The 72,089-nt window shown below is 39.8% G+C and overlaps 3 protein-coding genes and 1 pseudogene across 4 annotated transcripts; 1 reads left to right on the top strand and 3 right to left on the bottom strand.

Annotated features, from left to right (window-relative positions):
* Positions 1 to 19,258: 19,258 nt before the first annotated feature.
* Positions 19,259 to 40,304, bottom strand: LOC136057413 (E3 SUMO-protein ligase RanBP2-like; annotated as a pseudogene).
* Positions 40,305 to 40,698: 394 nt separating this feature from the next.
* Positions 40,699 to 44,430, bottom strand: MBLAC2 (metallo-beta-lactamase domain containing 2). Its single transcript, XM_065750133.1, is given in 4 exon segments — positions 40,699 to 41,099; positions 41,101 to 41,132; positions 43,775 to 44,000; positions 44,002 to 44,430. Coding segments are annotated over 4 exon segments (1,038 nt in total). The 3' UTR covers positions 40,699 to 40,748.
* Positions 44,003 to 64,363, top strand: POLR3G (RNA polymerase III subunit G). 2 transcript variants are annotated; one of them, XM_065750132.1, is made up of 8 exons: positions 44,003 to 44,052; positions 49,193 to 49,321; positions 51,864 to 51,993; positions 57,367 to 57,429; positions 58,177 to 58,227; positions 61,409 to 61,476; positions 62,342 to 62,467; positions 63,010 to 64,363. In XM_065750132.1, the coding sequence occupies exons 2-8, from the start codon at positions 49,202 to 49,204 to the stop codon at positions 63,094 to 63,096; spliced, it is 645 nt and encodes a 214-aa protein (XP_065606204.1). In that variant the 5' UTR covers positions 44,003 to 44,052; positions 49,193 to 49,201; the 3' UTR covers positions 63,097 to 64,363. The 2 variants fall into 2 exon arrangements, with proteins under 2 accessions (XP_065606204.1, XP_065606202.1); XM_065750130.1 differs by having other exon boundaries at positions 44,006 to 44,052; positions 61,406 to 61,476.
* A 3,444-nt stretch (positions 64,364 to 67,807) lies between these two features.
* LYSMD3 (LysM domain containing 3) lies at positions 67,808 to 70,994 on the bottom strand. Its single transcript, XM_065750129.1, has 2 exons — positions 70,743 to 70,994; positions 67,808 to 69,310 (listed from the first exon to the last, which is right to left on the bottom strand). Exons 1-2 carry the CDS (start codon positions 70,992 to 70,994, stop codon positions 68,657 to 68,659), a joined length of 906 nt encoding a protein of 301 aa, XP_065606201.1. The 3' UTR covers positions 67,808 to 68,656.
* Between the last annotated feature and the right edge of the window lie 1,095 nt (positions 70,995 to 72,089).

The raw sequence follows: 72,089 nt of genomic DNA, 5'->3' as shown, positions 1-72,089 counted from the left end.
GTTGCACAGGTTATCCATGACTGTGACACATGTGCCATAATTAAACAGGCCAAGAGGATGAAACCCCTCTGGCAGGAAGGGCGATGGGAAAAGTATAAATATGGGGAGGCGTGGCAGGTTGATTATATCACCTTGCCACGAACTCGCGATGGTAAGCGTTACGTGCTCACCATGGTGGAGGCGACCACTGGGTGGCTTGAGACATACGCAGTACCCCATGCTACCGCCCGAAACACCATCTTAGGGCTCGAGAGACAGGTCCTATGGAGACATGGCACTCCAGAGAGAATTGAGTCCGATAATGGGACTCATTTCAAAAATTCTCTTGTGGATATCTGGGCCAAAGAATTGAATGGATCTACCATATCCCCTACCATGCACCAGCTGCTGGTAAGATCGAGCGCTACAACGGGTTGTTAAAAACCACGTTGAGAGCAATGGGTGGTGGGACATTCAAGCACTGGGAGAAGCATCTGGCAGAAGCCACCTGGCTGGTCAACACTAGGGGATCAGTCAACCGAGAGGGTCCTACACAGTCCAGCTCCCTACAGACCATAGAGGGAGATAAGGTCCCTGTGGTACATGTGAGGAGCATGTTGGGAAAAGCGGTGTGGGTCCTTCCAGCCTCTGGAAAGGGCAAACCCCTCCGTGGAACCGTTTTTGCGCAGGGACCTGGGTGCACCTGGTGGGTAATGGATAAAAATGGGGACGTCCAGTGTGTCCCACAAGGGAATTTGATGCTGGGGGAATGCAGTCTGTAATTATGTGTGTATGTATGTATATATATATATATGTTTCTATGTAACTCATGTTATTACTGTTTGGTTATGTATAGATGTGTGTTAAGCATGATGTGATGATGTGGAATAAGGGGTGGAATGTTGTGGTTTTGTGGTTTTGATGCCGGTATTCCACATCAGAGCATCATGCAGCAGTGAAGGAGTTAATGCTGTGGGAGCAGCAGAGGGGCGGAGCTCCGCACCGGATGCAGGCGGCGCTCGGTCTGGGCGCGTTGCTCTGGTCTGCCGTGGAGGTTCAGCACGTGTGCTTCCCCTGCAGGTCCTCCTTAGCGTAAGCTCATAGCTTTTGGTTTGGAAATTTTTCTCTCTCTTTCAATTGTTCAATTTTATTAGATTTAGTAAAGTTACCGTTCCTTCTCAGATCGTGCCGTTGTTTTCTTGTAGACCCATCTCTTCCCGCCGTTTCCCCCTCCCCCTCCCGGAGCGCGGCTCTGCTCGGGCGGCCGCGCGGCCACTGACGCAGTTTCTTTTTTTTTCTCTCCCCTCTCCCTTCTCGGTTTCCTTTGGGTCACTGTCACGGACAACACCGTGACAAATGCTTTTTGAAAGCACTGATACACTGTATTTTTGAAGCAGTTCGTGGTACTAATCCATTGCCAAATATTCCTGTATCAACATGATGATAAATGGCAGGGAATATGCAAACTATAGCTTCTCTTATTGAATAATAGTCATTTTGTTTTTGTATGCTCGGTAAGTAATAATAGTTAATAAAATGAATAATGAAATAAAATGAAAAAGTCAGAACAATCTTATGTGATGTTGATAGGTCTAAGTGATTTTCTGAAGTATCTACTGCTTCTGGCACTGTGAAGTGAGGCTATTATTCTACCATACAGTGCAATGAGGATAAAATATATGGTCTGTAATGTAAACTTGCAATTAAGTTCTAGGTGGATGCTATTAGGCTGCCATATTATCCTTTTCCCTTGCCCCCATGCATAACAGCAATAAAAACTGCATTCGTATCTTCCAGGTGGCTTTGCGTTGACTGAGGCTTTGCTTCCTTTTATGGATATATGTGTATATATATATATATATATATTTTTTTTTTTAAGTTTTCCTTGCCTAAGAAAGACCAATCCCATCTCAATCACATGTAATCTAGTGAGTATTTGACATTTGTAATTTTTATTTTTAATGGTGATGGCATTTGCTTGCTTTTGAATCTGTTCATCTTAAGAAGTTGAGGAGAGGCTCTGGAAGATAGATGTTAGGAATGCAATGTATGCCGTACTTAGCATGTGTTCCTATATCCGATTATAAGAAGGAGTGAACCCTGTGAAAAAAATAACATTTGATTTGTTTTAGATTATGGACAAGGGTGACATTCAAGAACTTGGTGACTGAATGTTTTTTAGCCTCTAGCAGTTTCTTTTCTCTATTGAAGTGTGTGAGTAAGGAAAGCATTATCATGGAGTCTCAGAGAAAGGAGATGTGAGATATCAGAAGAATGCACCTCCATCAGAGGACAGCCAGTCTGTACACAGAATGCAGCTTATGAGGGATTTTCCATTGAGATGTGTATTAAAAAATTGTGTAACCAAGCAGTAGATGGAAGTAAGCACTTCAGTCTCTTCTAGCTACAAAACTAAGTGATGACTGCTGCAGTGGCATAGTCCAAGGATGGATTTATAGAACTTTAGCCTTTCCCCAAATAGTGTGCCACTCATGAAGAAATGGAGAAAAAAATCTATCTTCAAAAATTTTGTAGGCACCTTGGTTTTGCTCATAATTTGCTGCAGCAGTTATATTTGATAGTTCCTTTGAATACTGAGAGGGAGAATTACTCTTAAGGAATTAAAATAATAAAGGAATAAGTTATCGCTAATTAATATATAAACTGCATGACTCTAGCAATATGAATTCTTATCCTCGACAAGAATAAGGCGAATGGATAAAGGCAAAAAAAAACCAAAACAAAACAAAACAAAAAAACCCACCGTAGTTATATTTAAAAGGAATTTGCAGAAAGACTAAGACAAGCTCTTACAAATGTAACAAGAATCCTGAAGAACTGGAGATGGAGAATATTCTCACAGTATATTTGCAAGAAGGGAGATAATGGCAGGATCAGACAGCATCACTGGAGCATGGCTGCACTAGAAGAAATCTCTTTTTCTAAAGGTAGATTGTGTGTCTAACCAAACCTCTGGAAAGTCAAACAGATTGAAGCAGAAAAATATTTCTGTTCTGGATTGTTTTTCTTCATCCACTGTTTAATAAGCAGTGATAACATTTTAGAGGATGGATCAAAACTGACATGTGACTCATTTTTACATGTCCATCACGTCTCTCCAGTCTCCTGGGAGTGGGTGCATTTAAGCCAAAATATAGCATGAAGGATCAGATCAAGGCTCAGGAGACGATGGGATTATTGGGGATATTCTGAATAATGGGATTATATGTCTCAGTACTCAGAAAAGCATAGCAGGATATCCAAAGTATGTATCTTGGGCTAAGGACAGAGCCTGGATTTCAGCCAAATGAGATATTTAAGAGACTAGGGGTTGGCGCTCCACCTGAAAACCTGCCCTGAGAAAGGACACACAGCCATGTCTGTGAAAGCAACATTGTTCATCTTAAAACATTTCTAACATTTTTCTTTCTACTTCACTGGGAAGAGATGGGTGTAATATCCCTTTCTCTCCCTCTGGTCTAACAGGTTCTCTCCCTCTGGTCTAACAGGAAAAGCTAAATATAAACAAGGTTGAGAAATAGCTCAATTGTCTGTAACAAAAAAAATGCATTCAGTGGACACTTTCATTTTACAGCTACTACCCTTAGGACCTTCCTTATTCTCCCAACTAGCTTTTCTTGACGATTAAAGTCTTGACTGATCATTATTCTCTGATGTACTTTGGCAGGATTTATGGCTTTGAAGTGGTCTTCACATATGCTGCTCTGATAAACTACTTTGCTCTTTTTTTTTTCCTTTTCTTTTTTTCCCACTCTAACCCCTGACACTTCACACAACTAGAAAGGGTCATTTGGACTTGAGTTTTAATGAAACTGGAATCATAGTAGTTTGCCTAGAGGAAAAAAAAAAAAATAGTGCAATGTAATGCAAAGATAATGAGTAAAACAAAAAAATCACAGTGTTTTACATGATGATTCCTGGGTGTAGTTTAATATTTCTATTTGTGAAAAGTCTTTTATGTTTTTGGGTTTTTTTAATTATTAAATCTTGATTAAATCTGTGATGTATTGTTGGTTATGAGAGTTGTGAGACCACAAATGTATATAGGAAATAATGCTGCATTTTTCTTTTAAATATGAAATAATGCTATCACAAATTCTAAAGTTGAAGCTAAAAAGTATTTTAAGGTTCCCATGTTCAAAAGCTGAAACATCATGGCTGGAATTGCCTGTGATTTTTAGAGAGGTGCAAAAACAGACAGGATAAATTTCCCTCCCCGGTATCTGTTTCTCACAAACCAAGAGAACACTCTGTACCAGTCATAGTTCTTTAAGTTAGTCTCCAAGGTCATCTACTCATTTGATTCCCTACTGAGACTACAACTGTGTGAACTGGAAAAAGAAAGACTTTTTGTGTCCTGTTCTGATACTAGGAAACCTTTTAAAAATCTTGTTTTTCTCACTGCTTGGGAACGACAGCTTCAGATTTGGTAGTTTCAAGAAAAGGATAGGAGAGAATTACCTGTTTCCTTGTCAAGTGTCCTCATAGTTGAAATGTACTTTGTGCAACCATTGTAGCTTTTAAGCTGCAATGTCAGTATATCTTTTGTTCTCAGGGCTTCCAACTCAAATGCAGAGGTGAGCTGTTAAGTACTGTTGCTGATCTGGGTTACAGGCTTTACCTTTCCTTCTGTCCTCATTTTTGTTCTTCTTAACTTATTCCATACATCTGTTTGTGAACTAGGCAAGGTCCAGGATATTGTAGTGCAACCAGCCTGTGGGCTGGGACATTTATACTACATGGGACTAAGAAGTAGCCAGCCTCTTGGGTTAAGTGGGTGCCAGCTGGCTTACTTTTTGTCACCACTTTTTGCTGGCTAAGATACATGAGCTATCTGACTGCTTAGCTGTTTACCCAAAATGTACATACTGCTTTCTTTCTTTTTTTTTTCTTTCCCCACTCCTCTCTTCCCAGACTCTCATAATGAGTTAATTGCAGCCTTTGTACAATCTTTTGTCTGTAGTATGCAGCCTGTTGTTTTCATCATGTTTATTTGAATTACATTTAGGGGGAGTTATTTGTAAGAATGACCTGTCATATTTTTTATTTCCTGAATAATTTTCAACACTTCAGTTTTATTATTGCTGCAAGTCAGTCTTTGATTCAAAAGCAGATAGTGTCTTATTAACACACTTAATAATTAGTTTGATAATAATGTGTTTGTGGGGAGAATGTATAGAACCAACATCACAGCATCTCCTGATAGTCCAAAACAATTAGCTGCTTGATGAAAGCTGTGGCTCAGCTCCTATCCTGTCACAAAAGGCCTGTAAACAATTTGGATGGCTGACGTAATATGTCTTCCTCTTGGCAGAGTGTCTGTAGTTAACACTTCTTCTATCAAGTAGCAAAATTCAAGGACTTAGAAGCTGCAGTGAATGTGGTGTGTTAATTTCCACCTGCTCATTCACCTTGTACCCTTGGAGAGATTAATTTTCTGCTACTTGATACATGCTGAGCCCTGAGACATTCCTAAACATCCTTGTTCTATGTTAAGATTGTTAACAGAAGGAACTTATTTTATTCTTTAAAAATAATTATCAACAACAACAATAAAAGTGGAACTTTGATTTATTTTTCAGATGCCTAGGCATATGTTCTTACATGTATTGGCTGAAATTTGTTGTCCTGAAATGATGAATGCATGTACGTGCATGGAATTGGAAAAGCAGTGTGTCTGTGAGGACAGGCTGATGGCATCATGTCTCACAGGGTCTGTGCTCTTTCCCTGTTCAAGATTTGGTGAAAGAGAAGTGTTATTAGTATCATGGTATAAACATCTTTTCATACAAAAAAAAATGTAGACTGTTTATTAACTCCTGTATATGCATGTATGTTATGACAGAATATTCTTCAGCAGTAAGTCTCATAAACATGGTGATAACCAGGAATTAATTACTGAATTGTTAGCTAATACCCCAGACAGGACAAAGCAGAATAATTTGTCCTGCCTATCTCATCCTTAATTATGGTGAGGACTGTTTAGGAAAAAGGCTATTCTGTTTTCATCTTACCCACCATTCTTAAAATAGAATTTCAGTCCGCTTTTGTCTGTTTGTGTTTGTGAAGTCTCTCTAATATGTGCATGTGTTTTGGAAATGTCTTCCTTTGTCAAGAGATAATGATGGTCTTTGTACTTCAAAGAAAAATGTAAGAAAAGAAAATAAAGACTTTCAGGAGGATATTAGAGATTACAGATCATCCTGTGCAACTTGGGGGAAATTATATATATACTGGGGACCTGTCTGTCTGAGTGGCATCCTTCTCTCTCTGTCCCCATAGAAATTTAATTCAAATGAGGTGAATTTTTTGGTTCTCTTTTGCAAAATAAAATTTGCAGGAATGTAAAGGGAAGCAAATAACGAACTACTCATGTTTTGACATAATTCACAGCATTTTAAGGCCAGTACTGAATTATAGGAATTTTGGTGGACAGGTGTGGTGCACAGCACACCTGAGGATTTAGGGATAATGGGATCTGAGGTGGGAATCAATTAATCTGTGTTTGTACTGGAACTTGGATGTCTGTTGAATGACAACTGTAAATTGCTTTGATCCATGATCTTTTTTTATATTATAACTTGTATATTATGGCTGTGATAAAAGTTTTTATAGTTAGCAGTAGGGTAATGTTTTGTCTCTCCTGCCAGCATTCATCATCCAAAAAAGCAGGAAGATGGTCCAAGTGCAAAACTATTTCAGCAGTAATGCTTTCAATGTTTTACATTTTTCACAGTGAACAGTAGTGTTCATGGAGCACCTCATGGAACATGCTTTGGGTTCAAAACTCTGATTTTAAAAGGGTAAATTTAAAAGACTTCATGAATGACACTTCTGATCCATACCCTACCTGCTGTCAGTGATGTATACAATGGAGATTGTTGCATAAACCCACTTCTGTCATTTTAGTGACCTTTCTTTTAATCATCTTCAGGTTTGGCTGCAGCCATTCCAAATAGCATTTGTAATACCTTTTCAAAATGAACACTTAACTAGACACACTGGTTACATTTATCATATTTCCTTCTGTAAATTCACAATATGTCATTTGGAGATCTATCACTCCTTTTATTTGGTTCACAAATGTCTCTGAAATCTTCTTGTGATTCTGTGTATGGAGTCGCAGGGGGAAAATTATAAGTAAATGGAATTTTTCATATAAATATGAAGAAGAGAATGTGTGAAGTAAATGTGGATTGCAGTGTAATAGTTCAACGACTATGATTCTGCAGGGAGGTTTAAACTGTTATTAGTAAAAATCCCGTAATCTATATGAGTGGAAATTGATTAGTGATGGAAGTCCTAGAAACTGCAAGATTGGCAACTCCTTCTGCATGGACTGTTAAATCCTGTGGGCAGTAAGTTATCCAGCAAAGATTTTGAGTTAGTTTGTCTACCAACATTCCTAATCTGCTTGCTTTATGATGGATTTTGTAGCACCATATTTTTCCCCTCAGTATTGCAAGCTGCATGGTTTGAGTTCTTTCTTTTGTTATGAGAAAAGAATGCTGTCTCAGCTGTCCCATTGTAGTCCTTTTGCCTCTACAGAAAAAAGAGAGGTTAGAGGTTTACTGAGAAGCTTTCACAATAACCTAGTGTCAAGGGTTATGTTACTCACACAACCAGCAGAATAAGTAAAAAAAGAGAAAGAAAGAATGAACTTTCCCCTATCCTTTTGGAATAACCTTAGCAATACCAAATCTGGCTACTATTTCAGTAAAGTTTGTGGAACTAAAAAATTGAGTGCTTTGCCCTGTGACCAAATCGTTAACCCATCCTGACAGTGAAAGACCGAGGTAGAGGTGTGATGCAAGACACATTTAGAGTTTAAGTGCAAAAAACTTATAGTAAAGAAAAGAGAAGCTGCTAGCTTCTGCCACGGAGAAGACTCTTAAATAAAAGTAGTTATTCTTTCAAGTTTATATCCTCTATAGGAATAAATTTATGCAAATTAGAAGTGTGCTTGACTTATTGAGCTGTGATCGGAGATGACTGTAACTGAGAGCTGGTTGAAGATGAGAATAGTTTATTTCAGTTCTAAATTGTGTAGTTTATGACATAAAAGAAACTGAGACTTTTTATTATCTTTTGTCAGACCACTGATTAGTTTTGCAAAGTTCAAAAGTGCTGACCTGAATAAGTCTGAAATGTATGAAATAAACCTAAATGGCTATTTTTGGTTAATCTGCATTTATTCTAAATTTCTTATGAGTTATTTGATCTTGAATGGATGTACAGTAACTTAGAAATATTAGTGCCATTCTTGCCAACTTAGGCACAAATCACATTTGATACAATTCTATAAATTCCCTGCCCAAATTTCCTGCTTCTGGATTTCTATGCATTCATGGCTTTTATGCTGTGCCCTTGAAGATGGCATTGGACATATGTTCTCAAATATTTTCATCTGTTGCTTTCTTGCAGTTTTTACACTATTCTCTGCTCTCTCCAGGAATGTATCCATTCATTAAAACTCTGTCTTTAGTGAAGTCATAGAGTGAAAAAACATACTGACTGATGACTACATGAATTTGTTGAATTGTTTCATACATCTATTTGTGAATTTCAAAGATGAGAATGTGTTGGAGGTGTACTCTTTTAGCAAGGATCTGAGTTGGTGACAGTTGCACAGCAGGTTTACATGTCAGCTTGCACTTTTAACTGGTGACTGAACATCTTAGATCAGAAAATGAGCTGAAGTGGCTACTTACGTATAGTATACAAGAAGAGATTAGTGCTATACATATAGAATGGAATCTGGTAGCATCTTTCCTCCTCCAAAATCATGCAGAACATATAAAACAACCTTCTGTATACAAGCCTGGTTATACATCATAAATAAATTTTGCCCCTAGTGGACATAAATAACTCTTAGCTTTTAATATGTGATTAACATTGAACAGTAACTAGTAACCCAGCTGAATAATTATACTTCATTTTAAGACTATTTTCGTCATCTTCAGTCAAACAGTTAAAATATGGTCAGATATTTGGAGTTTGGCACAGTAATTTTTAGCTAAGAGCTGTAAGCTCTTTAAAAATCTAATCAGTAAAAACCATTAATACTGACTTTAGACACCAACTGTGTGTTTGCTTTAGACACCAAATAAGCAGTGTGCATTTTTATGTGAACTCCTATGGTGTATTCTGAATACCAGCTATAATGATTTGTCTTCTTCCTCCTGAAGCAGAGCACCTTAAATTGCCTCAAAGTGGATGTGCATAAATCCAGTTATGAGTAATTCTCAGTCATGTAATGGGTTCCTTTCATGTCCCAGTTCCATGTATGTGGCCAGAACACAATCATTCTATATGAACTGAACGTCCTCACATATGCAGTGGAGAACTCATTGAGCCATGCCTGTGCTGATCGGTCTGCCTAGCATGAATAAAGAGAAGAGAATGATCAGCAGAGTCTCTTTGTAAGAAATCTAATGGATGTTAGATGAGAAAACTGATCTAGGAGGTTAGATGTTGTAGTTTTACTCACCAGTTTGTCCTCTCCTTCACTGGAACTTCACACTATGAAGGTGTATGTATGACAGGTCACAACATGTGGTCTGTCTCAATTCAGAGGAGCAGGCTACTAGCTGTGATATGACATGGCATTATATAAATGCACAGTTACAGAACAGATATTTAATAAAATACACTGCTGCACTTCTTTGGGACTTAGCCTATAAGATATTTAAGTGTTCAATATGAGTCTAAATTGCTAAGTCTAAATTCAAAAGCCTTTCTATGCCTTTATTTCTTCATGTGCAGCATAACCTCACATGTTGAATCCAGTGAAGTTGATCTGATTTAGTGTTACATAGTTCTTAGAGTTATTTTTCCAGGGAAGGTTTCAGTAAAAGCAGAGTTGAACTGCTGCAAGATGCATATCTTCACAATTATTTGTTTCAAGTACTTTGCAACAAATACATATACTATTCTCCGTTACATGCACTGCAGAATGGTACTTGCACACTGAAATCTCTACAAAGCTAATTTTATGCTCAGTACTTGCATTTTGTCAACACATTATAGATAGCTGTAATTTGCATTTTACATATATTTATTAGTAGTATATTTCACACTGAGTTTGAAAATTCTGCACATATTATGCAGAAAAAGGTTGCAGTAGGTCTAGAAAACAGGCAGTATTTCCAATGCTATTTTTTTTATTTTTAAAGTATTTTTTTTCTGTTGCAAAGAGGACATTCAGAGAACTTTCAGTTCTAACTTCTAAAAGAAATGTAACACTTCTTCTGTTTAGAACTTCTTCCTGCCTCTTTTTTTCTAGCTATAAAGAGTTGCTATAAAGAGTTACTATAAGAGTTACTAGAAACATGTCCGTTCTGACTTCAATGATTTTATTATTTTATGACTCCAAGTCTCCTTGAGGTTTTACATTTATCATAAACAGTAATTATCTGTTTTGGTGCTCTCTGTTTCTTAATTGAAAACATACGTGTACAAATTAATTAGCTCTTATCTGTTTTTACTAAGTGTAGGATTTTGTGGCTATTGTCATCCTTCCTTTAATTGTATAACACTTCAAGATTTTATCCACTCAGACAGCTACATCATATGTATGTTTTGTGCTTCAGAAGTTGTTAGTGTCTGTATTCATCTTATGTGTAACTTGTTTTAAAGGGTCCTTGATAATGAAAGTCACATTTCTTATAATGTAACACTACTGTGGGTTTTATTTGATATATAAACCCCTTCTTTGCAGTTGAACTTTATTTACATGTAAGCATCAGTGTAATAACTATTGGACATACTGTGACATTACAGGGAAGAGCAACTCAATGTTTCCTTAATTTCTCTGATTTTCTTTGTAAAATATTTTCTAGATGTCTGTAAAGCCATATTTTTAAATTAGCACGTATTATTCTCGCTTTTCTTACAGTGGTTCCTTGGCTACAGGGTATTCCTCATGCTCCTTGTTGAAGAGTTCTGAATTGTCTTCCTTACAGATTTTGAAGTTAGAGAGCTCAATGTGGCAACTTGTGTTTCTCACCTCATCCTAGAGAAGGAAAATGTGTTTGCCTGAGTTATTGTTTTGCCCCTGTTTTTTTTAATTCCATCAATCACTTAATCTCTTCATAATACAATTTGTCCTTCCCTTTGCTTTGATTATCCAGATAGGAGATAGGAATCACCCCAGCAGGGATGTTGCAGGCATAATGTGTCCCTCACAGAAAAGTGAAGCAGTAGTCTTTAGGGACATCAACTTCGTTTCTATCCCTTGATATGGGTCCAAGCAATTTTTCCTGTTCTGGAACTCTTTTTGCTAATGCAGTGCAATAACTGATACTTCTGGCCGGAATTCACCCTTGCTGGAAATAATCACTTTGCTTTCAGTAGAGCTATTTTAGGCATTGATTTAGTCATCTAACTTGTTAATCATGCTCCTTTCTGTATCTCAATTTCCTTCTTTCCTGCAACGTGAAATCTGTACTCTGTTCTTTTAGATCAGAATTTTGTTTTCAATACAAAACACAAGTTCTGGCTTCAGGGCACTGATAAACAAAAAAAAAACCCAAAAAGTTCCTGCTATATTTAGGATGATTATTAAGTACTTTATTCTGATACTGAGTAGAAGAAATTGAATCTTAGAAGATCTACTATTCTTGGCAAAATGTGTTTATACAAGAAGGTTCTGGTTTAATGATGCATAAGAATTCCATACTTTGGAAGTCATGATGATTTCAGTAAGTGAAGACAGTTAGGACAGAAGAAATGAAGATGGAACTGGATTGTGCAGCTGACATCCAATTCACTTCAGAGAATCTGAATTGTAATTGGGTACTGACTTACTGCGAATTATTTTGTTCCCACAAGTACTTGACTTGCAATATTTTCTTGAGGTCTTACCATTACTTGTTTGATCTACTCAACTGCTACTATGGAAATGTTTTACAGAGGATCAGGTATAATTATGAAGCTGTACTTTTATCAGTCCTTTGAAGAATAGCAAGCTATTCAATGCATGTTGGAATACCAGCTCAGCATCTAACACAAAAGAATTTAAATCAGAGATTAGTATTTATATTACACACCTAATGTTGCTATAGGTTAGAACAAAGATACAACAGCTATCCGGGCTACTGTGATACTCCATGTGTCTGAGATCTCTTTTGCAATTACCTTTTTTCAGTTCTGTACAATAGGTAGATGATATATTCAGTTTTAATAATTTAAATTCATACACTTTTAGTTTACATTAAATCATATTTATATTAAATATGAAAGTAAATAACTCAAAGTATTACCAGAATTACACAGACCAAATTTTTTTAAATGATCCCATCCGTGACAATTAACTGAACAGAATGATCCATGCAATATGTTTCTGGTTTTGTTAGCACCAAAGTCTTTACAAAATATAACTGAATGAAGCTGAAGAGAGAAACAGGAAATAGTGACATACCATCCTTAAGGCTAAAGATGTTTCAGGGAAGGAGCTGACGAGTTTAAAATGCTTGGAATAAAGTAGTCTAAAAGTGGGATTACTGAGGGAAGCATATTCAGTGTCTTCCAGTGTTAGTGACAGTTTATGACAGATAAGGTGAATTCTCTGGAATATCACTTAGGAGTTTAAACATTGCCAACACAGAGGCTATGCAACTAACAGATGAAATGAATGCACCAGCACCTGACAAAAACTCATAAGGATGAAATAGCTGCACTACACCTCATTTAAGCAGGCTTGTGTTCTCTTGCTACTTAGCACTGAGGTACAAGTAGAAGGCTGTGAGGTGCAAAATTTGGAGTACTACATGAGGGAAATCATTAAAAACTGTATCAAAAAGAAGAGGGCTTGTGGGTAAATAATCGTGGAAATCAACCTCTCTCCTATAATCATGCTGCACAAGTGTAATAGATTTGTTTGATGGAAGAGTATCCTAGTCATTTTATTTTTATTTTTAAATTTATTTGTATCATAGAAGTTGTTGAGAAACTATTTAAGGAAACAAGGAGCAGGGCAAGAGAGGTTAGGATGAAAAATCCTTGAATGGATAAATCAGTGGTTAATATATGAGAGACACAGGTCAGGAACTAGTATCAGTTCCCAAAAGTCATCAGTGGAGTTGCTGAAGGCTGTAAATGAAGGTAGTAAAGTCACTGAAGATTTGGGGAAGAATCTTATGCAATTGAATAGTGGCATAATAAAATGGCAGATGAACTCTGGTATAGGTAAAAATAAAAAGGAAAAATAAGGTTAAATTTACATAAGAAATGATAGACTCTGAGATGATTGTTACTACTCATGAGCATGATTGTGAGGTTATACTTTCTAGTCCCATGATTTATCAGATTACTACATCATAGTAAATGAAATGTAACAGAGAAACAAAACATTAGGAATTATTAGAAAACAAAAAGTTATTAAGTCACTGTATAAACATGGAGATTGTCCATGTCTTGGAAATTTCATATTTAATTTTGTTTCCTTTAATAAAATATATAATGTCTACAAGTGTCTTTAAGCTGTGTGTGAATGGCTAGAGGTTGGACAGACAGAAAGGAAAGTATGAGATTGGACTGCTCGCTACTTGTATTCATCCTTATAAAGACTAGCTTTAGGCTTCTGTCTTAATTGAACTACAATCATTTTGATCATCTTTTATTCTCTTTTTATGGTACAATATAAATTATAAATAAGATGCATTTTATGTTCAAAATGAGGAATTACACTTTGGTGTAATTGCTAATTCCATTCTTTAGCACTTCATTTTCACAGAATTGCCCTTAGTGTCTTGAATGTGGAAGCTGCTTAAAAGAGTTGTCATGTCTAATGAATTATTTTGTTTTACTCATCATTTTACACATTAGACCTAAAGTATTAGTCAAAATAACTGCAATTGTGCATGCAGATTATTTAAAAAATATTCTTCTTCATTATTTTCATATTTTTATTCATCTTCTGTTTAGCATCATGCCTTTAGTAATCTACATCATGCTATGGAGTAACTTCCTTTGAAGCATTCAGTATTTTGAAATCAGAAAAGGAGAGAACTAGGTCAGAAATACCATCAGATATCTGCTGAGACTTATCTGTTTTGAAACTGACCAGTACTGACAAAAGAAATTTAAAGCTTTTTCCAGAAGGAGTTTTTTGCTCCAGTATGCATTTGTTTTTCTTTAGAGCTCAGTAAAACAACATGTAGAACTAACAGTAGATTGAGATCAACAACTCTTTTCTTTAGCTATATTTTATGTGTGGTCTATGGAATGGAAAAGTCATTTTGCTCAAAATAGCATAGTATGAACCACAACAGAATTGAAACCTATCCATCACTTTTGAATTCCTTGAAACAATCACAATAGATGGCTGTAAACCTCAGAACTTCTGACATACTGTGTAAATGCTTTTGTTTCCTGTTCTCTTTTCCTTTTTACTGTTAGGCATGAAATCATTGTTTCAGATGATTTCAGACTCAGCAAGTCTGGCCAACTGGAATAAAGTCCATAACAGGTCAGACAAGTTAAACAATTAATTATCTGTGTCATTAATTAGAAACACAGTTTCTCCTTTTCACTTAATATATTCCCATTTCTTTGGTTTCCACAGCCATTCATAATTATCTACTATTTTTAGAAAACAATTTTCAACTAATGACATTAAATGAACCATTGAAAATGAGCAATTTATTTGCTTCACTTATTTGTTATTCACTGCTTGGAGTATGGCTGATCTGTGCATCACCTGCTATTTTAGAGCAGATAACTGAGAACTGTTACCTGGTGAGTGATGAATGTGGTAACGTAGAGTTAACTCTTGTTCTGACTTCCAGCTCCTACATTTTTCATTTTCTCATTTAAATTTTCCTAGATACATTTCTCTGAGTGTTCTAATTAAATATAGATGTAAAAAAAAGACTTTGGAAGTGCCCAGTTCTTTTACTAGCTATGTAGGTTGAAGTATTAGAGAAATAGGCAAAAGTAAGAGAAGATCACTCTTGAAAAGGAGGAACCGATTCAGTTGCAATTGGTAGAAGTGTTTACAAGACAGTCCCTCCATCACAGGGGACCTATCAGTGATAAGACAAGAGAATACATATTCTGGGCTACAGAGACTTATTTGGAAAGCTGAGTTTGTATTTCACATGGAGTGGATCTATGAAAGTACTTGTACTTTGTCATACTGAGAACAAGCTTTGTCAAAATGCTCTTATTTGATCCTTTTCTTCTACATTCCTAATCTTTTTCTTCCCCCTGCTAAATATATATAAACATATATTTGTTATACATCTATTCAAAGTATTAGAGTTAGATTGATTTATTGGTTCATTGTTTAATTAATCTGTTAAATCCACTTTATCTGACATGGTAAATGTGTGATTTGGTAGACTGTCTTAGTTGAGATTAATTGAATAGAGGAAGGATTCTTTTTCCCTTCTTTCGATACTCATGTGTATAACACTTCCGTAGACCTCTTGGAAAACTAATCTAAGGCATAACAGCTTGTCAGTGATACTGCAGTTTACAGAGACTGAAAGCAAAATGATAAATTATTCCTACTCTGCTGTAGAGGCAAGATAAGAAATATAGATCAATAAGGCAGATGCCTTTTGAGAAAAATCAGTAGTAGTACAGAAAATGGTAACAAAAGCACATGACATTCAACAGTAAACCAGGGAGAGGAGATCTAAATAAAATCACAACTATGCAACTGAATATTCCATAACGGTCCATGAAAAGTGTAAAAACGGTGCAGACACATAAATTCAGACTTCAGAAAGGTTGTTCTGATTCCTGTTTTGATTAAGAAAAATATTAATTGTGTAACTCTTAGATTTCATTTGTATCTAGGGCCATTTTTCTCCTGTCCTTGAACAGCATTCCAGTAGTGTAAAATTAAGGAAAAATTTTCCTTTAGAAAATCTCAAATTTACCTATTCAAAAAGTAAGGGGACATTAGATAGTTCTTAAGGTGAAAAAAGTGAATAGAGATGGTTTTCAGATGCCAGCTGAACAGCTGACAATATTATTATCTAGCAAAGACTATTCCTAAGATTTAAGTATGCTTAAGACTTCTGACAGCATGAATTTTGTGTAGAGAGGACCTATACGAGCAGTTATAAAGACTTTAAGCTTGTTGAGGAGACACTATGCAGCGGTGTGTTATAGTTATTTAGAGTCTTTTGAGATTTTTCCATGTTGAAACTATGAATCTGGGTTAGTAAGGAGCTGAGCTTTCACCTTTCTACAGAAATGCAGCGGGAGGAGTTCCTTTGCCTTCTGTGAGATCTTAGGACCTGTGCTAACACAACGAAGTGACCCTGAACCCTCAATTATATCTTTAGCTGGATGTTTCAGTGCTTCCCATTCTTAAAAGATGAGACAACTGGGTCATAAAGAAGGTTTGGTGTTAATCTTGTTCTCCATTCCCTTGGTCTGCTTTGTTTTCTTCCATTTTCCCTGGTTGCTGCTGTACTGTTTTTTCCAATGTACTCTGTAGGGAGGAGGGTTAAACAATTGGCAAAAAAACATTGCAAAACAAAGGTTCAAAACCTGCTGTGTGTGGTTTTTAAGTAATTGTGTCATGACTCACAAACCATTACCATCCATGCCAATTAGAATAAGATAGATCTTTTTAAAAATTCTTTTTTTTTTTTTTTTTTTTTTTTAGCTTGGGAAATTGTAGAAGAGCCAGCAGAAAAGTTTACTGTGTAAATGAGTTGCCTGCTTCTTTCTCTTCCCCATAGTTAAATCACACTGAAGAAACAATAAAGGTGCAGATTCACATTAAATTATGAAATATGGGTCAGCATATAATTTCTGGTGCAATTGTACTCTCCATTAGCCAACTAGAGGGTTCATTTATACACTGAAAAAAAAATAATGAAAAAAAATGTGGATGACTACACAGAAATATTAGAGTGAAAAGATGGATGGGTGCATCTGGGAGGTGCGATGAGGAAATAAACATCATAAAATAATGTCTTCATTTTAATATTTCCACCTACTCTCCATATGGTGATACCATGTGTCTTTTTCTCATGTTTTGTTGGTCTTTATGGTTCCAAATTTTTGAGAAAAATGAACAATGAGGGGAATGAAAAAATGAAGAGAAGCAACTTGCTACAATCTCCTCTAAAGCTCTGCAGCCATGGTTGCTTGTACTGATAGTGTGTGTGGAAAATCTTTCAAACCTTGATTTTTGCATATTTTTATTTTTTGTCCTCAAAGATAAAAGCATACATGCTAGTGTTCTGTGTTCCTTGTCTGCTTGATGAGAAGCTGTGATAAGGCAGTAAAACGCATGAGTGGCCTACAAGCTGTAAAAAAAAAAAACAACTTTTAACAACAACAACAACACACACACACACACAAATACCTTTTCCTGTGGAAAAGGAACTGAGTAGATTCTTAGATTATTCATAATCATTGTGATGTAGCCAGGTCTCAAATTAACCATGTCTGTTGATGGAAAAGATTAAGGAGGGGATGTGGTACACTGTTGTATTCCAAAAATGCCAAAAAGCATCATTAGTGACTCATCAGTTCTAAAAAGTGAAAAAATAGTATGTTAATAAGCTTGTACTATTTAGCAAGTCTTCTGTTTCTACAAGTATTACTGTTTACTTGTATTTTTTGGAAAATACAATTTAAAAAACACATACTTAAGAATAAATCAATGAAGTTTGTTTGGATAATACATTATGATTTCTCCATTGATTAAATCATGTATTCTATCTTCTGCTTAAGTTCCCCAAAATTAAGGTGCCATTTAATCCTTCTTTCTGGTATACCAAACAAAAACAACTCAGAACACCAGGTGAAATGGATGTGAAACTAAGTCTACTTCTTCTGCATAACAAACACTAGACACCTGAGGCCAGATTAAGGCTGAATGGGCCACTAACCTGGCTGCTGCTCTGAAAATAATCCATGAGAATAAATTTCCTGATAAACTAGACAATTCAAAGGAGTTTAGCTCTCTGTTATATGAAACTATTGACAAGTAATTTTTTAGTACACGTTCTCACCAAAGTTACAATTTCTACAACATATACCCTTTTCTCTGTTCTGTTTGAAAATGATTATTCAAGTGATAGCAGATCACTGCCTCCATATACAAAATAAATGCACTGGGTACCTCTAGTCTTTTGGTCTTGATTGTATTGAAGATTTCTCTATTATACTGAATGCTGTAAACATAAGATCTGTACTTTTTAAAGGTGTTCAAAGCTGTGGACTTCTTTTTTTCCCAACTCACACTAAGGTAGTACTTTAAGGATCAGACTTTTCCTCAGGCCACAGACTCTTCAAACTGAGCATCACTTTCTAGCAAAACAAGTTTATTTTCTCTTACACCAAACTGTCCTTATTCCGCATAGACATTAGATACTGTAAAATAAGTAGTTCTTTTTAAAAACTGAAATTCACCATGGCATATTCTGAAAAATTTGTTCAATTCTATTTTATAAGAGTCTGGAGCAGCATTACCACTACATTCCATCTTCCCTATGGATATTATCTTACTATCTAAAAGCATTAAAAGAGTTTTCAACAGGATGTAAATCTGATTTTCTTCAGTCTTATCTCTTAGTACTGCTATAACTTAATAATTATATTTTTATAATTCTAATGATCATAATATGGTTAACATCTAAAAGGATACCTCCCAAAATAAGTGCTAAATAGTTTCAGACTGTCGGATTTTCCTTAGCATTCTCACTGTTTTCTACAGCTTTATTTTCCTCATCCTTTTTAATAGTTATTTACAGTTAGTCAAACAGATTTATCGACTATTCAAAAGCGCTTTGTTTTAACATATCTTCAGCTTCAAAAGAAGCAGCATATATACAAAAGTCACATGATTCTTCAGTCAAGAACACTGCAGAACATAGTTTTTGCTCTTGACGATGTTTGTGGAGCTAACTCTCCAATGACATCAACAGATATCACTGTAAATGTATTCTAAGCACATACAGACTACTAGTAGTAATATAATCTTAACAGTCATCATGGGAATTCTTCTTTTAAAAATGCAGTACTAACATATTTTTATTGACACTGCAGAAAACTGCTTCTTCTCTAACTGCTTTGTGGGAATCATATTTGTTTTCCTATGGAGTTTTAATATGAATTCACCGTTTTTGACCCATCTCCTTTTAGACTTAATTCTCAACAGTATCATAAAGCATGCTTTTACAAACATCATATCAGTTGCAAATGGCTAATGCAAATCAGAAATTTGAAGTTTTCTAAGGCTAACTAAAGATCTGGAGCTGTATTGGGCAGTATGCAAATTAACTCAGCTACTACAAGTAGCACCTGGAAAAAAAAAAAGAAAAAAAAAAGACATGCAGGAGAGCTGGATGGACTCGAGGCAGATTGTAAGCTGCCTGCTGCAGACTCTCCAATTTGAGACAGACTTTTTCTCATGGGGCTACTTGCAAGAGGTAACGCATGTACACAGCTACTTAAACTTGCTTCTTCACGCAACCCACACTTACTCCATTCCAGAGCAGGTGCAGTACCTTCAGTATTTGGCTTTATCACTGAATCAGAAGGACCACTGGCACAAACAGAGTTTGTAGTTTCTTCTTCTGCTAGTTTTGTCCTGGCATCTGTCACAGACGATCCGTGGTCTCTTAAGCCATGCTTCATTTCTTCTGCTTTCTCTGTAAGCTGAGCTGTCCTGCCTGTATCAACAAGTTTAGGGAGTGCCTGCACTGGTACATCTAGCAGTAGCTGCTGACACTCTTCAAACTTTGGCTTGAACTCCTCAGCCTGTTCTGGTGTTCTGAATGTCACCGGTTTGCAGGACAGTTTGACCCGGTACTGTGACAATTGAGGCAGGGGACCCACGGGCCCACACCCCAGGGAAGGGGAAGGGGAAAAGGGAAAAAGGAGAAGGGCGATGGGCCTAAGAACAAAACAGCGGCAACGATCTGAGGAGGAAAGCTAATTTACTAAATAAGATATCAGAAAGGAAAATAACACAATATAACACAATATAATTGGAATTGAGGCAAATGAATCAAATAAAATGAGCAAGAGAGAGAGTGTCCGATAAACCGAAGGCCTTATGCTAATGCTGAAGGCGGACGGCTGCAACAAACACCCACTGCCGAGCTCGGTCCCGAAGGGAAGAGAGAGTCCCATGACTGCAGACAGTTTTTATCTTTCCCTCTGGTTGGAAATATGTAAAAATGCAAAGCATCGCAAAGTCCTCTGGGGAATGCAGTTCTTCTTCTCTTCTGAGACAGGTACACGCAGAACTACCAACGATCCACAGAGCTGGAGCATTAACTCTCTAACTCCCAATACACCTCGTGATGTTATGATGTGGAATATCAATAATACAGCAAAAATCATAAAACCATGACATTCCACCCCTTATTCAACATCATTACATCATGCTTAATATATATATATACATTATATAGATACATATAAGCATGATGTAATGTGTATATATATATATATAATGTATATATATATATATCTTCCTTATATATATATATGTGTATATATATATATATGTATGTATATATATATAAAGAAACGATTAACAAGCATTAAATACAAACACATACAACATACATATATACATATATACATATATACATACTAATAGAATTACTGAGGGCGCTCTCCCCACATCAAATTCCCTTGTGGTACACATTGAACATCCCCATTCTTCTGCATTACCCACCAGGTAGACCCAGGTCCCTGAGCAAAAACAGTTCCATGGAGTGGTTTGCCCTCTCCAGAAGCTGGAAGGACCCAAGCTGCTTTTCCCAACATGTTCTTCACATGTACTACAGGGACCTTATCTCCCTCTACAGTAGGTATAGATCTGGATTGGGCAGGACCATCGCGATTGATGGATCCTCTGGTGTTGACCAACCAGGTGGCTTCTGACAAATTCTTCTCCCAGTGCTTAAATGTTCTGCCACCCATTGCTTTCAACGTTGTTTTTAACAACCCATTGTACCTTTCAATTTTACCAGAAGCTGGTGCATGATAGGGGATATGATAAATCCACTCGATGCCATGATCTTTGGCCCAAGTATTTGCAAGAGAATTTTTGAAATGAGTTCCATTATCAGACTCAATTCTTTCTGGAGTGCCATGTCACTGTAGGACTTGTTTTTCAAGCCCTAAGATGGTGTTTCGGGCGGTAGCATGGGGTACTGCATATGTTTCAAGCCACCCAGTAGTTGCCGCTACCATGGTGAGCACATAACGCTTACCACTGTGAGATCGTGGCAAGGTGATATAATCAACCTGCCACGCCTCCCCATATTTATACTTTTGCCATCGCCCTTCCTCCCAAAGAGGTTTCATTCTCTTGGCTTGTTTAATTGTGGTGCATGTATCACAGTCATGGATAACCTGTGCAATAGCATCCATAGTTAAGTTCATCCCTCAGTCTCTAGCCCACTTATTTTGTTCCCACTGCTGTAACCACCCCCATAAAGCATTTGCCACCATCCATGAGTCAGTATAAAGATAAAGCACTGGCCACCTCTCTCGTTCAGCAATATCTAAGGCCAGCTGGACAGCCTTTACCTCTGCAAACTGACTTGATTCTCCTTCTCCTTCAGTGGCCTCAGGAACTCGTCGTGTGGGGCTCCACACAGCAGATTTCCATCTGCGGTGCTTACCCACAGTGCGACATGATCCATCTGTGAACAGGGCATATCTCTTTTCGTTGTCTGGTAGTTCATTATATGGTGGGGCTTCTTTAGCACGTGACACCTCCTCTGCTGGCATTGTTCCAAACTTTTTACCTTCAGGCCAGTCCATGATCACCTCCAGGATTCCTGGACGGTTGAGGTTCCCCATCCGAGCTCGCTGTGTAATCAGTGCAGTCCATTTACTCCAAGTGGCATCAGTAGCATGATGGGTAGAGGGAGCTGTCCCATTGAACATCCAGTTCAGCACTGGCAGTTGAGGTGCCAGAAGGAGCTGTGTTTCAGTACCGATTACTTCGGAAGCAGCTCGAACCCCCTCGTATGTGGCTAAGATCTTCTTCTCAGTTGGAGTGCAGCGCTCCTCAGACCCCCTGTACACCCGAATCCAGAATCCGAGGGGTCGGCCTCTGGTCTCTCCAGGAGCTCTTTGCCTCAAACTCCAAGTGGGCCCTTCCTTTCCAGCAGCAGTGTAGAGGATGTTCTTTACATCCTGTCCCGTCCGCACTGGCCCCAGGGCCACGGCACGGGCTATCTCCTGCTTAATTTGCTCAAAAGCCTGCTGCTGCTCAGGGCCCCACGTAGGGTGCCAAATATGTCACCGGTTTGCGGGACAGTTTGACCCGGTACCGTGACAATTGAGGCAGGGGACCCACGGGCCCACACCCCAGGGAAGGGGAAGGGGAAAAGGGAAAAAGGAGAAGGGAGATGGGCCTAAGAACAAAACAGCGGCAACGATCTGAGGAGGAAAGCTAATTTACTAAATAAGATATCAGAAAGCAAAATAACACAATATAATACAATATAATTGGAATTGAGGCAAATGAATCAAATAAAATGAGCAAGAGAGAGAGTGTCCGATAAACCGAAGGCCTTATGCTAACGCTGAAGGCGGACGACTGCAAAAATCATAAAACCATAACACTGAACTTTGCTGCCAGCTGCCCCAGCTTTGCATTGCCATCAGAGAAGTCACTGGCCATCCACATCCATGCTTTGCCTGAGCCCGACAGCTCTTTCAAGTTCATTGTCGTTGTTCTCCAGTGATTTGCACACACCTTTAGTACCTGCTCGCGTTGCATCAGTACTACTTTGACATTAGCTCCATTTTTAAGGATCTTCAGGCTGCCCATGCCACATTCTTTCCACTGGCTTCTGTCTGGATCAAACCTAAATAACTTTACTCTTTGGGAGTACAGCACTTTCTCAGCTTCCTCAACATTCCACCCCACGCTTTCTGTAAAAGAGATTCCTGAAGTTTGTTATGTTCTCAGAAATAGATTCAGGTCCTAATCCTGAGTTTACTATTGATTTCTTTTGTTCATTCAGGTCCAATGCTAAAGATTTGGCTAAAGCATTTGTGTTGTGGGTCTTCAGGTGCTACAGAGAAATACAATTTTAATTTTCAGACAGAATCCCCCTTTAGTATCCAGAACAAGCCATGGTTTTCTTTCTTTCTTTTTTTTTTTTCCTGATTTAGTTTTGAGTTACAAAGCTTGCAGTTGAAAGCTTTGAAATAATAATTCCAGATTCCCTAAAAAGCATCAGTGTCCAGGCCAGGAGAAACCTACAGAAGCTTTGCTGGCATTGTGCACAGGATGGCTTGATCCCAGATTCTCTACTTCCCACAGCTCAGCTTCTAAATCAGACTGAAAGCAGTTATTCAGTCACCTCCACATGAATGCATGGCAGTGAAGTCCTGGATCGATTCTGTCTCTATGTTGTGCAACTGGCTCTTAGTTAATGCACTTTTGCTATAATTGCTTTTTAATAGAGTAGATCAGAAGATTAATTTAAATGGTATTATAATACTGAAAGAACCCCATGAATTTTGTGTTAATGCACAGATTGTGAGAGTTAAATGATTTTCTCATATCACTTACTACAATTAATTGATGTCTTCAGGAGTTCAGATTTCATTGATGATTCACCCATGAATTGTTACTGTGCAAAAACAAACTCAGCATAAAGCTTTCCAGGTGAAGGAGGGGCTGAGAGCTAGGCAAGTCTATTCATGGGCCATGTCATGGAAGAAGTGTGGCTTGGAGGTGGAGCTGGAGGCTCTTGTTCTGTTTGTGGGCTATGAACAGCAAGGGTGTGTGACAAAGGCTCGCTCCTGAGCTTGAAGCAGAGCCTGCTTGGATAGAGTGAGTTTTCTCAAGGAATATTTCATCTGAGCTGTGCTTTAAATGCCTCCCTTGATTTTGCAAGCAGAGATGAGAATAAAGAAACAAACTCTTTAACATGGAGCATATTAGGCTAGATTTCACTGCCAGCAGAATTGGCCTCCACTAATGCATTTACATCTGAAGTTAAAATCTTGTCCCTTGGCCTATGAGCAGCAGTTTATGGCCATTCTGGATACAGTTCAGAGCTATGCTAAATGGTTCCATTTGAAAGACATTTTTCAATTACAGAAAAACCATTTTGGGAAAAGATTCTGTTTAAAAGTGCTTGTTGCATTTCCATTTATGCACGCTGGTGTAACTACTTTGGTTAGCTTGCTAAAGCTTGTGTGAAAAAGAAACTACCTTTCTAAGAAGCCTATTTGTACTGCACAAGGAAAAGCAGAGGGGAATCTGAAAAACCCTTTGGACATCTATATCTGGGACCCAGAGTTTGTGTATGAAAGTGACGGCTGTTTTTCTCTGTGTGATGGCTGCAACTAAAGCCTAAATCCTGAACATCTCAACTGTGCAGAAAATGTGGAACCATGCTTAAAAGCTATTGAAATGCTTGCACCCAGACCCAAACGGACAAAACAACACAGAAGGTCTTTTATTGAAACATTTTATTTCTAGAAGAATTAAATGAATAAAGAGAGAAATACATAACCAGGGGGATGTGAGAACTAGGAAGGGTACTAACTGTAACATGCTGTTTCGGGAACTAGGCACTTACAAGCTATGAGATAGGAGATGTAAGTGTGGCTGTCTGTATTGGGTCCAGCACAATGGGGACGTCCCATGGGCTGCACCTGCCCCGTGCTGGCTGCAGCTGCATGATGAGCAGTGTGGAGCTGTGCAGAACTGCCATTGTGGTGGCAGGGTCATAGCCGCTGCCCTCATGGCTGTCACCATGTAGGAGATAAAGAAAGGCAGGGCCTCCCAGAGTGCCTGCAGCTGTGGTGGCTGTGGGGCCTGCGGGAGCTCCTGCTGAGTGGGGCCAGGTGTGAAAGCAGGGGGCACAAAGGGCAGAGCACTGTGCGGTGAAGCTGGTGCTGTGGCAGTGCCTGCTGCGGCCCTGGAGGTGTCTGTCTTGAGGAGCTTGGCTGGCGGGGGCCCCACGGGTGCTGCTGCCTGCGTGTCTTGTTGCTCTGCTCCCTGCAGGCTCCCGTCTGGCCCAGCAGCTGCTTCATGCATGGGCTGGGCACCTTGGCTGCTCCTCTGTGGGATCTCATTTGGAGCCTCCTGCAGGTCAGGGCCAGAGGGCCAGGGGCAGCCACAGCTCTTCTCTTGGATGGTCTTCACTTGAAGCTCTCCAGCATCCATGGATTGTCTCTCCTGAAGAACAGGCAGGAATAGCAGAGTAACTGCAAAAGGCAAAGGACAGAGTTTGTAGTTTCATCTTCTGCTAGTTTTGTCCTGGCATCTGTCACAGACGTTCCGAGGTCTCTATAGCCACACTTTGTTTCTTCTGCTTTCTATGTAAGCTCAGCAGCCTTTGCTTCAGCTTCAGCATCTGCAGCGTTCTGAAACATCAATGCTGGTGCAGAACACTTCCACTGACCTTTCAGAGAAGCAGACCCCAAGTCATTCTCAGCAGTCTTTGGAGTACCTAGCCGTTGCTCAAGGTTAAGGGAAAGTCTTTGGTCCCTTCTCCTTAAGGGACGAAGTTTGCCAGATACTTCACTCTTCCTTATTTTCACATTTCCAACACCTCTTCCTTTCTGTTCTTTAGATTCGGCATCCAACTGGAAGAGCTTAGCTCTGCAGCAGAAGAACTCTTTTTCATCTTCCTCACTTGTCTTTACTTCAACCTTGTCAGGGAGCGGCACCGCAAGATCAAAATGAGGTCTATCAGCATCCTCACCTTTACCATGGCTGCTTCCTCCCTCTGTTTCATGACTTCTATAGGCCAAATCAGAATTGGAAGTCATAAAGAATGGCGGCTTGCTTGGTTCTTGGAAGTTAAATGGATCCATCTTTTCAAAAGCCATGTTTTTATCAGCATTTCTTCCCACGCTTTCTGTAAAAGAGATTCCTGAAGTATGTTTGTCACTGAAACTGAAGGTGTTTCTTTGGCCATTTGCATGACTGTTAATTCCTTTTGGTTCAATGCATCTCTTAGCTTGTAAAGGTTGGTCTGATGTTAAAAGCTTCAAAAGGTGTTCACTGCTGTTACAAGCTCCATTAGCAGGTGGTGTTGCAGCTAGAGGAGAAGAAAAGGTAAAGCCTCCATCCTTAGGTCTGAAGTCAGTGCTGAACTGAAAGGCTGTTGGCTGAGGTGGCTTTGAACCTTCCACTGTTTCCGGCTGTTTGCACTTAGTTTTTGAAAATTCTACCACTTTGGATTCTGCAGGTTTTAAAGCTGTGGGTGCAACCAAAGGTTTTGTGAAATAGTCCGGTCCAAGTAGCGGTGGATTTGTTCTTGCCTGTGGAACACTGCGGTTGCCACTCCCATCATCTCCACGAGGAGGAATGATTCCAGCAGCAGGAGCATCGAAACACAAAGGTGGGTCATAGGTGTCTTCAGGAAACACACAAGCAGAAGTGTTTTGCAGAGGTGGCGTGTGGATCGGTTCTTGATACGTGTTTATATTTTGCTGAGGTGCAAGTCCATTCTTACCACAGAGAGATGCCTAAAGACAAAACACAATTACACTGTTGTGGAAAAGGAGAAAAAGGTCTTTAGGGTGCTAAAGCTCATGTAACGTGTTTTCTTAATAACAGGGTGTACATCAAAATTAGATTTCAACTCCAATCAGTTTAAAATCATATGTTCAAATTGTAAATGGTATCAGAAAACAGAGACTGATGCTGAAGATGAATGGACTCATTTTCATTTACTTACAAAAAAAAATAAATAAATCAGTTTCCTATACTACTTTGGAGAAAAGAACATCACAGACACAGAGCAGAGAATGCACATTAGCACCTTAAGAAGATGCTGGGCTGGCTGTTTCTCCCAAACCCCACAACCCAAAGATGAGCTGGTAACTGATCCTCCTGCCTATCTCCAGCAGACCTCAAGTTTAATAAATGCTATCTTGGGAACTGCAGTTATATCCAACTTCACACAGAATCAAAACCAGTAGTTCTCAATCAATCAGAAGAAGCGGCCCAAGAGGAAATGTTTGTCCTCACCTTTGCTGGTGTTATGTCGGTTGCAGGTGTTCTTTGAAGACACTGCACGTTACCAGCAGGTGACTGGCTACGGTCAACAGATGTGGCAGGGGTAGCAACTGAAAAGGAACACCAGTGTGAGAAGTAGATTGCATTTTTGCAGTGGAAATTTCCAGTATTTCTGTATGTAGCACGGGTAAGTTGCCGAACATAGTAAAGTTGAGACTGGGGCATTCTAACCTAGGTAAAATTGGCATGGGCACAAGGGAAAGGTAACTAGATAGGGTAGGGGAAAGCCTGGCACAGGACAGGACTGGTGAATAATTATGGAAGGTACCGTCCTCCTACTGTTGTCAAAAGTACAGGACATACCTGAATATGGGGGCGACTGGTAATAGACATTGCATGGAAATATCATGTAGCAATCGCGTCGGAAGATTGAGAGCCTGAGATGCTCAGCCAGTGAGTGCCAGGACAGGTTTACCTGCGTCGGACCCAGGGTATATAACAGAATGGATTTCACTGTTGAGTTGCACAATTTCTCCCTTGTCAGTAGGGGGCATGCACCCATTATTGCAATAACGAACAAAATTTGCTGCCATCACTGAGATTTTTGCCTAACCTAAAATTCTTGACTTACAGCATTTCTAACACCAAGAAAAGAGTTTATACTTAATTTCTGTTACTGATTTTAATGAACTTCCCCCAGGGATCAGTTCCACTCCTCCATCTCAGAACACCGCAGAAAGCTTTTAAGAAGCCTTACTCCGTTTAGCTGAGCATTTAGTGAAAAATTCAGCATTAACTTACCTGCTAAAGGAGCTGCAGGAAGATGTGCTCTCCAATAACCATCGGACACAGTATCTGTTCCACAGTTTTCAGCAGGCCACCGATGAGATGACACACTTCCATTGCAACTCTTCAGTTTCATTTCTCTCATTTCATTCTATTAAAGACAGCGTTGCAATTAAGAGAAAGTCAACGGATTATGTAGATAATTGAAGAAAACCTAAGGAACGATCCCTACTCCTTTGCTATTCAAAAGCAGGTTAAAAGCCTGAGGAGCAAAAAAGAAGAGTTAACTGCTGGAATAATCCAGGATCTGCCCGTGCTGTACAAAACTGAGACTGTTCCCTGAAGCTAGGCATAAAAAACCCAGAAGCTGATGAAAGCACAACTTTCTGAACACACAACCCTTAGAAGGGTTACCTCCGAGATCTGAGTACCAAAGCAGAGCTTTTAGGCAACAAAGCTTCACTCTTGCACTCCATTTAAGCAGATCTTCTTCGTAGTCGTTATCTCCTCTGAGTTAAGTGGGAGTCTAAGAAGTGAACTAGTTCAACACCAGGATCACAAAGCACTTACCCTAACAGGAAAGATCAACTGTTCAGCAATGAATATAATGACAAAAGTTGTTTACCTTTAAAGCTTCCACCCGCTGACACAGCATTTGAACTAAGGACTTGCATTCTTCTGCCCACTCATGGAGAGCTTGAGGACAAAACTGGAAAAAAAAGAGCTTATTGACCTCTGAGTTCCTATTCAAACACCACGCTTCCCTAAATTGAGTACCACCTGGCAAACATACCTTGACGCCAGCAGAGAAAGGTGAGAAAGATAACTTGCCAGGTAACAGAACTGGATGTCTCACTTGCAGATCTAGCTTGTGAGAGATTTTGAGAAGCAAGACCTTCCTCATCATCATTTTTTCCCAGTTCCAGGATCACCGTATTCAACATTTCCCTCACAGTTTCGACAGGTACCGTCAGCTAGAAATTTATTCAAAATGCAAGTCATGACTGCAATTCTTCCTCAGAGCAAGAGGCTATATGTTCTAACCTATGGTTGAACAGTTCGCAAGGTTTTCATCACAGACATTCTAGTTGTTGATTTTTGTCATTGTTTTTCCTCCAGGGAAGCCCTACATCTGTCAAAATTAATTAAGAGGACAACTCACACAAGCATTAACTCTATTTGGAAGCTATCAACCTCACTAAGAAGATAGCAGGCAAAAGCTATTTGTTTACACAAAAGCCATCTTCTACTGAGGAGTCAAAAATATTTCATAATCTGACACATCCTGGAACACAGTAAGTTTAACATGCCATAGAACAAAGTCTATTTTAGGAAGTCCAACTTGAAAGCAAATGGTTTCATTCTGCAACAGTAAGCTAGACCACTCCATCACTCAAAACAAGCCCTTCAGCAACAATTACTTACTTAGTCAGCTACTGACGGATCAGAGGAGATTTCGTCAATAATCTTCATGAGGTAATGCTTTCGTTTCAGAAGATAGGCCTTGGGTTCTTCTTGCCCTTCTGGCAGCATAGCATCACTCACCATCTCCTCTGCTTTTCTCCGGGAAAGCTAAGCAACAGCAGCACCTTGATCAATAAGAACCAGTTGGAACGCAAGGACAAGAAAAGCGTTTTGAGGGAATGCAATTTACAAGCTCACTGTGTCAAGATTCCCGTACGAAACCACGTTCTTAATATCTTTAAACGCTAACAAAGCAGTGTCATTTTTGCCTTCAACTGCATCCAACGTTGCAAACGCTGTGCGTGCCTCTTCTTCATAGGCTGCTACCTGAAAGACCTGCAGCCAAAGCCAAAGACAAGTCCTACCTCACAGCTACGTGGGTACTTGCAACAGTCAGAGCCTGCAAACATCTAGTGAGGAACCAGGTAGCAGGAGGTTAATAATATTACTAGTTCTCCTGCATTTTTTCAAGAAAATTGGTATTATGGAAGTTCACAGTCTTCCAATCAGATAGTTTTAAAACAAAGAAAAGTTCAAAAGAAAGATTTGTTTTTCCTCCCTCATCTCCCTGTATCTACATTCAGATGCTACCAAATCTCATCATTAGCAGCCTAACAGTAAGAACACCATGGAGTTGTAAAGTGCCAAAAACAACACAAAACAACCCGTCAACATACAAAACCAAATGAACAAAACAACCAAAATTGCAATTGATATATAAGTTGGTGACATAGAACACCCCTTACTCTCATCTTTGAACAATTGGTCTGTACCTCAATGTCCACGTTACGGAAATGCCTGAAGAGAGGATAGATAGGTTCCGGAATACTCCTTTTCGACAGTTTTCGAACTAAGCCAAGTTTTCTTCCAGTAGTAGACACTTCGCCCAATGTATTCCTTCTGGTCACAGAAGGAGGTAAGGCTAACACCCTGCTGAGGAAGGGAAACATAGACTACTTCAGAAAACTGAAATAAAGTGTCACTCATACTTTCACGTCCCTGATGCAGCTGTTTTCTTGAGAAGTTTCAAGAATTTTTCATTGGCATTTGTGATACACTTCACAAGCTCTCTCTATAGAGTTTTACTGAAAATCACACAGAGGTAGGAAAGAAATAACACGGGTCAAGGAACAGTTCAGAGAGAAAAGAAGTACAGAGTACTGGGTAGGGAAGTCAGATGCTCTGGTCACCCTATCAAAACTAACAGTGGATCCCAATAAGACATTCTCATTGCATTTTCTTTAGTCTGTTAAGTTTGCCAAATGAGAAAAAAAGCTGACTGCGCTTAGCTCAAAATAATCTGAACTCACTGTTTTTTGCAGGTCTCTTGCCCACTGTATAATTAAGGCGGGTTGAAGGCCATGCTTCTCCAGTGCTCGCAGAGTACTTAATCCATGCTGCACAAGAAGCCTCAGTTTAGCTGCTGACTCCAGCCTGAATATCAGAAGAAACACTCCGCAGTTAGCATCCCCTCTTTTGCATCTGTTCACAGTCATTTGTTTCATGAATAGAACAAGTCCTTTTAGTCCTAAGCTACCTCTTCTTTAGAAATGCAAGATTAGAAATGTAAAGCCCATTTTTAGAAAGTTTTTCAGCATCTCACACCCCTACAGTAACAAAGCTTTAAGGGTCAAAGGATGTCAAACAAAAGGAGCTACTTTCACACGACCCCTGGGAATCTATTCAGAAGCTGTCTAGAAGGTCGGTTCCAGCATTTCCAAAGCCTTACATTGTTATTTTTCCTCAGAAGAGTACAAACAGCATCCCAACAGGATCTTTGCTTTTCAGTAGAGTACTGTTTACACAGCAGCAATGGTAAGAAAGGAGGCTGATGCGCCTCGCAGCGAGCATTAAACTTCTCTTGCAGTTGCAAGCTGCTAGTGAATATCCACCGGAGAAGAAAAACCTGTGTTCAGAAAAAGAAACAAACAAAAGGTTTACATATCAAAAAAACCCCTACAGTTAAACGCATTTAAGAACTTGGAAGGTTTACCTACTTCAAGGTTCAACAGGCAAATGGACTCGGGAGCATCCAATTCAAGTCTTGATGTTTCTTGGGGCAAGTGAAAAAGTTGCCTTAATAGTTTGCGCAGTGGGAGTAATGCTGACATAGAATTCCACTGCAAACTGAGCCACACGAGGTGCTGGAGACTCCCACTGTGCATTGGAACAGCACCTATGCAAAAAAAAAAGCGCTAAGAAGTTAGTACCCACGTCCTAGTTAAGAAGACTTGTATCAGATCAAAGCTGCGTTTCATTACAAGACAGGTCAGGAGCTCTGCAGATTTCTCCCGTCATCAAAGGACTCCCCTAGAAGACCTCTTCCCACCTCTCTGCCTCTCTCTAACAAGCTGGAGCTAAGCATTTGTAAAATAAGGTGTAGCGTTCTTCAAGTGGCTTCTGCATCAGGTTATACTACACAAGAAACTTCTGAACAAGCAATGTCCACTCCACAGAAGCGCACAAGCAAAGAATATGAAGACTTTGCCTTTTTTTGTCAAAACAGAAAAATGCAGATCTCATACTTCTGTAATCTTCAGCCTAAGCACAATAAGCACAAGGGCTTGTGATTTTGTTTTTTAATTTTCTATTACACCTTTAAAAACATTATGAATAAACAAACTTCTGAAGAGAGGCTGTAGTAGCATAAAACTTGGTTATGGTATATATACAAAATACATCCATCTTTAAAAAGAGAAAGGGTCATAAGCCTTATTCTTTTGCATCCTGACTATTACGTACTACTAACACTCTAATTTTGTTACATTCAATTGCAAAGCCAGACTTCATCACCAAGTCAAGCTTAAAAATGGGAAGATCTTGTGAGTTTGCAACTCATCCTGGAATTATTATATTTTTATGCTTGTAACCTGCATTCATAGATGACACATAAATAAGAACGCACCTTCCTACTGGCACTTACTAGCGCACAAACACAAAAAGCTAAACAGGCAGCTTTAACTGAAATTGAATCAGAACAGAAGATGCCGGAATGGAAGCAGGAAGCACACGAGAAATTCTCAAGAACGTGGCATGATGATACTGCCTCTCAGCTGCAGCTGAAGCTGCAACTTCTTGCAAATCACCCTCTCGTTCTGAATAGCTGAGCAGCTATTACACACTTGTCTTGTGTTACTAATAAAGTACTTGCAAAGTACCGGTCTTTGTACTCTAGTACAGAGTCATGTTCATCTTGAGGCCAAGTTATGTCTCTTACCAGTATCATATTCCCTAAGTTCTCCTTGCACCAGTGCTTGAGTACTGACATTTCCCAGATCATCTGTGGCAAGGAAAGATCCCTCTCTAGAAGCTCCACTGCCAAAGAGGCTTTCAAACAATGTAAACAAACCACTCTGGTTTGCAAAGCATTCCACAATTCCTTGTAAGAAGTCTTCCTTGCTGCGACTTAAGTTCAGCAACATATGACCTAGAGAAACGTAACATCACATAAGAACACTCAACTGAATCAAGGGCAACAATATTTGATACAGTGGGTTGTTTCTGCTACTTCAGGCTGGGAATCAAGATTTCCCCTGCGATGCTTAAATGTTTCTAAGTTATGCTCTCCCTATAATTCAGGCAGGGTTTGAGCATATGGGCTGACAGCGGTAGGGCATTTTTAATTCAGTTCAACCTGATGCCTAGAGCTTGGTGATTTTTGTTTTCATCTAGAGCCCAGAGGAGAACACAGACTGAAAAAGACTGCTTGAGCTTCACAAAAAATAAATTAATTAAAACTTTAAAAAAAGCAGCAGCAAACATGTAGGAACAAAGAAGGAAACAGAAATGACAGGAACACTTTTCTTCAAAATTTTCTTTTACACTTGGGATAAGCAATCGTTACCAATAAGCAAATTTAGCGTGATAGCATTATTTCAAGACACCAAGCATGCTCTTTAACAAGCCATTATCTCCTGCCTTTACTATTCATAACATTCAAATGGAACCACAGAACATTTCTAATCATTAATTGCCATTACCAGACTGGCTTTTTCGATCACAGGCCAGCATTTCCAGAATATCTTGTCCAGCAGGATCCCTGTTCATTGACTTTGGTTTAGGAATCTGGTGAAGAAAGAAAAGAATCATTACAGCTTCCTCGCAACAAAGCACTTCATTTAGTGTTAGAAATAAGGAAACAAGCTTATTTCTAGTACAAGAAAACTTCAGAAAAAACACACTTCTTCTGAAGGGACTGTGCAACATACCCCTGAAAAAGACTCAAGGGGAGTAATTGCAACTATTGAAAATGGCTGTAAGAGCCCACACGAGAAAGTGAGAGCTACTCAGATCATTCTCTTCCCTCCCACACCAACAGTCTGAGTTCTTTTTTCATCTGGAGTACAGAAAAGGGAAGAGGCTGTAAGAAATACACTCAACAGCCTTTACGATTAGTCATTCTACTTATGCCAACTGAAACACATCAGCTTCTCTTCCCACCATTGGAAATCCTTGAAAGAATTGTGGAAGAGTAAGATTTGCTCAGGAGGGAGCCTTAAAAACAGCAGTTAATCAGTCAAATGCAGGTCTTCAGTGTGCACATAGCAAGAGTGTTCAAGAAGTGCAATAACTAGAGGCATAAACTGAGAAGGGACTTACACAGAAACTTTTCAAATAGCGCAGCACTGCGAGTTCACACGCATTTCTCCACCACATCGCATTGTTCTGGGCCATTTTCAGCAGGAAAGTTCCAGTGTGCATGTACAAGTGCCCCTTCATTTCCAGGAAGGCATGAGACAACTCATCAGCTCCATTCACATATGGCTTCACAGAGTGAAGAGCACCATAAAAACTAGAACGTAGAAAAGATTCATTTTCAACAAAGCTCTAGTAAAAGCTATTGCGTGCTTCGGGTCAACGTTCTTTAACTGTCAATTAAGTTACTTGATCGTTCAGCTCCTACTGCCAGCTCTGTTGCTTAAACCTGAGCTGCACGAGGGAGCGTGGCAACAGCCTGAAGCTCCCAGAGCTCCGAGGTATGTTTATTGAAGTCAAATCAACAGAAGTCAGCGTGAAGGAGAAGGAGTGGAAAAAGGATCTTCACAGATCTTCAATTAATTGTCTGCAAACATGCTTTTATACTATTCCAGCTGTGGAACAAACAACTGGAAGTTGAAGTCAGCTGGATTCTCTGGCCCTATCAGTTCTCCCCTCAAGGAGAATGCAAGTAACTTCCCATCTCCAATTTACACTACTGTGCACCTAAAATTCTTAGTTATTTCAGTATGGGTTGTATTGGCCCAGACAAAGCTGATCCACAAATACCTGTGAAACCTGAATTAGCTCAAGTAAAGAACAACATTCTCCCGCTGAAGAGAAAGAAGATAACTTGCATAGAGCATCACTGAGCCTTCTCTGAGGCTTGTAGCTCAGACACACAGCTTGGGGATCAAGCCTAGTAAGAACTTCTGTCTGCGGTTAGTACAGAGGAGCTCCTCTCCCGTCCACAAAACAGTTACTCCGTCACTACTAGATGTTCTGAGACCCAGAAAAAATATATTCTCTTTTCTTTTTCTTTCAAATACAGAAAAGTTAAAACAATACCTTTCAAGCGCCTCTCTGCATTCTCCAACATCTCCAGAAGCAAGCGTTATTTTAACACAGCTGCAACAGGCCAGCAGGTGATCTTTCTTGATAGCTCTCCAATTATTTCAATCAGATGCCACGTCCTGCACTGTTTCAAGGTATTCCTGAAGAATAGTTTGTCAGAAGATAAGGAACCACCATCCTTCTGCAAAGACAACCTCTCCAGAATGCAATGCCACATCATCCAGTTTCTCAGCTAAGATGTTAACATACTCCTCAGCAGCAAAGCTCCAGGAACTATTTGCCTGAACAATTAATTCCCTTCCTGAGCTGCTGGACCAAACTGAAGCTACAGACTGAACAACTCTGTAAGGTTTAAGAAGAAAACCCCAATTGAATCATTGGTTTCAGCACACGTCACGCTCAAAGGAGTTCTAACACTAAGAGATAAGAGACTAACACTTGTTTCAAGGATATGGAAGACTACAACAGGATCAAAATAGGACTGAATACCTCAAATGTCTTCTTGACACAGGAACACCATTCCAAGCTTGACTCTACAGCTCATTTCTTCTCTGCCTCCTGACAATGGAGCACAGCATCTCTTAATTTATTACTTGAGTGGTAGACAGCAATCAGTCTGATGTTAAGGTAGGTATCGGCTGCTCTTGCACGGAGTTCTGTTCGAATCACATCCAAGAGCTGATCCCTCCAATCTTCACCTTCGCTGTCCAGTAACCGCTCCTATTAAACATGAAGACAACACCTTAGTATTTCATTTTTCCACATCAGCCTTCTCACCAACTACATTACCTGACACCTTTCTCACGTCCACTACACAGACTATGTGACTGAAACTACTCTGAAAAGCTGTTGGGTGTTACACAGAGTTTGATAAGTATTGCAGAAATGAGAAAAAAACACAGCACTTCAGAGTTTGCATCTTGGAGATGCTAAGACTGTTAAACCATCTGGTTCAAAGATGCTATGCCTTGATACAGAACAGCTTGTCTAAAAGAAGAAAAAAAATAACCAACCAACCCAGAAAATGCCAAACACCGCGCACAAAAATCCAAAACACAAGCCTCTCGTGTTAATATTATTGAATATTAATGTTATTTACTTCAGTACAAGATCTTTCTGCATTGGATTCAGTTCCACAGAATGCTAGTTTTCCCCATGCACACACAGGAAGAAAAAAAGGTTACTAATAACTTGATCTTGCAACCCATACACAACAGGAAAGAAAACGTGCCCCCCATTAAACAGACCCAGCAATATCAAATTAGAACTATCAGTAAATACTTCCTGACTACTTTAAGAAAAGCCTTCCTTTGGAAAGGCTACCGTTACTTCATAGCACCCAGACAACTGCTGGAATTCCAGAGGGGTAAGGAGACCCATGGGCAAAGGGGGAAAAGGGAGATGGGCCTAAAAATAAAACAGCGGCAATGATCTGAAGAGGAAAGCTAATTTGCTAAATAAGATACGGGAATGCAAGATAACACAATACAATACAATCAGAACTGACGCTAATCAATCAAATAAAATGAGAGAGAAGAGAGAGAGAGGGTCCAAAAAAGGCCTTACACTGACACTGAAGGCGAGATGGTGAGGATGCACCCGCAGCTGGGATGAGCTGAAAGGGAAAAGAGAGCGACCTCGTGACTTGCCAACAGTTTTATCATTCCCTCAGAACAGAAATTGGAAAAATGCAAAGTAATGCAAAGTCCTCCGCGGTGCGTAGCTCTGCTCTTCAGATACCCGGAACTATCGGCCATCCACGGACTGCAGCATCAACTCTTTAACTCCCAGCACACTACGTGACGTTATGATGTGCAACACCGATAACAAAAATCATAAAACCATGACACAGGGTAAGGGAAATAACACCACAACCAGTTCCTCTGCCTCTACCACTGCCTACAGCTCTGCTCAGGCAGCTGCACTACCAGCATCTCCACTTTAACTTCATGTAGAGACTTGTGAAAAATATTTAGTCACAGAGAATGACAGAACTCAACTGTGCTGGCAACAACACTTTTGTGCACATCCTCTCCCTCCCCAAGGCCTGAATAATGAAACGCTGACTGTGAACTTCACATTTCTAGGCTTCCCTAATCAGAACTGTGTTTGTCTGGTTCCCCCTACCTCTGAGGAAACAAACAAACGAGCCCACCACCAACACAGAACAATGCAACTGAAAAACAAGAAATTATATTCACTCTGGATTTTATTTTGTTGAGCTTGAGTATTACAAAGCTCTCATTAGCCTAGATTATTCAATCTGTAAGAAAATTATTTCTGTTTCCCACAATCCCATCAAAGGGGCAAGATCTGCCCATGGTAACAAATGAAATTCATTTGCAAGTACAGGTCCCAAACCACGTATCTCTCTTAATTACTGGGAGAAACACACCAGCTGCACATTTGTGCGTCACTGTGGTCAACATGACCTAATCCTCTAGAGGCTGACTATTCAAAATTAATTAGAGCCTTGCCTTTTATCAAAAAAATAAAGGTGAAGCATGATAGGCATTATTTCAGCTTTCAGTGGTATGCTGAACAGAAGCAATGTGAACATTTTTTGTTTCAAGTACAGTCAGTAGCTGTCATTAGCTGCTGTCATGCATGGAAATAATAATCCAAGCTATCACAGACCCAAACGGATCCCCAAATATATGCTTTCCTCATATACATATTCGGTATACAAATTCCATGGGAAAGATTGTGATATGTGGTAAAGCCTTTTTTGTCAGTTTTTTTTTGTTTAATAAGAACCACTCATGCATTTCTATGAGTGTTGCAGCACCACTCTATAATACATGAGTGTTTCTAATGCAGTCTCTTACTGAGAAAAGATGCTGCTAACAACTTTTCATTGTTTTACACTCCACTTAGAAAATATTTATCCTTAAAATGCCTAGAAATCATTACCAAACTGCACAGAATTCTAACATTTTTATTATCCATGATAAAATGTTTTTTTCTTTGTAAAATGTTAACATCACAATAGTCTGACAGATTACAGAGCACAACTTTCCATCTGATCTTTTTTTAAATTTTTTTTTGTAAATTTCAGTCTCCTGAAAACTGCATTAACACACATTTGGATTTAATGAATAAAGCAACACAGCTCTAAATGCCCAAGGTGTTGCAATATTAAAACTTAAAGTGTACCTTGTAAATATTTAATCTAATGTTAAAGGGAAGCTGTTAAAATCTTACAACAAAAATCTCAGTATCTCTTAACAAAAATAGCTTGAGTCAGTTCTTTGTATTTAAGACACATCAGTGAACTTAAACAACACAAAAATAATTCTATGATCCCCCAAAACTATTTTCAAGTGGATTACAGCAGCAGTTTACTAACACACCCCACTTCCAGGCTGTGTTTATATAAAGCTCACTTCTGATCTAGGAAATTATTTCATAGTTTTGTCAAGAAAAAAACAAAACAAAAAAACCCATCACCAACAACAGGTAACTGCTGTTACCAGCATACTGGGCTTAAACATGGTTTAACGTGGTGTTGTAACAGTAACCTGGACAGTTAAAGATCTTGTAGCTAACAGCTAGCACAGAGCTAAAAGGAAATGAGAGAGGAAATCTTTCCTTTTCCACTGGCATGCCTGTAAGGTTCCCGTTTGAAGCTACAGTTTCACATATCTGACTTAAGGTGCCCTAAGGGTAGAACAAATAAACAAGCTACAGTTGTGTAAGACAACAAGATAACTGAATTCAACCTCAACCTGCTAATTAACAGTTCCAGAACTTTAATAACTGCTCTACATATTAGCAGTCCTTCTGACAGAACAGGGCTCTGTCCACATTACTGCACAGTACAGAGGAAAATTACTGCTGGTATGATGCTGCAGATGTCTCATTTGAAGGAATTCAATCGCTGCTAGTATAAGGTTTAGTGCTCCGTATTCTTTGCCTACTCTGACTTTTCCCACATTGTACCATACTCTCAAATGCCCATTACAAACCCCTTGGCTACGAAGCAGTACGTCTGGGCTGCTGCACAAATAGCAGAGTGTGTCAGTCAGCAAGAAAAACAAGGAAAGCCACATGGTGAAGTTGTTCTGTGGCTCTTAACAGAACAGATTTTCCCAGATCAACACTCTGAATTCCTTTATCTGGCAAGATGAGACCCAGACAAACAGCTCTTGGCTTCTCTTAGGAGACCAGTCTATACACTGCTTAGACATTCCTCATGTAATACACTGACGTACCTAAATTTCTCCAAAAGGAAGACTGTGATCCATCCAAACGATGAGTTTTCCAGGTTCCACATTGATGTTCTGCCTATTCACATTTTGCTCTAGCTTGTAATAGGAGGCAGGCACTGCTAACAAGAACTAGGCACATCAGTTTATCAGTACTACTCTTGGTGAAGAATACAATAGTAAAGACAGGAATGCAGTGAACTGTGACAGGAGAATAAAAAAGGATTACGTAAGATGTTCTCTTTCACTATTTTTGGATACGCTTTTGAAACTGGTTTCACAAAAGAAACATTTTTTCTCCCAGAATTTACATCCATTATCAAGGCCACTTATTTCCACTTCTCCATTCCTTAAGAGTCCACAATTTGGGTTCTCTTTTTCTTGGGTATGATGAGAGGGGAAAAAAAATACCTTCCATATAAAGTGAAAGCCAAGCAAATATGGCTAAACTCCACTAAACATTTGCAATCTTACAAGGAAAGTACAAGTTTATATACAAAAATAGTATCAGATAGTGTCCTTTTAAAGAAGTTAAACATAAAGACTGCAGCTTTTAAATAAGCAAGTTACAGTGTGATTTAGAATTCTGCAATGTATTCAGTTTCTTTTGGAACAGACTCAAATCCAAAGCACTTTCCATAAAAACCAAATACACCAAACACTTCATAAGCAAACAGTTCAAGATACATTCACTGTGTGGAGGCAGGTGCACCAGCTGTCTAATCTAACACTGCAGTGGGGCAAAGCAATGTTACTGCCTTCATCCTTTCCCTCCCATGGGGCATTAACAGCCAAGCTACAATCCAGACACACGAAAAGACAAAAAAACACAAGAAAGGGTTTAAGTTTGTAACAGCCTTTTTGGATTTCTCAATATTATATATAAATTCAAAATTAAACTTTATTTAATGAGCTCACCAGAAAATAACATACATCACCACACCAAGCAAGGGCTTAATCTACACTGTTCAGACCAGTTAAACACATGCATTTGTCAATTCATTATTTCAGTAGCTCACAATTTTCCTAATAATGTAACCTGCAAACTTCTAAGCAAAATAAGTAACAGTGCTTTTCATACTCCTTCATGGGGGTACATGTGTACCCTGCATCACACTGGAAAGTATGAAAGCCTTAATGATCTGGAAGCTATTATATCAAAAGTAGTTTATGTGAGCTGACCTACCTATATCATCCAGCTTAGGAGTTTGGTCTATACCATCCCCATACATTAGGAGACTGTGCAGAAACTTTGCAAAAATGCTGGAGGTGACCGCAGCAGGGGACAGCAAGCTGCAGGTGGCAACAGCTACACCGTGGCCCTCATCTCTGTACCCACAGCATTTTGCTCTCATTCTGACCTGATGGCGCTGCTCTATGCATAAATCAGTCCTTAACCTGAGCTGTGTTAGGCCAAAGCTTGAGCAGGGATCAAGTGAACATCTACAATCCTAGTGCTTCATCAACGAAGTTTCAGGCATGGAGGTAAGAAGTCTCCTTCTGGCATCTATTTATCTCTTAGAAACATATCAAAAATAAATTAAACAATATATTTCAATCACAGTATTTGTGCAAATGTGCCCTGAAAAAATAGAAGAAAAATGGCAGCTTTGGCTAAGCTAGTAGCCTTATTTTTTTCCCCAACAAAAAGAGTAATAGAGTGAGCAAAAATCAGAAGAATTTTTATAGCTCATACATGTTTTGCCAGCTCTTTTATAGAACATATTGCTTTATTTTGTATCAGCATTTTCACAAGTCATTTGTTTTCTCAGTAGGAGACACACCACACAAATGTGTAATTAGGAAGATGCACCCCTGGAATTTGTAAGATGAAGTGCTATGCTGGCAATGGATCTCATGGCACAAGTTGAGAATTTGTGACAAACTCCAGCTTTTGAGATGTAGTTGGAAGCTAATTGATACAGTCTTTCTGCTCCAAATATGTTGAAATGCCCCGGAAGTACCTTCTCTACAAGACCTCTGTCCACCAGCTCCATCAGGCGCTGGCAGCTCACAACATAATCACTTACGTTGCTGTAGGGAAGCCAGTCAATCATGGATCCATCGTACACGTCTCCACTGAATAAAATCTTGTGTTCTTGGTCGTGTAAGCAAATACTTCCTTGGGAATGGCCAGGCATGTGCATGACAAGTGAGCTGCCGGTCTCCAAGGCTGATGACATCTCCCACAAACACATGCATGACAGGGAAATGTATGTATTTATCACGCACATTAAGCACCACAAAAGAAGTACAGCCTACCCGTGTGCTGAGTGTTTTATACACACCACACACGCACTAGAGCAGGATCAGGGCCCTTTCCTCTTGCTGAATGCCAAAGAAGAATTTGAAAAATATACTTGACAAAATAGTATTTTCCAGTGATTGTAATTAATAACATGGGCTTAACCTGTATTAACTGAGCCTGTTTTCATCCTATTATACTAAACAATAAGGAATGTGATGGAGAAAATAAAACTGGAAACAAACAGAAATCATCTAAGCCACGTCTCTTTTGAAAGTCTATAATAAAACTTTTCAGTTTACTAAAATTTATCCTCAGTTCACCTAGAACTCCACTGCAGTCATTTTTAAAGGGCAAAACAGCAGAACGTAGACTGCTGGAGGAGGAGCAGGCTTGGCCTCCAACCAGTTTTTTTTTTTTTAAATCATCTTGCTTAATTGCAACAGTACAAAACCCACTAATTCAAAAGTGGTGAATCTGTAAACTTTAGGGCTGTGTAGGGAAGGAATAAGAAACTTTATTGAAAGCATGTGTGTAATAACTATACAAAACCATTTTAAACAAGGTAACATCCAACACCACAAGTTTCATGAAATGAGGACCTGCCAACACTGATAAGATTCTAAGAAGATGGTGTTCGGAACTGCAATAATCATTTCAAGTTGCAAAGTCAACAAGAAAAAGCTACCAAACTCCTTCTAAGCTAAAAATCTAAGTTAAATCTAATTAAATCTATCTTACATCACAGACAGGTATGCCTCAAATTTTCCCCATACACAGCAACTCTGTAAGTATTTTTCCCTTGAAAGACAGGACCTCACATGTGCTGGGACTTGAGTAGGAAGCACTGTATTCCCAGGTAATGTGCCTGGGCTGGGAGCTATTCACTGATGGCTACTTCAAGTGCTGAGGCAAGGGATTCTGCTCTCCATCCACTCATCTCCATTTGCAAAGCACTTGAATACAGTCTGGAAGTCACTGCAGAGACACCATTTCACCAAGCTGCACCTAACAGAGAAACTGGGCCCTGTGTTTGCAGTGGAAGCTAGCAACTAACTACTACAAAGAAAATTTTTAGGCAAACTCTCTTTGAAAGGAAGTGCTGAGAAGCCTTGATAATGGAAAGTACCACGCTAGTCTTTTGGGAAGGATCTGTATGATCCTTGATCCTGAAAATGACTGTGAGAATAAAACAACGGTGGAAATTAAATTATCAGAGCAAATTTCCCCAATGGGTTTTAAATTCCTCCAGGCCCTGAGAAAGACAGCACAAAGGAACAGAATGTGAAATCCAGAACTAATAGAAATGTGTGGCACATTATACATAATTCTATACATATATATCTACACAATATATTTAATTGTAACGCAATACAATTTATTTGTAAAATTATGTATGTATATATAATTATTAGATAAACACACAAAAAAAATAATGCCAGTAAATGGAACAGGCAACATAAAAGTAAGAACTGTGGCTCTGGACCCTAACAGAATGTAACTTCTGTATTTTGATCATTACTAGATATATTCAGTCCACAGCCAATTGCTCATGCATTGCCATGACATGCCACTTCCACACGGTTTGTCTCAATGAATGTTATGATAGAAACTTTTCTGTTACTTCGGCAGTGAGTGTGTCTGATCTCTTACAATCAATTTTCTTTATTTTTTTAAATTAATTCCTTCCTCTTGAAGAGAAGAAAAAACAGCTTAACCTTCTGTTGACCCGCTGAGCTAAGTGCATCAGCAGGTCTTCCCTGAAGCCTACAGTTCTACCACCCCTGTCTCGGCTAGAGGATGGTTCAGTATAGCCAGGAAGAGGCTGCTACCTTGGTCATCTGCAAAACGCTGATTTAACTTGCCTGTTGTATGCACATTCTTTAGCTCCCGCTCCACCATATTCTACAGCTGCTTGTCAAAATAGCCTTGTTATTGTTACCTACAAAACCGATCTGAAAAACTGAAAGAGCTGTGGTTTTGTACATATGTACACATATATATTCATACGCATACATGCATGTATATATTAGACGTACATTTATCTGTAAAACGCCTTTTCTATAAATACTATATTATTCTGATAAATAAAACCAATACGCTTTCCAATACACAGACGGCTGTGTTCTTCATACAGTTATACCTGTTTATAAATACTACGGGTTAGCAGCTGGCAGGACAGACTGACACGTGCCACGCTGCTGGAAGCCTGAGGTAAACCAGTCCCACTTGGGCTCCGTTAGTCAGCATTAAGATGCCGGGTCCTTTCTTCTGGCAGCACTGCCGTGTAACTCTTACTGCAGGGAACAAGCCCTCCATCGGCAGGCACACAACCCGGGCGAGCAGAAGGTATCTCCACACATTTGCGTCCACCCGAAACCCGCATCCTGCGTCTGACAGCGGTGTCCAGTCGCCCCTGCAACTCCGGCAGCGGGGCCGCGTCCGCCGCCCCGGGCAGCCCGCCCCAGCCCCGCGCTGCGGCGCAAAGCCCGTCCCTCAGCCCCGTCCGTCCCTGACGCAGGGCCCCGCCGCCCCAGGAGGAAGGGCGCGAAAACAAGGCGCGCTGCCCGCGGCGCTTACCCGCCTGCAGGAGCCGGCTGGGCCGCACGGGCGGGACGCAGAAGTGCTGCGCTCTCAAACCGGGCCGCAGCAGCCGCGCCAGCTCGCGGTCCGACAGCCAAGTGACGGCCTCGTAGTTGTCGCCGCGGAGCAGCGCGGCCGCCTCGGCGCTGTGCACCGCCACGTCCTCGAAGTGCCGCAGCCCGCCCGAGTGGTCGAAGTGGACGTGGGTGGCCACGGCCAGCAAGCGGCCGCGGGCCGGCCCCGTCCGACGGCGCCAGCAGCCCGGCGTCCCGCAGGTAGTCGGGCAGGCAGCACAGCCCCAGCCCCGCGTCGATCACCAGGTCGCGCTGCGAGCCGCGCACCAGCCAGATGTTGGCCCGGTTGCCCGACTCGTAGAAGCGCTCAGGGATCCAGAAGGTGCCGCCGCCCAAGGGCTTGTGAGCGAACCACTCCAGCACCGACGCAACGCCTAGGGCCGAGCGGGGAGCGGGCCGGACGGGAGGGCGGAGCCAGGCCCGGCACACTGCGGCAGCCGCGGGCGGAGCGAGGCTGCGGCTGAGGAGCGGCGGCCGCGGGCGGGGCCGCAGTGTGCCGAGGGCGGTGCGGGAAGGGGCTCCGGAGCGGCGCGTGGTCCTCCTGAGGGACGTCAGGAATTGCCGCATGTAAGTGTCCATCCCTTATCTGCTCTGCCGCTATTTCAGTTCCCGCTTGATGCTCCTGTCTTAGAGAATTAATGCAGCACGAGTTCTGCTCAGGTCTTTCGTCACCTGAAGCTGCCGTGGCGTCCTCTGGCCTCGGGGCGGATGCCTGGTGGCACTCATACCGCTTCGCTGACTTCAGCTGTGCTTTACTCAGCCTTGGGACTCGTCCTTTTTTTTTTTTTTTTTTTTGCAGAACAAGTGAGACAGCAGCTCTCTGTACATAAGGAATCGCGTGCAGCCCTGTTCTTATCAAACATCCTTCGCAGCAGTTGAAGTCTTTATTATGGCAGCTTTGTCATGAGTTGTTTGCTCTTAGAGGCATAAAATCATAGGATATTCTAAGTTAAAAGCGTACAGCAAGGATCTTAGAAACATTAAGGTTGGAAAAGGTCATCTAATCCAACCCAAACCCTTTACCACCATTCTCACTAAACATGTCCTAAAGTGTCATGTCCACATGCTTCTTGAACACCTCCAGGAATGGTGACTTCAGCACCTCTGTAGGCAGCCTGTTCCAATACCTCACCACTCTTGGGAATAATTTTTTCCAAACATCCAGCCTCAACCTCCCCTAATGCAACTTAAAGCCATTCCCTCTCATCCTATAGCAGTTACCTTGGAAAAGCGGCCAACCCCCCCCCAGCCTATTTTTGGGTTACTGTAATGAGCAGTTAAAGTCTCCCTTGAGCCTCCCTCAGATTTCTCCAGTTCCCTCCACCACTCCCCATAAGACTTGTGCTCCAGACCCTTTACAAGCTTTGTTGCTCTACAGTGATCCTTTGTTGGATCATCAGGTCCAGCTTCTAGCTCCACAGAGGACCAATCCAAAATTCAAACTACATTTCTGTGAGCAAACTAAAGTTATTTGTAAAAGTCACTGTTTCCTATTCTCCTCATGAATTAGGTGAGATGTAGCTGAAAATGCAGGCAAATGCAGGCTCTTTTTTTTTCTTTTTTTAACTGTCATACAGAAATATATGGCTATTTTGCAGTAAATTAATGTAATTGCAGGATATTTCTTAATTTTTTTTCCTTTATATGCTTGGTTAAATAGAGGAAATGGCCTCAAGTTGCTCCAGGGGAGCTTTAGAGTGGATATGAGAAAAAACTCATTTACTGACATGTTTGTGAAGCATTGGAATGGGCTGTCTAGCAAAGTAGTTGAGCCCCCATCCCTGGAGGTAATAAAAGACATGTAGATATGGTGCCTGGGTACATGGTTTGGTGGTACACTTGGCAATATGAGGCTTGATGATCTTAGCATGGGTGCCCAATGCTTTGGCTTGCCTGGGATGCTTAGAAGAGGAATCTTCTTTCAAAGATTTTAAACGTGTTTTTGGGCTGCATCTAAAATGTATAATATAGTTCGTGTATGTAGGTAACAAAACATATATATAAAATGTTAAAAGAGAGAAACAAAACCATAAAACCAGTGGGATATTTGACCATGTTTTTGTGAAACGGGTGCATTAGTGGTTTGATGGCAGTGATTGCAGTTCTTAGTAAACCTAAAGGTGTATGTCTGAGATTTCTGGATGAAATTTTATTGTGTTTCATCCTTGAAAACAGCTGTCCACAAATGTACATTCTCAGTGGTTTACAGGCCAGTTCCATGACTAATGGGGTGCGGGACCCATGGACCTGCACCCTGGAAAAAGGAAAAAGGGGAAAGAGAAGGGAGATGGGCCTAAAAACAGAACACCAGCAACAATCTGAGGAGGAAAGCTGTATACTACATAAGATATCAGAATGCAAAATAACTGCTAAAAAGCACTGACATAAATAAGGTAGGGTTGTGAAGTGAAGGGTATTTCTCTCAGCTAAGATAGGACTTATACAAGTCTGGTAAAGAGACATGTCTGATTGCAACTCCATATACTCCATTTGAATATACAGGTAATGTATTTATGTTGACTGAAAACTGAGTCACAAATATAAGATTGGTGATTCTTTCAGCAATCTTGAAATCTGTTCCCAAATTCCTTTATCAAAACAGAAGTCACAAGCTACATATTTTTCACTGTTCACAGGACTGTTTATCAGTGTATCTAAATATGTACAATTGTTTGCTGCAGCTTTAACCAGCATTGCCCTGACCCAACCCCATGTCCCAGTTTCAGCCCAGACAGTGCTGATTGCGCACTAATGTGTGGTGTTGTGTGCAATGGATGTGCTCACAAGGCTACGCTGTGCCACTTGGTGGTGCAGAGCTACTGCCATGATGGTGCAGGGCAGATAGCAGCTGCAGGGTGAGCTTTGCTGAGCTACAGGTTGAACATGCCTAGTCATAGATGTCCCTTCCAACCTGACTGATTCTCTGACTCTATGATTCTGTGAAATATTTTCATTTAGAACAACCTCCTTTTATCAACTGTTAGCGTGCAAATATGCTGTAGTGGAGCAGAGAGAAGTCCGTTGATGCTTTTATGTTAAACCTTTCTGATTTTGGTGTTTTCAGTACCCAAGACTGGTTACAAGGCAAAGGAAAACTGCATACCAAACAAACAAACAAAATTGGAGAGACAAGCCACAATAAACACACTGACTAGTTGTGAGACAGTTTAGAAAATTCAGAATGTGTTCATGTCAAGTTCAGGATCTGTGAAGCTTTTTCTTTTCATATTTATTTTTTTACTTTTCCTCTACAGTTCTTATGCTGTGGTTGGACTCAGGTCAGTGTATCTAAGGCCTTTGTTGAGAAGTGCCTGCCCCAGTGCATTTGGGGCATGGCAGGGCAGGAGTTGGCACCAGTGAAAGGGGAAAAGCAGCATCTGTACCTGGACAGTGTTAACTGTGTAATGAGTGGGACTTTGTGCTGTAGTGTTATTTTTAATCCTTGAGCAGCTGGAGACCTGTTAGTGCCATTCTTGGCATGGCCTCTTGTAGGACTGGGGAGATGTCTTGTCTTCGGCACTGCTGGCCGAATCTAAACTTGTCTTCGGCACTGCTGGCCCTCCCCTCTAGTGGTCAAGGGGGTACTCTGGGTGTGTGGCCCCTGTCCTGGCTGAGAGCAGCAGGGCTGGGCAGCAGGCTTAGAGGTCATAGGGACCTGCTGCCTCCTACCGCAGTTCTGTATGAGCAGCTTCTGCTTTATGGGTACAACAGGTAGAGACAGGGCATATTCAGGACTTCCACAAGTAATGGCTCCCTATATACATGGGAGTTTGTTGCGATGAGATCCTTCAGGGATGCTGAAGGCTCCCAGGCAGAACATGAGGCTGGCGTTCAGTAAGTATTCCAGTCCTGTGGGCCTATTGGCTGCTGCTGTGCTCACAGTGACCTTCATGAACTGACACATGAAAGTCCTCATGTGCCTGCCCATGGTTGAGTTTCAGCTGCTGGGGGAGGGTTACCTCATCCAAACCATGCAGGCAGGTGGTGAAGACAGTAGCACCCTCTGCTGTGACTGAACTCCATCTCTTGGCCATGTAGATCTCCTGTGGCTCCCTCCGCATCCAGGACAGAATGGGCTGAAGGACAGTACAGTGCTTCTGGAATAGCGCTGCCATTCATCAGATTCGAGGACTCCAGGAGGAGTGCTGGTTCACAGCTCATTCAGAACTCAAGTCAGTTGCGGAGCGGGAGGTGGAGGTGCCTCAGGCCCATAGGAATTACCAGCATCTGGAAGGTTGGGAGCTCTTCCTGCACTGCTGCCAGCTCACCACTGTGTGAGTGGCTCAACAGAGTATGATTAGAAGTCATCTGAATTGCACACATGGAAGTTGATAGTTCTGATTGGTTTCATGCATAGAGAGCACTCGAAATTCCTCTTCTCCTGTCCCATCAGGTGCCTAAAGCAGAATTCATGGAAGCATGGCAGGGCAAAGTGGCCAGACAAGGTGGGTCAGCTCTACACTTGATGGTGCAGCCATGACCGGTCTGCAGTGTAGTGGACTGGGAAAAGTAGAGGGCAATGAGATGTTACCTCATGCCAGATCTGTGGCTGAAAGATGTGACACTCTGGGAGTGACGTAGTTATTTGCTGGCCCAACCAAGGGTGAAAGAAATGCTCATTACTTCATCAGGGTGCCCTCCCAGCCACACTGCTGAGCTGTCTGCTGCTCCCTGATGGTACAGGGCAAGACTGTGGCTATGGCCCTGGCATGTCCTTGAGCCCTACTGCCCACCCTGCCCCCCCTCCACATGTTGCAAGTAATATAGAACTTGAGGAAAAGGCCTCAAATTACCCTGGAGATGTTTAGATTGGATATCAGGAAAAATTTCTGCATGGAGTGATTGGTCAGGCATTGGAAAGCGCTTCCCAGGGTTGTGGTAGAGTCACCACTGTCCCTGGAGGTATTCAAGAGGTATCTGGAAATGATACTTAGGGATATGGTTTCTTTTTTACCTTGGTAGTGTTAGGTGCTTGGAGATGATCATACAGAAGGTCTATTCCAACCTAAATGATTCTGTGATTCTACCTTGATTGAACTCAAGTCACTATATACACTAAGCTTCATAAGAATCAAGTATTAATATGTATATTATGTGTTAATCTCTGTCTTGCAGAAGTAGCTAGTGGAAATGGGGAGAATAATTTTATTTAAAGCATCTATTAATAATTTATAGCATCTAAGATGGGCATTAAAAACGTTTGAAATTTATATAACGTTCGAGAGTGCTTCTAAAATTACTTAAGTGCTTTCTAAACATTGGATTTTACACATTAATTTTATATGCAATGCATTTCATATATGTAAAAAATTAAACCTGTAAAAATCTTGAATATTTTCAGTGGCTTCAGATGGCTGGGTCAGGTAGAGGAAGAGGACGTGCTTCATTTACCTTCAACATTGAAGCCATTGGCTTCTCCAAAGGTGCAGTTCTACCTGACGTGGTGTGTAAGCCTCCACCACTATTTCCTGTAAGTATTGAATCTCTGTTAAGCACTCTTGGTGTTCAGGTAAAGTGCATTCTCTTTCATTTAGATATTAGAATGAAGTGTAAGAACAACCTTAAGAACTTTGTCAGTTTTCAAGTACTTAATGTGAATTATCAGTTGTTGCTGTTTTTACTGTTACTGTAGTCTCTTCCTATCCATTTGCTAGCAATTGTATCCCAGAGTAACCTAGATAACTTGTGACATGTTCATTCATTAGAGTCCTCACTGTAATTTGGTTTTCTGGATGCTGCAGTAATGGAAACACTGGATTTTTGAGCTTACTTGGAATTAAGTTACTGTAGTGTTTCAAGGTATGAATGTATCTGATTTAGAAATTTCTTGTTGATGCATATACAGAAGGATTTTAGTTATTATCTTCAGTAGCTAGAATGTGAAAAATAATTTGAAAATATCAGAAAGATGTTTTATGTAATTAAGGAAATTGAGACTGGATATTTTTGGTGTATTTGGAATGTATCTGAAAATTAAAGGGAAAGAAAAAGTTAACTTATTTTCTTACCAAGCTGAGTTTTACAATGTAGTCAAACTTGGACAGTGTAGAGGCTGAAAAGTAGCCTTGCAGTGTTGCAGTTTTATATGAGAACTTCCTCTTTATATCAGGATTTTAATCAAGGTGCACGATTTTTTTCTCAATACATTATATGAAACTAGTACATTTGGCATGTAAGTGGTGCTATTCTGATGCTTATCTGAGCAGTTAATTCACACATGGTTTTGATTTGCCGAACCAGATGTTACAGTAATGTCTTTGTCCACCATTTCTGTTATAATTTAAATTATATTACTTCCTTGATTTTAAGTTGTATAAACTGTTTCTAGTGTGTTTATTATCTGCTTGATAGCAGTAGGATACTGAATTATGTGTGAACTACAGATCGTGCAGTTACAATGAGTGATAGATTTGCCTTATATTGGAACTATTAATCCTGTATCTAATGTGTAATCCCCATCTAGCATGTATATTCAGGAAGTTAAAGGTGCTTTTTTCCATTCTAAAGTTGAAGTTCCTCAGTGGTGTAACTAGAACTGGTGAAAATTGCATGAATTACATTTAATGATTGGGCAGTGACCAAAAGTATGATCTTACAGCTGTTGACTGACTTACACTGAAATTATTTTAAGAACTGAATTGTTGATCATCTTTACATATCTCCTATGGGCTTTTTTTGTGTTCTGATTGATTTCCTGTAAATGCAATGAGAAAACCAGTTAAGGTGCATCAGCGTACTGTCAGCATCATTAGAGATTTAAAAAGTCGGCCAGCTAGCAAACAAAGCTGGAACCAGTAAACTCCATCTGTGTGATTTTTGATAATTCTTTGTGGTTTGCAGCCTACCACTCAGATATTGACTGTGCACTGTCAGGTGAGAGAAATAATATCTAGTTATACTGATACTGTCATTAGCCTTAGTTTGCAGTCAAAAACATTTTCTTATGTATCTTTCCAGTTGCAGGATTCATAGTCCAAACAAACAAAAATGGACAGAAAAAAATAACAATTCATTTAACCCTAACCCAAAAAAGTGATGTGTATGGGCCTTTGTGTAGTCTAGTTATGAAACTATATTAATCAAACTGTGTTATTCAGGGTAATCATACATGATGCATGAAGGCTGCTCTGAAAGTAATGCCTCCTATTTTATGATGTTGGCCCACACCATCAGATGTGGATGTTGGCAGTATCACAGTAGAGGTTGAAGTTTCCCACCAGTATTCCATTACATTTTATTGCTGTGCAACAGATGGAAGCAGCGGGACAGCCTGACAGAATGGCATCTGACATGGAAGTCATCCCTCTTTAGAGGAAAGAGCTATCACTGAATACCTCCACGGCAATAAGTGACAGCCATTGGTGTTCAGGGACACTTGCTAAACACTTATGGAGACCCAACAGTGGATATGAGCACAGTGAAGTGTTGGGTGGTGCATTCTGTGAGTGGTGACAGTGACAGTGGGTCACCTCTGCTGGTGCAGGTTTTTACAAGCTCTGGTTCACCACTGGTGAAAACGCATAGTTAATGGAGCTGATTGTTGAAAAATAGTGTTATGTAGCTGAGAATTTGCTCTATCTTTGTATCTGTCATAGTTTCTATGGAAATAAATAGGAGGCATTTCTTCCAGAGCAATTCAGAGAGCTGCAATACTGTTTTAGTAGAGTTAAGGCCTGCTTTACTTTGACTAAAGCAGTGGTTTCCTGTTAAGTTAGGTTGGCATGGAAAAGTGATGTTGTTATTTAAGAACACTTTAAGCTGAACTTGACTATGAATTTCACAATTATTTGTTTTCTGCCTGATTGCTTGATGAATTTTCACAATGAAGTTATGAAAACTGTAAATTTAAATATAAACAGTTAAGTATTATAGAGTATAACGTATACTTGCAATGCAGTATAATGTAAAGTTGCATTCTTTCATGATTGTGTATTTATTGTAGTTTTTTTTAGTGTTCCTGCATATTTGATGAATATCAAAGATATTACAAATAATAAAAATAATTTGTACAGAGTTCAGACAGTAAACCAGTGCCTCTGAAAACAGGAGAGGATGAAGATTACATGTTGGCCTTAAAACAAGAGTTTAGAAGAGCTATGAACAAAATGCCATATTTTTTGGCAGTAGAAGAAGATCATAAAGGTTTGTTTATGTACTTTTTATTTCTGTCTTTGGTATTTATTCTGTGAAGAATAATGTAGTGAAAGGCATGTTTTCAGGTTGTGCTTAGTATTGATAAGGAAGAATGAGAAACAGCCAGAGTAATATGATAGGAATTTTCTCATTTAAATTTACTGAAGTTGCAGGTCACCCATGCAAGTGCTCTAACTTGAAAGCAACCACTGTGTTAAAAAAGCAGTGTTATGTTTGATATAAAGTAAGAAACATTAAAACCAGTTATTTGCGATTCTTTCAATTGTATGATAACCATAATAGGTATTTTTGCATGTTAAAAATACCATAAAAATTGTGCAGTGTAGCAAAGAAATCCATTTAAATGTTAGAACTTAAGTACAGCTTCCATTTTATTTGTGTAGACGTACTTAAAACAAGAAATATTTTTGTTAATAGCTGGACATTCTAAAACATGCTCTTCTAGAACATAGTTTTTTTCCTGAGTCCATTGAGGAAGATTGGTAAGGTGCAGTGAAGATCAGGGAAGACTGAGAAGTCACTTGAAATAGAAAGGCCGAGGTGATAGTGAATGATTTACTGAGGTTTGCATCAGAAGTAGAGCTGGATTTGAAGACAAAACTTGATTTTACTGCATTTGACTTGAGAATGTCTTCTACCTGTATGTAATTAAATATTAATAGCCTCATTATTGTTTGATGAAAATAAATGCTCTGCTATTACTACCCTTTCACACATCATTACCCTCTTAAAATCCAAGATTCCTGGTCAGAAAACAGAGCAGGGGAGGAAGGTCACAGTCTGTTTACTTTCCAGTTGCAGTTTTTCAAATCTAGCAGTCATGGGAGCTTATTGCTGTAAGGAGTGCTTTTTTTTCACATGTGACTTCTGTCTCTTTCTATTATCCTTCTAAGTTCTGATTCTGAGTGCTATAAGCAGTAAGTGCTAATACAGGAAAAGAGGAAATAGAGCATGTTAGGAAATGCTATTTGTGTCAAACTCAAGTCTCACTTGGTGCAATAGGCTGTCTCTGGCAAGCTTTATTGTTTAAGAAATCTAGAATAGCCAAACATTAGATGATTTTCCCTTTCTATCATGTGATGATTTCAAATGAGAACTCACATGAGCTCTAAAACTTGAGGATTTGTATCAATCCAGTGCTCCCTGAACCCCCTTAATATATTTTTTTTTATTTGAACATATGTTTAGCCACATGTCCGTGGTGTTTCAGTACCACTTCAGATGCTTTCTGGGGACTTCTGCTGACCCAGAATTCCTGCAGAGAGCATAGAATAGTTTCAGGCAGCCGGAGATGCAGCCAGGCAAACTCTTAGTTATGGAGAAAGGAGAACAGAAGATCTGATCTTCATTTCTAGATCCTTTTACGATTGCAGAAGAAATAAGTACTCCTTTAACGTGTATCTCTTTTGCTTCTCATGTAAACAAATTTCAGTCTTTCTAGATTCTTATTTCACCAGGGGCTTTCTGTACTCATGATCTTTGTCGGGCTTGAAGTATGCTATTTCCATTTGAGGCATTAAAAAGGAAACTGCTGAAAGCCTGTCTTAGTAGTTTCCAAGGAACAAGCTGTGATGTGAGAAGGTTACTTCTGTTTTCTAATTTTGCCTCATGTGGTTGTTCTTACCCTTTAACCTTTGTTCCTGCATCCCTTCTTCCTGAGTATTAGTGCTGAGTATGTGCTTTAATAGAACTGCCAGCTTTGTTTCTGTACAAAAATTGGCAGTTGCATGTTAAGCAAGAACAGAGCCGCTTCAATTCTCCTCAGTGTCTCCCTGAGGATATGTTGGTGTCTTGCCATAGCTCTCTATTGAACCTTTAGCTGCAGAAAAATATCTCTGTTTTAGTGGAGCAGTATGGTTCCATCAGTGGTTGTCTGCAGGTTAAATAGCTTGCTTAAATCTAATTATTCTTAACTGATCTTTTCAGTAATGTGGTTTACAACCCTTTTCTTCCCTGTATTTCATCTAAACATCTGTTAGAACTACAGGAAAAGCAGAAGTGGGGACTGTTGGCAGAAATTTCTTAGATTGGTTTTGCTGCAAGTGCAAATGAATTCTTTAAACTGCCAGCACAACATCTGTGAGCCGAATGGTCATTTGAAGAGTGAGAAGGGAAACGTTTAATTAGTTATGACTAGCTGCCTATATTTCATTATTCAGGTAGTGAAGGAAAAACATGTCTAATAGTACCTGGCAATTTTGATGCAATAGTATATCATATGCAGATTTTCATCATTCATTTCAAACTTATTTTGAGCAACTGGTAGTTGTATTCTCCAAGTTCTCTATTTTCTTTACTTCCTAAGCTATGAATCATATTTTTCCTGCAGGTGTATCTGCAGAGACTGAGTGATTGTCACCTTGGCAGTGGTTTGGAATTAATTCATCAACTGTGAGTGGCAAGTCAGTCAGGTGTGTTTTTTTTACTGATGGCATCTGCAATCAATTTTTCAGTAAAGATCTTTGAGCTAAAATCAGAACTGCTAGTTTCTTTCGCCCCGTGTTGCTGATGATTCATACAGCATCTGTGAAGGCCACGTGGACTAAGTGCCTCTTCAAACGCTGTCATTTTAGATACAAGCTTTTTGTTGCTCAGTTTTAAGTAGATTTTCTGCCCTTACCACAAATAAGCTTAAAATTGAGTTTAATTTCTGATCTTGTCTTTTTCCACACTTCTTTCTCTGCTGACTATGTTAGAAGTCTATTACTGTATAAATCCCAGTCTGTTTTTTAATTTTTGTATAATACCCACAAAAAATAATCCCTGTTTGAGCAATGAGGTATTACTACAACCAGAGTCAACAATTTTGTTTTGTGGATATTGTTATTGGGCATGGTAATTTGATAAGAAAAAATGAGACTGGTTAAAAATGCTTTTCTCATTGAAGATGGTGCAAGATTATTTTTTTCCAGTATGAATCCATATACCTACACTATATTAGTAGTATTTAGTAGTGATTTAGTGATTTGGTAGTTCAGTGGGTAGGGATGGTGATAGGAGGATGGTTGGACTAGATGATCTTGTAGGTCCTTTCCAACCTAATGTATCTATGAACCTATGAATCTATAACTACTGTATTCTTTACATTGCATTTCTCAATTTATTTCTTGTGTCTAGATTGAGGAAAAATGGTCCAGAACATACTGCTTCTGTTTTAGAAACATTTTCTTGCTATAATGGAAAGGTTTGCCATTGCAAAAGTACTTGAAGCCTTGGGACTTGGTGATGATCAGTCAAAGATAACTTCTGACGCCTTCTGAGGCCTTCTAATTCTGGATGCTTCTAGGCCTTTGAGTCCTAGGAATTCTGGATGCTTGTTGGGATTAGAGCAATATTAGTGACAATAAATGCCACTAATTTTATTTTTGTCAATCACAAAATGACAGAAGGGTTGAGACTGGCATGACTCTCTGGGTCCATCTGTCCCAGTCTCTGCTCCAGCAGGAGCACCCAGAGCAGGTCCATGTCTGAGAGGCTTCTGCAGAACTACAAGGAAGAGACTCCATAGCCTTTCTGGGCAGTCTGTGCCAGTGCTCTGTCACCAAAATGGCACAGGAATGCTGCTTGATGGTCAGAGTGAACTTCCTGTGTTCCAGATTGTGCCCATTGCCTCTTGTCCTGGCACCACTGAAAAGAGCCTGGATCCATCTTCACACCCTCCCTTCAGGTGTTTCTGAACATGGATGAGATTGCCCTGAGCCTCTTTTTCTCCAGGCTGAGCAGCTGCAGCTCTTTCAGTCTTTCTTCAAAGCAGAGGTGCTATAGGTACTTCAGTATTTTTGTAACCCTGTGTTGGACTTACTCCAGAATTTCCAGGTCTCTGTTTTACTGGGGGAGCCAAGAACTGGACAAAAGATACCAGGTGCAGTAGACCTACTGTCAACACTTTGCCTGATGTAGTCCAGGATACCATTGGCCTTAGCAGCCAAGTCATGTTCCTGCCTCGTGCTCAACTTGGTGCACACCAGGACCACAGATCTTTCCTGCAGAGCTGCTTTCAGCCGAGTGCTGCTAGCATGTCCTGGCACCTGAGGTTGTTCCTCAAGCGCAGGACTTTGCACTTCTCCTTGTTGATCTTGATGAGATTCCTGCCAGCATCTCCAGTTTGTCCAGTTACAGAACAGTATTCTGAGTTGGAAGGGACCAGTAGGGATCAGCGCATTCACATCTTGGCTTCTTACAGAGTGACCCCAAATTCAAACCCTGTATCTAAAAGCACTGTCCAAATGCTTATTGAACTCTGGCAGTTTGCCTTGACCATGGGGAGCCTGTTCCAGTGCCTGACCACCTTCTTAGCAAGGAACCTTTTCCTCATACCCAGTCTGACTCTCCTTTAACACAGCTTCATGATATTTACTGCATTCAACCCTGGGGCCTCCAGCACAGGGAAGATGTGGAGCTGTTGGAGCAAGTTCAGAGGCCACAATAATGCTTGGAGGGCTTTTCTCTGAACAAATGCTGAGGGAGTTGGGCTTGTTTAGCTGGGAAAAGAGAAGGCTTCAGGGAGACCTGTGAAAGTGTGAAGCATTGGCACAGGTTGCCCAAAGAAGCTGTGGATTGATCACCCCTGAAAGTATTCAAGGGCAGACTGGATGAGGCTCTGGGCAACGTGGACTAGTGGTAGATGTTCCTGCCAGTGTCAGGATGTTGGAACTGGAAGATCTTTAAAGTCCCTTCAAGCTGAAACCATGCTGTGATTCTGCAGTTCCCTTGGGTCTTATTGCTATCATTGCTCTGTGTTATGAGGAAGCTGTAGACTAGGTTCCCCTGGATGGCAGTGCAACCCTCAGGTCCATCTGCTGCTCCCACCGCTCTTCTGCCTTCTGCAGGCTGCTGAGGATGCACTCTGCCATCATCCAGATCATTAATGAAGGTGTTAGACAGGTCTTGGACCCAGTGTTGGCCCCTGGGCCTGCAAGCTAGGCTTTGCAGCACTTTGTGGTGCATCTATTCAATTAACAGTCCACCTCACTGTCTGTCCTCCCAGCCCATATTCAACAACTAGATGGACAGGAAAGGCTTTCCCTTGGTGGAAAGGAGATACTTTCAAAATGGGAAGCTATGTTCTTTCCATTTCTTCTTTTTTTTTTTCTTTTTTATTTAGTTGTTTCTTTGAGGCACAGGGTTATAAAATCCAGTTTTTTCAAGTACTTATTGTATGTCCTGGGAATTATCATGAAAACTATTATGAAATTGTTTTTAAGTGTTGTATGAGAAAGTTGCAAGAAAGTGCTTGCACTTGCTATATGGGGTAAAGAGGGTATACTGTATGCTTAATTACAGGAAAATACCAAAAATACTGTGTGGATTGCCTTTTCTAATGGATTAAAAAAAACCCTTCCCTTGCGTCTTTCTCTACAGCAATTGAAAGGTACAGTAAAAAGTACATGGATGGTGAAACAGAGCATGCAGCCTGGACCCCAGGTAAAAGCTGAGAATACCGAAGGCTATGTTGATGTTAGCCTGGTTAATCTGTTTTTCCAAAATGTTTGATTCATAATTTTTAAAGCAGTAAAACAGTACATGCATCCTTACCAAGGCATGTATTCCTAGTTGAGGGTTATGCCCTTTTCATGTTTTCAGATCAAGAAGTATTGTTTTGTCTAGAAAAGAATAAATAAATATGATTGTATTTTTTTCTCATTCAAAACAATGAATTCTTAGCGAAAGTGCAAGCTTGATCTGTATAGCTTTCCCTCTTTGGTATTTTCCATGCAAATGCCAGTTTTGAACTGGAAAAAATGTGAAAGTTAGATACTAAAAAACTCCACCAACATGGTTTCTCTGTTGCTGGTAGATGGATTTTATGACATGAAACTTTCACAAATATATCTGAATAGATCAGAACTGCAGACTTGATGATACTATGTAATTTAGAAGGCATTTGGGACGCTGGAAATGCTAAACTTTGACTGAGGTAGATGCTAGTTTTCATTAAGTGAGTGAAATGCTTGTCCTCATTATACTTCCTCACCTAAAGTACAGCTAAAATTCAGCAAAATTGTTGTGTGCTTAAATAATTAGACTTAGAAACCATATAATGACTTTGTATGACAATTAGACTTACATGTAATAGAATCAAGCGCAATGGATGCTGTCCTGCTAAGTGAGAGGAGGAGGATTACTGCTGTAAATCATCATTTATAAGTATTAAAGCTATTTTCTGTACAGATTGGAGAAGACTCCCAAGAGAGATGAAGCCAAGGAAAAAGATGATAAAAGGTAGATTATGTGTTTTTAAAGATTTTAACATATTTTGTAAGAAGACAGGCTAGAGCTGGTTAGGTAGACCTAAAAGTAGGACTTCTGGTAGAGTATTTTCTGAATAATTTACTTATTTGCCTGGCTTTCAATAATTTGCTAGCTGCTAGTACGTAATATTAAAAGACTAAAAATGCAAAAATCTCTTTGTTTTGCACTTCACCTTCCTAATCAACAAATATCCATCTCTTCAGATTTTCTTTCAGATTTTTGGTTTCTCAGTTATATTGCATATTATTTGGTTGGCATGTGTTGTTTTTTTTTTTGTTGTTGTTTTGGGTTTTTTTTTTTTTTTAGGTCTTTTATGCGTAATTTAATGTAGGTTATTTTCTATTTCTCTGGTTTTACTTTTTTTTTTTTGTTTATTTTCAGCTTTCTTCTGCAGAATTGTGAACCAGATCCTTCAGTAGCAGTTGGAGCTGGTATTGGTTGGTCTTTAAGGGAAAAGAAGTCTTTCTATTGCACAGCATCAGCAGTGTATTCATTTTTAAAAGTGTTTTCCATTATGCATGACTATTATTTTAAGTTCTCTATAGAAATCTGTTGCTTTGTTGATGTGAAACAACACTTGGCCTTCTGTATCTAGCTGTCTGTTACGTAGAATTGTTTACTTTCTTGTTCTCTTTGTTTGAGTCCTTCATATGTCATTTTTCAGTTCAAGGATAAAATAGAAAAAGGAAAGGGAATGTGCAGTAGTCATGGAGACGTGCTCAGCTGGAAGCTTTTTTTTCCTTTTAAGAGTGTCATTGAGAAGCATGGTAATAAAGGTAGACAGCAAGATTCAATTGAAAATGAAGTAGTTACTTGCAAAATCCCTCAAGAAGAAGTGAGTACATACTCATTTTCTTTTTGAAAAGGAAGAAATTGCACTGGCTTTTATAAGCCTACAGGCAATAATAAGCTCCCCAGGATTCCATGAAATCGTAAATGCCAATCCAATATTCCTTTGATATATGACATTCTGATTTTCACAGAGAATCAATGACCAGTGTGTTCTTTATTTCCACCATCTTTTGTGCATGTTTCTCAATTTACTCTTAAAAGTGTATTTTCTTATGTAATTGTAGTGGCAAAGATCATCTACGACCTGGATTTGATTGGGTAAAAAAAAAAAACACAACACTTCTTCCCTAAAAGCAAAAGTCATATGGTTGTTTGGTTTGTTTTTTTTTTTTTTTGAGGAGAATCTTAGTGACATAGAGATGATACAAAAGTCATGTTACTTTTTGATTTGATGACAGCCATGTTAAGTGACACTTTACAATTGAGTGGAACAAAGGTGAGGGAGTGAAGTGAATTTTATCTGCAGCTGATACACAGACAGGTTGCCTACCATTCTGTTATCAAAGATTGCAGGAGTGGTTCTGGGGTTACTATACGGTTATATATATAGGGCTGGCTTCATTTTGATCCCCTTTATGGCTTCACTGAGTATTTTAACACTTGGCCACATCTTTTACTGACATAACTATAGGTAGCCTTTCACATCTCCCAAACTCAGGCTGGGCTGTGGGCGACAGTAACTGAAATATCAGCAGTGCCTCCAAAGAAATAACCCAAACTAAATTAAAGAAAACACAGCAAACAGTAAGGTGATTGGCTTCAGCTCCTCTAGGTCAGCTGTACATGTATGTGGACAGCAATCAGATTTACTTTTGTAAGCCGAAGCTGTGTTAGAACAGCAGTTTAAAATAAAATAGATTGTATTCCCTTGCATCTCAGGGCAACATGGATGTAAAGAGTGGTTCTGATTAAGGTTGTACGTTCAAATGACTGGCCTGTGTCTGTAATGTTACAGTAAGTTCCAGAGATTCCTACCATTTAGTGAATGCTTTTGCACATCTTTTTTTACTACCAAGCTGTTCATAGACATTGTCTCTAAAAGTCTGCAGGTATTTGCGCAGAGATGATCATTTTGTATCACACTTGTTCTCTGTAAAGCTCTCCTTCATTCTGGATATGTTTGCTCTGATGTATGTGTTCATACATGCAGCTTGACTTTCCTCAGGTGGTGCTTTTGTCATTTAAACTCTTCCTGGGCAAAATACTGAAATGAACAGTGTTATTTATGACAGATGCTTTTGACAAAATGCAATTATTTTCTTAGCAGCTTTTTTGGAGGAGACAGCAGCTACTGTCTCCTCCAAAAAAGCTATCCCCTCCTTCCATCAGTGCATACTAATTTTCTTTCCCATAACATATGCTGTACCATAGTGTTAAAAAAAAAAAAAAAGGAAAAAAAAAGGGGTTGCATGTTTGTAGCTATCTGTTCATCAGAAGCTGTGTAACTACAGCAGCATGGAACTTTACATAGGCAGTTTTACTCTGCTGAGAAGAGCCATCGTGTTAGGTACAACCCTAAGGTATATATCTATGCAGTGCTGCATGGTACAGCAAGAGAATGGAAGGACAGGTATATCATGGAAGCAGGACATCTCTAGCTTTGCTCTCATGTTTCTAAGCCCAGAGCACTTTGTTTCTGTCAAACTGTACTCCTGGGACTGCAACAGGTGTTCCAAAGCTTGGAGTGATGTAATTCAGACAGCTTGTACCAGGTTATGGAGTATTAATTTCAACCTTTGCTCCACCATGTAATTTTAAGTAGGATGAAGATCGATTGTAGGGAGTAACTTCATAAAGACTGTGTCCACTTAAGAGTCTTTTCTGGTCTGAAGACCATTTAACTGCAGTAACCTCATGGCTCTGGGGTGTTCATACACTCTTTGCTTGTCTGCCTTTTTTCTTCAATTTTTTAAAAAATGTCTGTCTGAAGTGCCCTGCTATCATTGTTTTTATCTCCTCAGATGATAAAAGGTAATGTATTTGTGTGTGTGTGTTTCCCTAATGTTTTAATTTATTGTGGGTAAGAGAAAAACATTTTGTGAAGCAGAATGCTATAGTTTGATCAAACCTTCACTCAAATATCTGTATAAAATGAGTTTCAAGCTGGCCCTGTAGAGATTGCTTAGATAAATCAGACCATTATTCCTCTGTGACTGATGTAGCTCAGAGCTGAAGTAATTTTAGTACAGAGTATAGCATTTTCACTGCTCTTAGGATGCAAGCTCTTAAAAACAAATAAAAGGATTCCTGTTATTTTATATACAAGACAAAGTAATAGTTATGAACTTTATTTCAGCAGGTGCAAAAACAAAAAAGGCAAAGAATTCTGAGCCTAAAAGTAACTTGGATGTGTTAAAAAAAATTGAGGTAAGATGTGTTTAATCTTATGGAATTGTACAACACAAATTACTGAAGGAGAATAAATCCTCTGATACAGTTTTTTTGGATAACTGCATCAGCCTTTCTGACCTGGTGTTGTTACCTTGTCTGACAAAAGTATGGTATCTGCAGTATGGTATCACAAGGGAGAGGAGAAGAATAAAGTGTAGCAATGGAGAAGCTGGTTTTATTTTTATTTATTTGTATTCTATTTAACACATCATTCAGTTGTTCTTCATGGTATAGTTACGTGGTCTAGTTGTTAAAAATAGACCTTACTGAAGGAGGAAATGGTTCCAGGAATTTTATATTGGTAGTTGTTTCAGCTCTTCACTGGCAATGGAAATAAACCCATTGGAAAGTTGAGAGCAAAGAAACATACAGAAGGAGAATTTAGGAGGGAAGTGACCATGATTTTGGTGCTGACTGTGCTCCATGTGGAAATGGAAAGCTGAAAGGTGAAATCACCTTACATTTTTTCTCTTGATGATGTATCAGCAGTTCAGTGCATATACTTTAGTTTTTGGTTACACTTTATCAAATACGATGTGACTTTTTTACTGTGAGTTACTCCAAGATTGGATGGTAAAGGGAGTTAATCATCTTAACTTATTTCACAAGACATGCTTTTTTTAGACTTGAAGCCTGATGACTTACACTCAATAAAATAAGTTCTTACAACGTTCTAGTATTTCACATTGTGTTGTCTTTAGATATTGACAAAGAATATTTGTACAATATTGTATAGCTACTTGTATTGCTGTTAACTGCAGCATAACACTCCCGTTGTGAGGAGGGCATACTGTTGCCATAATGTTGGATTACAAGTGTAAATTAACGTGTATTCTGACAGGAGCTGGAAAACAAGGATGATGAAGAAAAATCTGACGATGAGAAAGAGAGAACAAAAGGTAAAGAAGGTGAAGATGATGAAGAAGCAGAAGAACCAGAGGAATATGATGAAGAGGAACACGAAGAGGTGTTTTATTTAGTTTATTTCATTTATTATTTATTTATATATTTAGTCATTGTTTATTTAGTCAGCTCAAGTCATGGAGCAGTGTATTGGCTGTTAGACAAAGAAATGTTCCTGGCTTTTCTGAATTAGAGGGGAGCCATAGGGAAAGGCACTGTCACAGTGCTGTAGTTAGGCAACTGTTTCAGGCTTGTTTCTCCCAAACAGCTCTGAAATAAAGAATGTGTCCTGCCACAAACAATACGTAAAACTTAATTTTCATCATCACAACAGGGCACAATGTTTTACATTTTAAAAAGATGCCTCTTCTTCCAGAGATACCAGAATAGTTTTTCATTTTTATTTCACAAGAAATTAACTTGTGTTAACATTTCAAAATTTTTGTGCTCAATTAGTTTAAAACGTGTTTCTTCTATAAATTGTCTCCTTCACAGAAGTGATAATATAGTGATTAGATATATATAAATATAGTAGTACTAAATAGTATATAATTATATAGTAGTATATAAAAAAAGTATTTCGGTCTGCATTATGTTTTTGTTTAGGAAAATGACTATATTTCTTCATACTTTGAGGATGGAGATGACTTTGGTGCTGGCAGTGATGACAATATGGACGAAGCAACATACTAGCTGTTGTTACTAGGTGGTACAGTTTAAGCCTTACATTACTTGAAGCAGAATCCTGGAGGTAGGCTGAGTATCACTGAGTAATGCTTTAGCTCTTGTGGATTTAAGCATACTCTCCAAAAACATGGATCAAATCTTTGAAATTGTTTTATGCTGTGAAATAGGATCCTGTATCCCATTATTTTGTTCATTTGCCATGTTTTGCAGACAAGGACTTTTTTAAGCTTGTCTGAAATGCCTGCTGATGGAGCAAGCTATGTGCCAGTATATGGCCTCTACACAGAAAAAAAAAAAAGTATTTTTGTTGAATTGTGCCTAAGCATTTGCACTAGTAAGTTCTATGCTTTAGCTGTTAAAGCATGAAAGGAAGTGAAATTCCTCATAACTAGAGCGAAGCAAAAATATGGCCGTTATGGACGAAAGCTGCCCATATTTAGCAGCTGACTTCTTTGAAGGAATTTGTTAACTTCCAAATTCATGTGACTGAAAATAACTGACCACTAAGCACTTTAATATGAACTGACTTAAAAAGACTGTAGGAGTACAGACTAACAAGGTAATGAGTATTATGAAGAGGTACTATTCTAGTCAGCAGAACTCTTACCTTTAGTATATTAAAAGGAACAGTAATATTTAACATGTTTACATTGTCTGTTGCATAAGTATTTATTAGGGGTAATTAAGATGGAGAAAGTATGTAATTCTAGTTTTCACCAGTGGCATGCAGTTGGAAGGGACAAGCTTTACTCCTCAGTTTCTCTCCCTGTTAAGGCAATATTAACTTTCCTACCTCACAGAGCTGCTAAGTGAGATGGCAGATTATATCTATGTAACAAGGCATTTGCTTACTTTCCTACAAAACAAACAACATTTACGGAATGCAAATCAGTACAAATGGACATACATGGAAGAAAAGGATGTGGTAAAATATTTTGATTGTGAAAAATTAGGAAAATATGAGTGCTTAGAGTAGCAAAACTATGACATTAAGAAACTTATTTAAGATCCAACAGCCAAAACGTAGAAAATTTATTTCTGAGTTTAGGAACTAGAGGAACACAACGACAGAGCAATCTCTGTGTCCCTTCATCCACTGATTATAAAAAATATTTATCAGTGTTACTATTTATCAGATTATTACATTATCAGTTTCGTTGTAACTTGAACGTTCTGTTCCCTGCAACTAGTTCTATTAGGAGGACTAATGAAAAGAAAGTGTTGTAAGAGTAAACCAAATTTTGCCAGCAGTTTTCCCTGGACGTGTGGCATTTTGTCAAGCAGTACTTTACCTCACTTCTGACTAGAAAGTAATACTGCATTATTCTGTGGAGTATTCTATGCAATAAGATATGGCATTGTGATAAATTACCTATCGGTTCTAAAGGAAATTAAAAGCAACGTGTCACAACTCAGTGGTACACTAATTGTATTCCGAAGGAGTGTTCAATAAACATTCTGCTGAACTATATAGGAAATATATTCTGTTCATTTTCTTTTGGCAACATACCTGCTAGCAGTTGTTTCTTTGACATCTGACTTCTTTCTGGCACACAACTGAAGGTGTTGAAATAAGGAAAGGATGTTGAAAGGTAAACAATGAGGTAATTCCTGCAGCTCACACAAGGAAAACAAATAAAGTCCCTTTGTCAAAGTCGGAAGAACGAGAGAGTAAACACTAGAGTAAAAGCAGTACTACATGTGTTATAATTTGGCCACTGCTGTGGATCACTTGAGCGGATGACTCTTCTTTGGAACAGAAGACTTCTTCATTCATCACCTTTAAAAGGTGAACTGTGGTCACATCCGTCCTGCAGAGGCAAACAGTGTCTCAGGATGGACCTGTAGATAAGGCCAAAACTTAAGAACAGCATGAGTCCTGTGCTAAGGTACTTCTGAAATGGAATGAGGTTGTGTTGTTCCAGAGGCATAATGCTCACAGCATTCTTCTAATCTGATATTTCTAATTGTTTGGGATTTATTCCAAGACCATAATGTTGATAAAATGTAGACGGTTCACTGGGTCTCAACAAACATCAGACTTGGATAGATCTAGCTGGGACTGGAGTTGGAGGTAGCCTAAGCAAGTAGCTGTGTGGTGCTTATCTTCTTTCTGGAGTTAAACTAGAACACAAACCTAATTTTTCCTGCCTATTTCTTAATACTGTTTTCACAGAACTAACATGTTCCAACGAGAACTTCATACAGAAAAGTTCCAATTTAAATAAGGCAGGCACAGGACAAAACTTTAACCTACCAGTTATGGTATGCTAGACGTATGCAGCTACTGCCAACAAATACTTGTTGGCCAAGGAGTATTTTAGATCACACAGAAAAGTAGCCAAAAGAAATACAAGCAGAGGCCTTTTTTAATACACACGAAACATACCAAGCTAAAAATACATTATAAGCACTACTTTCACTGCAATCTAAAATAAAACTTTTATTTAATGCATTTTACTTATGTTCTTCTAAAAGCAGAGGTGCAGAATGATTTTAAATAAGACTTGCATCCTCATTCAGGATTATTTTACAAAGTTATAGTTTGAACCTTTATGTAAACAGTTATACAAAGTTATCTGTGACAATATATTCCAAAATATAGAAGATTTCAAAGCATTTAAAATTGTATCCAACAGTGCAGTGTGCACTTATATTTCAAACCCACTTCCTGACCAATGTGTTGTAGTTAATCTATAATTTTATTTACCATTCAGTTTGTTTTGATATTATAAAGTCAATTTCTAAAAGACTAGCTTAACAATTAACTTAGTATATCAGATTTTCGTTTCATACAGAGCAGTTAATCAGTTTATTCAGATGATGATGCACTGACATTCACATTGTACTTTGGAAAAGACAGTAAAAATCCTCACATCTTGCAAATAGCAAAACCAGCTGTTTGAACCTACGTCCTACAGAAATTCTCCTTCCAAGGTTGTATTTTTTGACAACAGAAACCTTCTAAATTAAAAACATGCTAAATGAAATACACTACATAACAGCAAAAACATGCCAGACTCTTGGTCAGAGTATTACTATTACTGGACAAAACTGCTTTCTTTTTTCTTTTTTTTTTTTTCCCCAACTGCTTTCCATCCCACTGTTAACAACTCAGGGGCAATAAGCCACAGAACACTATAAAAGCCCAAAGCCTGAGGTACACCAAAGAACCATTCAACTGATACCAGACAACAAGCAACATTTAACAAAAAACAGTTAACTCAGTGAAACAACTGTGGAAATTAAGAACACTTTGAATGTGATAGCAATTTAATACCAGCCTGATAAGGTACATGTGGTAAGTGAGGCTTTATGTTACATACCACAGTAGCTAAAATTTCCTAACAAATTAAAGGATAGAGAATTAAAAATGTTGAGGTTTCATAGAGAATGAGGAGGAAAGAGGCAAAACAGCAAATAAGCTTCAACCAAAAAACTGACGAATTAGGCAGCAGGTCCCAGCCTAGGAGCAGCATGGCTCATTTGTCTTCAACACGCCAAAATTGTTATGTGGAGAAGTGCAAGTCACCTGTTTTTTAAAGTTCACTTGCTTTTACAGTTTTAACCATAGAAGCTGCATCACGCTGGCCACCACAGGTTATTTCACAGTAGACATTTTTGTACAGGCTTAACCAGAACTGGAACTTGAACATTCATGTTTATGTTAATAGCAGGTGGTTGTCAAGACAAGAACAATTACGTAACAAGATTTTTGAAAAGTTGTGTTATGCAAAACATGAAATCCACACTGACCTTAATTTCTCTCTTGAGTGGAAACTGAGAGCAGCCAGACTATTTCCAGATAAACAGCCACTTGTAATAGTTCACAAGCCCAACGGTACGATGCCTTCCTTCATGCTTCAGGCTACACATCCAATACAGATGTTGGCGACTATGTTGGTATCTGCTCATCCATGCATATCAGCTAACAGTGGTGACTATGTTGAAAAACAGTATTTTGTAGCTGAGAATTTGCTCTATCACACAGTGTTATTGTGCTCTTTATCTGTTGGAAGTTTCCATGAGAAAAAGAAGGCATTACTTACAGAGCAACCTACATACATCAGAACACCAGTGTTGGGAGGTAACAGATAGTGGCATATGCCTTTCTTTTCAAAATTCAAAAAAAATACTTGCTTTCTCAGATTTGTCATACTACATATGCAGTCAAGACAACCACAGGAGAGATTATGACAGAGATTAAATTGAAAAGTTAATGATATTTTTCCACTTTTCACTTTTTAAGTCTGCCTAAAGTCAGTTAACTTCAGCTGCAGAAATCAATATTGCTTCACACAGGACCAGGGACACCTTACTTCACAAGGCAAACATAACAAAAGGTTATAGGCAACGCATCAGTTTTATTTAAAAATATCCAGAGTACACAAGAATCTCTCTTTTTTTTTTTTTTCCTGTATGAAAAGTCCTGTGCTTTTTTGTTTGTTTTTCTCCTGTAGCATTTTCAGGTAGGGAAGAAAAGAAGGTGGAAAATAAGTTTGCTCATGAAACCAAGTGAAATGTTCAAGAAAAGAGTGGCTGAATACCAACTAAAGAACAGATTGAAGCTGCAGCTGGTCAATTCTGCTGCAGTGTCACTTTCTTGCTAGCAGCTATAGAATTTCATCTGAAGTTTTGTATCAGATTCCAGGAAAAAGCTGGTATTCCACATTCATGGGCAAGTGACCATCAGCACACTCAGAAACCAATGATAACCACTGTCTGAAGAATCAGTTGCTGAGATAACTGGAGGAAGAAAAAATAATTACTGTAATATAAAGACTAATGAAGTAATCACAACATAGTGCCATGCATCTTCACTTATTTCATTTTATAGAGCAGACCAGAAGAGGAAGTGCAGTCCAGTCAAGTCAGTGGAAGAGTATCATGGAGAGGGATGTGAAGTTCTGAAAAGATCCTCAACTGTGTTGAAGAACATAGGATGTACACAGGAACACGTATGACATCAACAGCAACCAAGCTACCCTCCTGCCTATACTGAGAAGTACTGAAGGACAGGTTGATCACAGACACAGAATTTTATGTGTTCCACCTTAAGTATTAGCCACTGCTTCTAAGAAAGGCTTCTAACAGAAGGTGGACTTTATAGTGGCGATTAATTATGGAATTGAGTTTTAAGAACTCTATAAGAAAAATAAAACTATAGGAATGTAGTCTTGCAACTGTAAACTTGATATTAAAATGTCAATTGTACTATGCATTCTATAAATACTCTAGAAGATAGATATCCCCAAATGCCCTCTTCAGGGCTGTAAAATGTACAGTGAAGTTCCTTATGTTAGTTCAAACTCCCTTTTTTTACCTCATCATTAATTAGAAAACATATACCTCTGAAAATAGAAAAAAAGTGCAAAGCTTCAAAGATAATTTTGTATCTTAATTTATATCCCAATCTTGCACCAAAATCTCCAGCTGAAGCATATTACAGGATTCTATCATCCACAGAAATATCCTCATACTGGAACACTGCCCATAAAGTTAAATCGTACATCAGTATTTTCCCTGCCTTCCAGATGCATTTTACATTCTGTGATTTCATCTAACGCTATGTTATATGTCTATGAATAACATTTGCCAGGGGTTTTCGATTGTAAGGCTGGTGGTCTCCTTGACTATCAACGTTGATATTACTGGCTGCATTTTTTCCACCTCCTATTTGTTTCTGATGCGATGCTGCTGTGACTAAGGAGTAGGCAGATTCCATTGTAGAATGGTGACTGACATCTGCTTTCACTAAAACTTCATAATACAGGAGATAAAAAACAGGAGTTATTATGCCAATAATCAACATGATCACTACAGCTGTCCACCACCCTATCCCCCAGTCTGCTCCATAGTACGGATCCTTGCATTTTTTACTTCTACCATCCGTTTCAAAACAGACCTGTTGGGCTGCTAAGGCAGAAACCACTTCATTAAGATTCTCTCTCTTTGTATCATTACACTTCACAATTTCTTCTATATCTCGATCCACTTCTCTTAAGAAGTTGCCAGCAGTCTCACTAGCAGTGAATTTATCAGAAGGTGCTGCTTCCTGCACTTCAGGGGAACAGTGAGCAGGCTGAAGAGCCGTTCTTCCTTTTGGAGAAACATGTGTTTCAGTCAATACACTGAACTTTTTCACTGGAATTTTGATAGATCTCAGGGCAAAAAAGTCTTGATCATTGATAAGATTGTTGACTCTCTTGATATCTGCAACCTGAAAAAAAAAAAGTAATAGTTTAAATAGCAAGGATTCATGGACTCAAGCTCTTTTAAAAGTTCTGAATTCTTGAGAAATAAAGCTCTTCCCTAAGGAAAGAAAGGAATAACTTGTACCCAAGTGGCCTCACAAGTAGTTAGAGGTCAAAGACCAAACATGAACAAAGCTGAAGCAAGAAAGTATTTATGGATTCTCGCTTCTGATGACAATTTTGAAACTCATTTCATGCACTTCACTTAATGAACATTAAACTACCACTGCAAACTATCTCTGTTAAATTAATAGGACTTTGCCCTCGTGTTTAGCTAGTGAAACAAGTGGCCATGTGTTTTTAATCACATTCAAAACTTTTGAGTACAGATTAAGATTTAAGAGTATCCAATGCACCTGTCCACAATGGTTTTGATACTACTCCTGCTTTAGAGTCCTAGGCCAGAAACAAAGCATAGCTTAGCACATCATCATCTTCCCTCATCAGGTCAGTTCTCCCTTTCCATACATGCTCAGAATGGATCTCTTTTTCCTCTTTAAGAGGCTCAGGTTTTATATCTCACAGGAAATACTCTGCAAGGGTTTAACTGCCTTTGAAGAATGAGCAGCTTCATTCTCATACAGCAGTTCTGTGAAGGCATAACACAGAGTCACAAACCTCATGATAATCAACCCAGTGATAATTAAGTACTTAAAGTCAGTACTTTGTTGTAACACAAGAACACAGAAGAATATGGAATTTTTTTATGTTAAAGACCAGAGATCCTCCCTGTCCTCACTGGGAGGACAAAGAAATTACAGACAGAAACAAGGAAGTTCAGAGCAAGGTCTAGAGGCCCTTTTCCTTGTAACTGCTTCACTCAGAACAGATATTTGGGCCATAAAAAGTAATTTGGAACAATCAAACCATGCCCACTGCCTGCAGTAACCTTGTAACATATCAAGTGTTTCTATTTCTATGACTGTATTTATTAAGAGCAACTAGGTCAGACTGGCATCAAAGAACTGATAAATGCAGCATTTACCTGGGTGATCAGCAACCCCGCGGCCCCACGGCTAAACACGCGTGTGTTTAGCCAAAGCCTGAACCCCTTTCACCCTCCCAGTAAGTGGCTACGACAGCACACGCGTTATCCTCCAGCTACTTCTCACCTGAGATCAGTTTTGTTAAGTCTGCACAAAATGCCCAATTCCAGTGGTCCCTGAAGCCGATAACTGCTTAATTAAGCTAAGGCCTGTCATGACGATCAGAAAGCTACGTTAGGACTCTGGCACATTAGTTTACGGCGGGCGGGCTCCAATGTTATTACCACCTAACGAACGAGATAACAGCACGACTTCTGGAAGCCAAGACCGAAGGCCTACCTCCGCCAGGAGCTCCTGAGAGCTGCGGGCTCGGAGCAGGCACCGCCGGCTCCCTACGCCGCAGCACACTCACCGAGCAGCAGTACTGCAGAGCGATGGCGTTTAGCGTGTCCCCCTGCTGGATATCCTTCGTCAGCAGGGTGATGCCGTCCAGCCTGTCCCTCGACGTGCTCCGCCAGACCTTCTCCCTGCCCCGCGGCCGCAGCTCGAACACGTCGCCGTCCTCCTCCGGCCCCTCGCCGTCCGCGGGGTGCACGCGGCCGCCTCCGGGCGGCTGCGTCGCGGCAGGGAGCTGCGGGCCGCAGCCCGGGCCTCTCCTGGCCATGCTTCCGGGACGGCCGCGCGGGGCGGGCGGCACACGTGGCACCCCGAGCGGGGCCGCCGGGCTCAGCAGAGACGCGGGCCTCGCGGGGACAGCCCGCGTCTCTCTCCGGCCGCCCTCCCCGGCGAGGTGAGGCCCGGCCCCTCTGCCCACCCCTCCCCGGAAGCGGCCGCGAGCCGTCCCCGGAGCCGCCCCTACCTGCCCCCGGCTGCGGCCGAGCTGCTCCTCGCGGTCGCTACGTCCGCGCGGTCGCCCCGCCCCAGGGCCGCGCTCAGCGCCGCCGCCGCCGCCGCAAGAGGAAGGCCGAGCGGGACGGGGAGACGCGGGAATGCCGTGCTGCTGCGCGTCTGTGGCGGAGGGCTCTTGTCGGGAGAGCTGTGCGCCTCATCGCTGCGGCTCTGCAGGAAAGAGCTCCGCTGGAGCAGTACGGAGCGATAGGAACGGGAGGAAGCAATGAGAAAACTCCCCGATCTACGAGGAAGTTGAGGGCGATGTTTTCTCACGGCCTGCTCGCCCGAGGGCACAGCCCGGCTGCTGTGCTCTGCTGTGCTTTCTGTACACGTAATTTCTCAGGCCTTCTTGTGAGAACTGAAGAGGTCAAAAATGTGTTGGGTACTAAAAAACGCGGAGTTCTTTTATGACTTCAGTTCTGAGAACCACATGTGACACAAACGCGAGTGCTGAAGCACTGTGTGTATCTGCAGCGTGGCATTCAGAAACTGGAGGAGACCCGTGTTTCCAGGCATTGTAAAATAGACTATCGAAGTAGCTTTTGTTTCACGGCTGTTTTGGTGTTGGTTTAGTCAAAACAAGATTTAATTTTTGCCTTAAGGTACTGCTTTGTTATGGACAAGGAATAATAAAATCACTTGAGTTGGAAGGGGCCCTTACAGGTCTTCTAGTCCGGCTCCCCTGCATTGAACCTACACCTACAGCTAGAGTAGGTTGTATCTGGCCACAGTGGCTGGGTCTGAGTGAGATGATGGCCTTAAGTTAGGGTGGGAAGATTCTGGACGGATGTTGGGAAGAATTTGCTCTGCAGAAGAGTGAGCTGCCCAGGGAGGTGGAGGAGTCACTGGATCTGCAGGTGTTCAAGAA

The sequence above is a fragment of the Cyrtonyx montezumae genome, unplaced genomic scaffold, assembly GCF_038088225.1.
Source record: "Cyrtonyx montezumae isolate F1298 unplaced genomic scaffold, pur_monq_1.0 scaffold_64, whole genome shotgun sequence".
Lineage (NCBI taxonomy): Eukaryota > Metazoa > Chordata > Aves > Galliformes > Odontophoridae > Cyrtonyx > Cyrtonyx montezumae.
This window is presented reverse-complemented; position numbering and strand designations above follow the sequence as displayed.

Excerpts from the sequence above, each read along its gene's own strand:
- LYSMD3 (XM_065750129.1), bottom strand. The coding sequence starts at position 70,994 with ATGGCCAGGAGAGGCCCGGGCTGCGGCCCGCAGCTCCCTGCCGCGACG. Across the intron at positions 69,311-70,742 it reads CTCTGCAGTACTGCTGCTCG|GTTGCAGATATCAAGAGAGT; the intron begins GTGAGTGTGCTG and ends TTTTTTTTTCAG.
- POLR3G (XM_065750130.1), top strand. The coding sequence starts at position 49,202 with ATGGCTGGGTCAGGTAGAGGAAGAGGACGTGCTTCATTTACCTTCAAC. Across the intron at positions 51,994-57,366 it reads AGTAGAAGAAGATCATAAAG|CAATTGAAAGGTACAGTAAA; the intron begins GTTTGTTTATGT and ends CTTTCTCTACAG. Across the intron at positions 57,430-58,176 it reads GCATGCAGCCTGGACCCCAG|ATTGGAGAAGACTCCCAAGA; the intron begins GTAAAAGCTGAG and ends TTTTCTGTACAG.